The sequence below is a fragment of the Lathamus discolor genome, chromosome 10 (assembly GCF_037157495.1).
Source record: "Lathamus discolor isolate bLatDis1 chromosome 10, bLatDis1.hap1, whole genome shotgun sequence".
Lineage (NCBI taxonomy): Eukaryota > Metazoa > Chordata > Aves > Psittaciformes > Psittacidae > Lathamus > Lathamus discolor.
The window spans coordinates 7452940-7522255 of NC_088893.1; the positions used below are offsets into that span (position 1 = coordinate 7452940).

The window sequence follows — 69316 nt, forward strand, 5'->3', positions numbered from 1 at the left end:
TCAGTGTCTTGAAACCCTCCCCTGGCTCCAGGAGTGACAGGGATGCTGTGGCATAACCCCAGCTCTCTGAAGGCCACAGTCCCATCACCAGCCCTACAGCCCCAGCCTGGCTGGTGGTGCCTTTTCCCCTCCTTCCTGGAGCAGCCAAGCCCTGGGTGACCCCAGCTCCATCCCTTTCCCATATCATGGCATTTGCGTAAACCTTCAAGCAAGGAAACCTCAACCCGCAATCTTGATGGGGCAGGACTGTTCCTCAAGGGCTGACGGATTGCCCCACAACAGTGAGATGCTCCAAGGTTTTATTTCTGCAGCCAAGATGCTGCTGGTCCCCAAAATGAGGATAATGAGTGGGAAAACTAAAGGAATGGCCTCTCTGTTTAATAAAGGTGGGAAACGGAGGCACAGGATGGTTTAGGGGCTCAGTCAAGCCCTGTGTGCCATGGGTGGTAACTGCTGTCGAGTGCAGATGGCCCGAATCCCAGGCTCTTCACTGAATTGCTGCTGAATTTTCCCAGAGGCAAAAAATAGCGATTTCTGATTGCCTCTGAAGCACCCATTGAGGATGCTGAGCCCAAAGGAAGGAGGGAGCGACTGGGAAGTCTCCCAGGGCACCAACCCCAGCACAGGGAGATGGTCCAGCTGTGGGGGAGCAGGGGACAGAGATGATGTCCTCCTCAGGACCATGTTGCAGATGGGGATTTGTGATCAACTGTGAACTGGAGCGAGTGTCATCAGCCAGATCTCCATGAGCATCAGACCCAGTCGCTCTTGGACCCACAAATCTGACCCCACATCAGGGCATTGCTTGGAGGACCCCAGTTCATCCCTTCCTGAGGACTTCACTGGTGGGCTCGGGCTGGGCACTGCGGACCTGGTGTCCCTATTCCTGGTTGCCCATGGGACACGTGTGCGCTCAGCCTGGCTTTGCCCCTGCCCTGGCTCACGTGCCAGGTGCTGGAGGAGTTTGGCCTTTGCTGCGGGCAGAGCGGAGCTGTGGTTGGGAACTGCCCATGTGTGAAGATAAAACGGAGGGAATGTCACGTCCCAGCGCTGCTGTCTCCAGAAGCGGCCGAGGGGGCTGGGATGTGGTGGAGGTCAGAGCGGCTGGTGCCCGAGCAGCACGGGGAGCTGCAATGGGCCGGGCTGGCCAGCTTCACCCCTCAGACACAGGATCATGGAATGCCAGACCAGTTTGCGTTGGAAAGAGCTCATCTAGTTCCTAGTTGGTTAAAGCTCATCCAGTTCCAACCTCTGCCACGGGCAGGGACCCCTTCCACTGGAGCAGCTTGCTCCAAGCCCCTGTGTCCAATCTGGCCTTGAACACTGCCAGGGATGGGGCAGCCACAGCTTCTCTGGGCACCCTGTGCCAGCGCCTCAGCACCCTCACAGGGAAGAGCTTCTGCCTTATCTCCAACCTGAATCTGCCCTGTTTCGGTTTGAACCCATTCCCCCTTGTCCTATTGCTACAGTCCCTGATGAAGGTCCCTCTATATCACCCTTGTAGCCCCCTTCAGATACTTGGAAGCTGCTCTGAGTTCTCCTTGGAGCCTGCTGTTCTCCAGGCTGAACAGCTCCAGTTCATCACCTGTGTGGCTCCTGCAGAACCAAAGGACTTCCCCAGGGGTGTCTGAGCCCCAGACTCTCACATTTGCCCCACTGTGGAAAGTTGTGACCCCCGGTCCCTCTGTGCCTGGGCTCCATTGGAAGTCCCAGTTGGCTGTGGAGGGTCTCAGGTGCTGGACCAGTCTGAAGTGGGAAGAAGTGCCCTTGGAAGCGAAAGGTTCCATGAGCTGCTCCCAGCTGGGTGTGCCTGCTCTGGGCTGGGACAGAGCTGCTGCCCGGGAGGGTGCTGGGGACCTGTGCAGGGGCTGGACAACATGTGCTCATCACCCTCATTTGGACCGGAATCTGCTATTTTAGTCACTGTGACCTAATGCTCTGTTGGTGCCTTTGGGAACAGCCGGGCAGAGCGGGGATGGAGCAGCACCAGGGCCCAGCCAAACAGGGCAGCTGGATGGAGAAACCCCGAGGAACTGACATTGCTGAGTGTGGAGCAAGGGCAAATGCTGGATCTGGATCATGCCAGAGCACTGGGTCACTGCAGAATGTGAGAACAGGAAAAGATGGCAGAGTCCAAGGGGACGATGCTGAAGTCATCTGCATTAAAACCGGCACCAAAATCAGCCTTTTCCTGTGAAATAACGTGGCTGGAATGAAATTGTTTTTCCTGATGGCCGCCAGCTCCATCAGGGGTTAACTGCGCCCTGTGGAGGGAACTGGAAAAGGTGTTTCCGAAATATTTCCACTGCCCCGTTGTTTTTTTTACGGCCAGGAAAGGCAGGGCAGGAGGGTGCTGCCGCCCGAGCGGATGGAAACCAGGCTCCGGACAGCAAGTGGGAATTCCAGGCTGGGCACTGGGAATGTCACCCAGCACAGGGGGTGGATGTGGAAGGGGATGGCCCGTATTGATGCACCCCAGATGCCATGGGGGTGATGAATGGTCCTCGCTGGCTTGGGGGACAGAAGGAGGCTGCTCAGATGGAGGTGTTGGGTCAGCTCTGGCCAGTTGCTTTCAGGGTGGGTTATGGAGGTGAGAGCCTGTGGATGGGGTTGGTTTATAGGGGACTGTGGAGTCACATTCAGCCAGCCTAATTGTCCCTGGTGCTGATGGCTGACACCTTCGTGAGTCTCTTCCAGCTGAAAGGATGGAGAGGTACCACACACCGCGGATGGTGGAATTCAAAGTCAAAGCAGGCAAGGACACAGGTTCGTGGATCTGAAGGCCAGAGGAGATGCTGTGATGCTGCCCAGGTGCTCTCCTCCATGTGCCCTGGGCTGTTTGATTTCTTTGGTGTGCCCTTGGCTTGGGCTTGGACACATGCATGAAGCAAAACCCTGAGGGACACAGAGGGTGCTGGCCATTGGTGTGCTGGCCACCCCAAAGCTCACCCCAAAAAGCAAACAGCCAGCAGGCAAGCTCTGCTCTAACCCGTTGTGTGCATCCAGGAGGTTACCCGCCTCCTTTCAGCCACCTCCAGCACTGGTGCTTGCTCTCCTGTGCAAGCCTTGGCTGCTTCTCTCCCCGTGCTTTCAGTCCAGAGAGCTTTCCAAGTGCTTTACACTTCAGCTGAGGCTCAGAAATGTGTGTCCAGGCTGCGGCAAAAAAGCTGCAGCCAACTTTGATTTGGGCAAAAGAAGCGTATTGCATTCCCCAACCTCTGCAGCTCAGGAGGGGAAGGGGGCCAAGAAGCCTCCAAAGCATCCCTGTGTTTGCTGGGGGGTCCTGGGGGAGCCCCACAGGGGTGGTGGCTGCACTGGGCACCACTGGAGCTGGGGTTAAGGATCAGCGAAGGAAAGACGTGGGGCTTTCTGATGGGGCTCCTGCAGACCTGCAGCTGGTGGCCGGTGGCAGCAGGCACTTGGTGGCTGGTTGGGTTTTCGCTCTGTGCCTCCTCTTGCCCTCACAAGTAATGAAATGCAGGAGCCAGCTTTAATGCGCATTCAGACTGCAGATTTCAGCACGCAGCCATCAGGAAATGCAAATCCTGGGGTCTCTGTCAGCTCTACCTCTGCTGTGACAGCGGAGGAAGGGGCTGGCACAGGGCTGACCTTTGGTACCGTGATGGAATCCCTGGTGATGCTCCAGCTCTTGGCTCCCCCCTCCCTCACTGAACCTTTTGTCTTCCTTCACCTACATCTGATGTGCACCCCTGCCAGCACTGTGGGGCACAAGGGGTGTCACAAGGGGGTGCTTTGGCTCATCTGAGCCTGTCCATGCAGAGTCTCCCTTGCCTTGTGGCCCTGTTCTCTATCTGAGGGTTGAGGCGTTCCTGGGGGTCCTGGAGGAGTGGGATAGGGGGAGGTGAGCTGACAAGCTGTGTCATGGGTGCTTTGGCTGTGCAGGGATGTGTCCATGCCCAGGCCACCAAGGGTGACAGCCAGAGGAAGAGAGAGAAGGGCTGTGAGCAGAGGAGGCTGCAGGAACCCTCCTGCACCGCTTGTTCTACCTCACAACTGCACTGTGCTGCGCTGGCAGGGACCTGCTTTTCCATAAATTTGGGTGGAAGGGAGAGTTTGGCAGAGCCTGGGCTGCAGGGAAGGATTTACGGCTGCTCTGGCTGCTCTGTGCTCTCCCTGCAGGGCTGGGGCTCCTGCAGAAATGCCCTGCGGGAGGAGGAGGAGAAGGAAGAGATGGAGGAGGGAGCCCACACTGGCATTGATGCAGGGGATGGGGTCCCAGCCAGGCCAGGTCAGGGGAGAGGGGACTGGAGGAGGCAGGACGAGCAGGGACAGCCTTGGTCCACCCGTGGGTTGGCAGCCACCATGGGGCTGGGAGCACCAGGGCAGGGCCGGAGGTGGGTGATGCTGCCCAGCGTGGACATGGCCACACACCAAGTCTCCCAGGAGTGGGGAATTGGTGGGGAGACCCCTTGTCCACCTCTGGGAAGCCAGTGACATCTCCCAGCTCCAACCTGACCACTTGCTGTGGATCCCTGGGATACCTCAGGCCTCTTGGAACCCTCATCCCCGGAACACCTTGGGCAAGGCCACCCACTGCTGCAGGTCCGGGTGGCGAGCACCATCCTCCCGCAGCAGACTTTGAGGTGCACATTTGCTACCAAACGATGGGTTTGCACCACCAGCCCATGGCCCCCTGCCTGGGGGTGGTCCTGGGTGCTCCCGCCAGCACCAGAGATGCACCTCCTTGCATCCCTCCTGGAAGACACGGACACCAGAAAGCATCTGAAGCTGGGTCACAGGGATGGAAAGATGCTCTGATGGCTCCAGCTGTCTCTGGGCTGTCAGAGGTAACGACTTGTGCTGCCCCAGACTGCTGGGAAAGGACGTTTTCTCCTCTTTCCCCCCAGGTTTGAGTTTTCCAGGCAGTCTGAAGCAGTGCTGGAGCTTTCCCAGCAGAGCCTCGTAGCTCTTCATTCTTCCCATCTCTCCTGCTCACTGTCTTTAACTTAAAACACGAGTCGCCCGAGGAGGAAGATGCCTCTAAAATGTCCCTCCTCTCTCCTTCGTGGTGAGCACAAAATTGGCCACATTTCCAGATGGAAACGTGAGGCCTGAGGATGGATAAAGAGTTTTCCAAGGCTTTGGAGCAAGGTGTGGACAGCACTGAGAATAGCATCGCGAAATCTCAACTGCCAAGCCCTTAGCCTAACCAGAAGGTTATTCTTCTTCCCTTATGCTCATACATATCCATTAGGATGAGACCATATGTGTGAGATGTAGATGAATTTCTTTCCTCTTGACAAGTCCAGTTGGTCTTCCTAGGTAAGGAGATGGTGGTCTGTTCCCATCCAACTCTAGGCTGGCTCTTTGCCGTGATTTCTTGGGTTGTGTTTGCCCCGGAAGAAATGGAGCTACAAGTTGGAACTTCAGGCCTTGCTCTTCTGCAGCTTGTGATGCCAGACATCCCTGGGAGTTGCAGAGGTCTTTCCTGAGCATGGGGCCTGGGTGAGTGCAGGGGAGCCTTCAGCAGAGGAGAGCAGCAAGGGGCAATGGGGCAGTGTAAGGAGCTGCTGCCAGCCCACAGTGAGGACCCGTGCTCCCAGCCAGGTCACAGGGGGCTTCCCAGGGAAGAGGTGGCTTCGCCAACAGCAGGAGCAGTGGGTGAACGCACCCCAGTGTTCCTGCTGCTCAGCTGGCTCATGCTGTGCCTCCCAGTAGACCCTGAAGGGACCCTTGCACATAGAATCATAGAATCCCAGATTGCTTTGGCTTGGAAGGGACCTGAAAGCTCATCCGGCTCTAACCCCTGCCATGGGCAGGGACACCTTCCACTAGAGGAGGTTGCTCCAAGCCCCTGTGTCCAACCTGGCCTTGAGCACTGCCAGGGATGGGGCAGCCACAGCTTCTCTGGGCACCCTGTGCCAGCGCCTCAGCACCCTTTCATCTTGCCCAAGAATTTGGTGCTGCCCTTGTAGCTGAACTCTCATGGGTCCCTTGAAGATGAAGCGAGATTTGTCTTGGAGGTTTCTTAGGTGGTTAAGGTTGTGATGTGAGAGACATGCAGTTGTTCAGCCCCTGAGCTTCCTTCCCGAAGGAAGAGTCATCTGGAAGTAACGGGTCCATTTGACATCTTCCAATCCATTATAGGCTGCAGATCAGCACAGAGGTGGCATCAGCCTGCATGATGGATGGTGTTTAGGTGATCAAGGGGGGACAGCTTCCCATACCCATAGAGTCAGATCTGTCAGCTTCTTTCAATAGCATCGATCCCACGTTGCTGCTGACGTCTTTTACGGGCAGTAAATGGGAGCAGAGAGGAGTGTGGTGGGGTTGGGGCACTGCTTCAGCGTGTGACAGTCAGGGGTGATTGCTCCTCAGGTGAAGCTGGGCAAGGTGCTCAGCTCCCCCAGGCTGGGCCCTGCTGTGGAGCAAAGAGTGCACTGTGAAATCGGGATGGTTCCCTGCTTATGCAACCCAGAGATCATCTCCTTTTGCTGTGCCCATGTCGCTGCTGGTTACTGGCACATGTACACCAACGTGTCTGGAGGGATGCTGTGCTACCAGCTCCAGCTCTTTTCTTCTCTGTGGCCTTCAGTGAAACACAAATGTGCTCAGATGAAACTCATCATTGAATCACGGAATGGTTTGGGTTGAAGGGACCTTAAAGCTCATCCAGTCCCAACTCCTTGCCACGGGCAGGGACCCCTTCCACTGGAGCAGCTTGCTCCAAGCCCCTGTGTCCAACCTGGCCTTGAGCACTGCCAGGGATGGGGCAGCCACAGCTTCTCTGGGCACCCTGTGCCAGTGAAAGCACTGGGAGCTGTTCGAAGGTCTCCACTTAAGGAGCTTTCTCTTCTCCAGGCTGCCCAAGTACAGATCTCTCAGCCTGGCTCCAGAGCAGAGCTGTTCCAGCCTCTATTATATCATGTAATTTTATAGAATGGCCTCTATTCTATAAGCATATGATCATACGATTCCATGATTTTCTGGGGGAATCATTTAACTTTTATGCCTATTTTAAGATCATGGTTGCCCCGACCCTTCAGTGTGTACTTTCCCGGTTGGATGGCTGCTGCAGGCAGGAGCAGGTTGCAAAGCCCAGTCTGGTCCTGCAGATGTGGCAGTGGGGAGGGACCATGTTGAGCTGGTGTCTTCTCATCTCATGTGCTGGGGCTGGAGGAACCTGTCCCACCATGGGGATGATGCTGGATTCCAGGCGGCAATACAAGGCTGGCCAGGAGACGGGATGTGGAAGGGTGTGAGCAGAGCAGGACTAATCCCAGCCCAAGTCTGGCTCTGCGTGTCAGCTCCTCCTCGAAGGGCAACTGCCCTGCTCTGAGAATGGGTGTTTTCATGCCACAAGTGTCCTCCCAGACCTGGCTGCTGAACAGCAGCTTGGGGTGAGCCAAAACCCCGCAGGCAGCAGGCAAGCTCCTGTGTTAATGTGACCCAGGACCAGCGTCCCCATTGTGGCTCTTGCCTGTCCCTCTCCTGTTGGTCACGCTAGGGCACTGCTTCCATACAGCAGAGGTGGGCAGCAGGAGACCCCGGGAAGCGATGGGAGTGCAGTGATGCCTGCCCTGCCTGCGCAGGCAGATGGCTTTTGCAGGGCGCTCCGGATGTTGGAGCCGGGCTATTTTGGACCACGTGGGCGTCTGAATTCCAGGCGAATCCCTGGCTCCGAAGAGGAAAAAAAAGCAATAAAAAGAACCAACCCCGCGCCTGCCGGGGTCCCTGGAGGTGGAACCGCTGCAGCTCGAGTGCCCCCGCGGCTCTCACCCACCCACCCCACGCACGACCCACTGTGCTCACTTGCCCTTCTCCCACCAAGGGGAGAACACCACGTTGGATGCCCCTGGTGTCCCTTGGCACCATGTGAGCCGCTCCTCAGCCCCCAGACGGGGCTGGTTTGGGTGAGGGTCTCTCCTTGACATCGCTGCCCTGGCTCTCGCCACGCTGCGCTCCCCCTGCGCCGGGTGGGATGGGGCAGTGGGAACGCCGCTTCCTGCCCTTCTCCCAGCCGCCGCGCCGGCGTCTGTTTGCTTTGAGGCCCGGGTCCCTCCTGCCAGGACATTCCCGGGCAGCGGCTGCTGCTGTTTGTGGAAGAGCCGGGGGGACAGCTCGGACCATGGCCTCCCTCCCAGACACAGACACAACAGCCCTGTACCCACATCCCCCTGCCCGAGCCCCCCGGCTGGGCTCCCCTGAGGGGCATGAGCCATCAGGCAGTGACCCCATGGGCAGCGGGGGCTCATGTTCCCCCCCCAGCCCTTTCCAGGAAGGGGTGGCCGGTCCCTGCAGCTGTGGCCAGTGCCCGCCATGTGTGAGACAGCTGGGGTTAAAAATTAACACAGACGGGGCCTCCATTAGCGGGTGGCGGGGGCCCTGTCCCGGCATTCCCGGCTCATGCAGCAGGGAAGGTGCAAAGGGATCCCCATGGCCCCCATCAGACAGGGTGCGGTGACCTTGGGCTTGACTGGGTGCACCGGAGCCCCGCGCTGCCTATGGCAGCCAGCCCAGCGTGGTGGTGGTGGTGGTGGTGTTGGGTCACTGTGACCCCAGGCACGCTGCAGAGGTCGGCACCCACAAACACACTGGTTGCTCCAGATCCACTTCCCAGCACCACTGAGGGTGAGGGAACAAAGTGGTTTATAAGAAACACAAGGGGTTTGTGCCAGCCTGGCGCTGGGGCACAGCATCCCGAGGAACTCATCCAGCTTCCCACCGCTGGAACCATCAGGTTTCCCATCCTAGTGGCTGAAGAAATTCAGACCCCTCCCTGAAATCAGGGATCTCGCCGTGGTTTGGGGCTCCAGACGCGGTGTCTGGCCGGATTTGGGTCCCCTGTGCTGGAAGATGTCCCTACGCCTGGTGTGGAGGAGGTGCAAGTGAGTGCCAGCTCTGTAACCCACTTGGGTGGCAGCGGCTGGGCTGGAGGGGTCAGGCTGGGTACTTTGGGGTGTGTTTGTGCTCTGCATGCTGTTGGGATATGTCCCCATGTGTGATCCCTCTGCACCTCAACGCTGGGCTGCTCAACATCACTTCCACCTCCAGTGTCCCTGCTCCCAGTTCTTCCCAGCCTTGTGCCTCCTCACCCTGTCTCCTTGCCACCCTTCTCTGCCCCCTGTGCCTTCCATCCCTGTGCCCTACACCCTCCAACCCTGAATCTGTCATCCTCCATCCTTGCCCTCTCACCACCCTCCATCCCTATCACATTTGCCCTCCTACATGCTCATCCCCGTGATCCTCCATCCCCATCCCCTTGCCTTCCATCCTTTGTCCTGACATATTCCATTCTTTCCTCCTTGCCCTCCATCCCTGTCCCCTTTGCCCTTCATCCTCATCCCCTTCATCCTCCATCCCCATCCCGCTCTCTCTTCATCACTGTTCTGTGTCATCTTCCATCCCTGTCCCATTTGCCCTCCATCCCTATCCCCTTTGCCCTTCATCCTCATCCCCTTCATCCTCCATCCCCATCCCACTCACTCTTCATCACTGCTCTGTGTCGTCTTCATCCCTGTCTCATTTGCACTCCATCCCCATTCCTTTCGTCTTCCTATCCCATCCTCCTGCCCCCCATAACTCCCCCTGCATCACCGGAAAAGGGTCCAGCAGCAGGACAGAGGCTGATGGGCCACATCCCTTGTCCCAGTGCTGTGGGGATGTGCTGGTTTTGGGTGTTGAGGGATCCCATCCTCCCTGGGCATGGAGCATGGGGTGCTGGGAAGTGGGTACCAGATCGGGGATGCTGTGCTGGAGCCTCAGTCTTGCTGCTGCCACCATCACTGTACCTCAGTTTCCCCTCTCTTAGACTTCATTCTTCAATAAAGGTGATTTTATCCATTTGAGTGGGTCAGGGCCTTCACCCCCCCACCCCCAACCCCCCCCCAAGAACAAAGGAAGCATCACAGGAGGACGGGGCAGTGCCCTCATCGCTGCCCCTGGGGAATGGGGGGATTTCGGGGCGGGCTGAGCATCCTAAAGGCGCCCGCGGGTGCGAATTCCAGGCGCTCCATATGCAAGAGGCACGTCATTAAGGGAAACGTGGCTCAAATACAAACAGCGGCTCCCGGGGGGGGGTGCGTCCCCATCCCCATCCCCATCTGAGATTTTTTTGTTCCACCCGAGGCGGGAGCGGGGTGGGAAGAGATTTCGCATTCCTGTGAAAAAAAACCCTCTCCCAACGGCAGCACAAACCCAGTTTCAGTTTTGGGAGGTTTTGGGTATTTTGCTGGCAAGGGAAAAGGCTGCGGGAATTGGGGGTGGTTGGGGCTTTTTTGGGTTGTTTGTCCCTGGAAAGCTGCGCTCGGCTGCGGGGCGGGGACTGAAGGAGGATTTTAAACTTCCCACCCTCCAGTGCCCACCCCTCAAAGGGGAAATAAAAGGGAAAGGTTCCTTCAGCAGCGCCAGGTCCTGCCCCAAAGTTGGGATTGTCTCGAACTCGGGGCCCAGGGGTCCCTCTCCCGCCGGGCCCTAAGCTCGGGGGGGGGGGGGGTTGTGTGTCCCCCCCCGCGTGGTTTGATGGAGCCACCCGTTATTGGTTGCTTATTCAGGGTTCCGTTGGGATTCCGCATCCCAGGCGATGGTGATGCTCCCTGTGGAGCTAAGCGGGGTGGGGTGGGATGGGGGGGTCTGCTCTCTGTGCAGCCCCCTCTGCACCCAGGGGAGGACCCTTGGTCCTGTGCCCCATTGCTGGCTGCATCCCACGGAGGGGATGGAGGAAAGGGGACACGTGGGGGACACCCCACAGGGGAGGACAGAGGGATGGGGCAACCCAAAGGGGATGCAAATGGAGGGGGGACACCCCATGGGGGGTCAGAAAGATGGGGGACACTCTGGGAGACACCCTACAGGGGCCATGGATGGGTGGGAGATGTGGTGGGACACCCTAGAGGGGACAAAGAAGGATGTGGTACACCCGGGAGACACCCTATGGGGTGGGACATAGGGATGGAACACGCCAAAGGGGACACCCCATGGCTGGGACATGGGGGACACACAGCATGGTTATACCCATGGGTGCAGCTAGGACACAGGGGTTGAAACCTGTGTGGGACACGTGGGGCATGGGGTGTGCAACGGGGGGGGGACACTCGTGGGGTGAGACACGGAGATCTCGCCCCAGTGACACCCCAAGGGGTGGTGGGATATGGGGGGGGGGGGGGCACAGCGGGGCGAAGTCCTACAGGCGCTGATTGGACATGGAGGGGGGGCGACACAGTGGGGTGACACCAGTGGGGGGGGGGGGGGCTGGGACACGGGGTTGGGAGAGATGACACCACAGTGACCGGGGTGGGGGCAAGAAAGACATGGGCTGACAGCCGGGTGTGGGCTGGGGGGGACACGGGGGGAGAATCACACGGGGATAACACTCGTGGGTGGGGCTAGGGCACGGTGGGGGGGGCACACCCCCACCCCCGTGGGAGGTGGGAGTCCATAAGGGACACGGGGGGTCGCATCCGGGTGTGTAGAGCGGGCAGACGGGGGGCACAGACCGTGGTGACACCCGGGGGAACGGGCAGATGGGACATGGGGGGGTCACAGCCGGGTGGGGGGCAGGTGGGACACCGGGGGCGGGGCATAACGACGGGGTTACACCCGTGGGGGCGGCGGGGACACGGAAGGGGGGGATACGACACCAATATGGGGGGGGGTGGCAGGTGTGGCACGGACGCGGGGTGTATGTGTGGGTCACTCTCCGTTCCGCCCGTGGGTGCGTACGGCCCATGGCGGGGCGCAGCGGGGGACACGCGGTGTGGTGCGTTAGCGGGGCGCGCTCCCCCCGCGCTGGGGGATGTGTGTGTGTGTGCCTCTGACACGGGGGGGGGGTGGGGGGGGGGTGGGTTGCGCGGCGGGCGGCGGGGGGCGCGCGCGGCGCGGCGCGGCGCGGTGCGGTGCGGTGCGGTCCGGTCCGGGTTTTGCCGGCAGCCGCGGGCAGCAGCAGCAGCGGCAGCGGCGCGGTTCGGGGGCTGAGCGCTGCCAGAGCGAGCGGCGATGTGGAGGTGGGTGTGCGGCGGCGGCACCGAGCCCGGCCGAGACCCCCCGGGCCCCGCGTCCCCGGTGCCGGGCAGGTGCCGAATCTCCCCCCCCCCGCCCCGTCCCTTTCCCCTCTCCCGTTCCTCTTTCCCCCCTCCCCTCCGGGCACCCCCCGGCAGCGCTGCCCGCACCGGTAGGTGCCGACCCCCGGTGGAGTTGGGGTGCGGGGTGGCGGTGGGAAAAGAGGAGCAGGAGGAGACGGGGGAAGGTTGCTGGGGGGAAAGGGAGAAGAAAAAGTTTGGCGGGGGGCGGCTGCGTCTCGCCCCGCTCCGCCCGGCGCCGGTACCGGGCTGCCCGCGGCGGCGGCGGGGCGCGGAGCTGGCCGCCTGCCCGCCTGCCCGCGCCGGGGCCCGGCCGGTGCTGTCTGCGCGGCGCCCGAGCGGCCCCGCCGCTTCCCTTCCCGGGGTGTGTGAGGGGGGGGGGAAGAAACGAACGAGCAAAGTTTGTCTCGGTGCGGCTGAACCCCGCTCCCGGTACCCCGCGCCCCGGCGGGGATGCGCCAGGAGATGGGGTGGGGGGGGGAAGCGATGGGGGCGAGACCTTCCAACCCCCCACCGGCCGCGGCATCGCCCGGTGGTTTCCCCGGTGACAATGGTGGCGGCGGGGGGGCGCAGCGGGCAGCGGCCACCGGCAGCGGATCCCGGGGGGTGGGAAGGGGGGTTTTGGGAGGAGAGGTCGCTTGTACCGGCCCCCCCCCCCCCACCGCGCTCGGTGCTCGGTTCTCGGTGCTCTCGCCTCCCCCGGGGGCGCGTCCGCGGCAGTTTATGGCTCCTCCGCCGGTGACCGGCAGCGGAGTGGCCGTGGGAGCGGCGCCGCTCGCCATCGCCCAGCCATGTGCGACAACTAAACCAACTTTGTCACCCCCCCTCCTCACCACCGCCGCTTCCCCCTCGGGTGGGACTCCCAAACCGCCCGCACCCCGAGAGCCCAAATTCAGCCGGATCGCAGCGCGATATCCCCGCTGGTGCCGCCAGCCGCGGAGCCAGCGGGGGGGGGGGTTGTGATTTGTGCCCAAACCCTGGGATTTTGGCACCAAACTCCGCGGCGCAGCCCCTGGGTGCTGCACCCTCCCCCCCCGGTTTATTTTTATTATTGTTGTTTCGCCGCATCCCGCACCCGGCTGCGTCCTTCTGCTGGGCCCGTGTTTGCTTTGGGTCGGTTTATTCTTTGCTGGGATGATTGATCGGGGAGAGAAGGAGAAGGGAAGGGGGGTGATGGGATGGGGATGGGGGGGGGCAGCGCCGCCCGCCCCGCTCCGCGTCCCACGCACAAACAAAGCTGCGCACACATCCTGCGATAACGGATCCCATGTGTGACCCCGGCCGGGCAACCTTTGCCTCCCTGCAACCGACCCCATGGATAAGGGGGAAAACATAGGGGGGGTGGGGGGGGGCTGGCGTGCTGCAGGGATGGGGGGTTCAAGGCAGCGGGATTTAGCGCGGGGTGAGGGGGGGGGGGGTGCACAAACCCGGCTACCTGGGGCAGGCGGAAGTTTTGTTGCTCTGGGAACGGGCCCTTGCTGTGTCAGCGGCCCCTTTGTGCCGCTTTGTCCGTGTCCCCCCACCCCGCTGGGGCTGCGGAGGGTCGGACTCCCCTGTGCTTCCCCGTTCCCCCGACTCCACATCCCCTCGCTGTGCCCCGGGGAGCTGAGCTGCATCCCCCTCCACAGGGTTGAGGTGAGGAGGGGTCAGATGGGGAGAGGGGGGGTGAGGTGGTGACCCCCCCTCAGGGTACCGCTGGTAGGCATGGAAACCTCCATCCATCCGTCCGTGCATCCATCCGTGTGTCTCTCCTTAAAACCTCTATCCGGAGCCACCTCCTCCTGCAGCACCCCCGTTCCCAGCACCCGGGCGCCAGCTCTCGCCCCGCCGGCGGTGCTGTCGGCTCCTGCCACCGCAGCAGATTCAAACCGGTCGCGGCGTCACGTGGGGCTGAGCCTCGAACCCAAAAGTGTCACCGCTCATGGTGGCACCGGCTCCTGGCTCCCGGCGGACACCCGCTGCAGGCCCGGTAAACCCAGAGTGCCGGCATCGTGCCCGCGGTGGCACCTGGGCGCACTGGCACATGTCACATCGCTGACCTCGGGGGGTGCCATGGGGGGGACCACGGTGACGGGACGATGATGGGGACGATGGGGACGCGCCGGCTTGTGACAACAAAAGCAAAGTAACAAAGGACCCGCCGGTGGAGCTCAGAAGTTCGTTCCGGCCCCCAGCCGCGGCCGTCCAGCGCTGTCGGCAAGTCCATGGCCTCGTGGGCAGGGAGGGCTCTGCCTGTTGGCTGTGGGGTGCAGGCAGGGATGGGGGGGCTGTGATGGGCACTGTGCGTTCCCCTGCTCCCCGCCTCAGTGGGAAGAAGGCAGGAGGCAGCCGAGTTGTCCTTGACATGGATTCTGTGGCGGGGATGCGGCACCTCCTGCCTGTGGTGCGAGGTGAGCGAGTGGGGCAGAGGGGCTCAGGGTGCTGTGGCCCCAAATTCAGCCTGTCCCTCCTCTTTCTCCTCCTTGGCAAAGGCGGGGGAGATGCCATAATGGTGTGTGTGTGTTTTGGGGAGTCTCCACCCTGAGGGTCCCTTGCCCATCAGCATCCCCCAGTGTCACCATTTCCAGTGTCACACCAGTGATGTGGGTGCTGCTTGCCTGAGACCTGGGGATGCTGCAGGGCTTGGGGGGGTGTCCTCTCTCCAAAGTGTCCCCTCTGCCCAGTCTCCTTAGTGGGGGGCAAGAGGGGCTGGATCCTGGGTGCTTGGGCTTGCAGCCAGCGTTCCCCACAGCTCCTGCTGTGGCTGTTCAAGGCTCAGCCGAGGTTGGATCCAGCCCCAGCCAGTCCCACCCCCTCCATTGCCCCCCAGTGCCCCCAGCAGGGACATTCCCGGGGGTCCCCACCACTCCTTTGCCCCTCCTCGCCCTGCTGGAGAGTTTGTTTTCCCAAAGCCTGGCTGTAGGAACAGCCTCTTGATTAAGTGTATTAATAGTTAAACTTTCAGCTCATAGCTTAAACTCACCAGACCACAAAAAGCTCCCTCCTTTACTCATGCTCTGGTGCTCAACTAAAATATTGCACTCCAAAGGGCTGGGGTTCATTTTTTCCCCCCTCGCTTTTCCCCCTGCCTTGACTTTGACTCCTGGGAGCATGGGGGGTCCTGCAGGGACCCCCTGCCTAAGGGGACCCCCCGCTTGTCCCCACTGCTCCTCACAGCCCCCCTTCTTCAAAGAGCCTGGGCATGGAGGTTGGGGCGTTTCTCGCCTGGCTGGGTGTCCTCCCAATGAATGGAGCTGTGGAAGCTGGGGAGGAGGATGGGAACCACCATCCCAGGAAGAGGGTGGCCCCCACCCTGCTGGGGACACGGGAGGGTTGCGGTGGCTGGGGAGGCGATGGAGATGCTGCTGGTAGCCGGTTGGTGTGTGTTTCCCTGCCAGGCAGGCAGTGGGCAGGAGGGTCAGCCATGCCAAGTGCGAGGTCCTGCATCTGGGTGGGGGCAGCCCCCAGCCCCAGCACAGCCTGGGAGTAGATGGGTTGGGAGCAGCCCCGTGGAGGGCTGGGGGATGCTGGTGGGTGATGAGAAGCTCCTCATGATCTGGCTTCAGTGTGCGCTTGAGCCCCAGAACCCCCCTTGTGCTGGGCTGCACCCCAGAGCATGAGTAGCAGTTGAGGAGGGGATGTTCCCTTTCTGCTGTGCTTTGGGGAGACCCCCTATGGTGCTGGAGCCAGCTCTGAGGTGCCCAGTGCAAGACAGACATGGATTGTGAGAGCGGGGCTGGAGAAGGGCACCAAAATGGTCCCAGTGCTGGCACAGCTGGAGCTGCTCTGGAGACAGACTGAGAGAGGTGGGGGTGTTCAGTGCGAAAGAGAAGGCTTCAGGGAGACCATAGAGCAGCTCCAGCGCTTTCACTGGCACAGGGGGCCCAGAGAAGCTGTGGCTGCCCCATCCCTGGCAGTGTTCAAGGCCAGGTTGGACACAGGGGCTTGGAGCAACCTACTCTAGTGGCTCTGCCATGGGCAGCAGGGCAGGATCAGCAGACTTTGCCTTCATCATAGGGCCATGGTGGGGAGGCTGTGACTACCTGTCCTGAGGGACCTGCTGGGTGAGCATCAGGGTGTGAGGGTGAGGAGCAGCCTGTGTCTCCATCCATGCCTGTGTCCCTTGGGATGCCTGTGAGGCTGGAGCCCTTAGGAGAGCTCCAGGAAGAGCTAGGCAGCAGGACAGTGTGACCCCAGTGAGTGGCTGGGTACCATCACCTCTGGGACAGTCCAAAGGGCATGTTTTACAAGGATTGAAAGAAGCTTTCAAGTCCATCATCATCTCATCACTGATGGTATGAACATGCTGTAGAGCAGGTCCTCACCTGCTCAATAGTCTCTCCTTTTGGGGTGTTGTGGGGTGTATCAATGTCTTCAGGTTGGCTTCATCCTGTCTTGTCTTTTCTCATGGCTTGCAAGCATATGGAGATGACAGCCCTTGCCACCCATGGGTGGCAGCCTGTTATTATGTGAATAAAAGGATTGTTAAGGTCAGAAGGTTTTTGAGAGGCTGCCTTGGTGTCTCTGGTTTTCACCCATCCATCGCTATGGTATGGAAGAGGGACTTGAATCATGGCTATGATGTGTCCACCTTGTGATCTTGCTGTGGTCTTGCCTTGGGGTTTGTAGGTCTGGCTCTATGTCCTCATCCTCAAACGGTGTTATTTGTACCAAAGCATCTTCCATTGGATGAACTGGGGCATCCTCTGTGCTGGTAGGATGAGGACTCGTCGCTTCCATAGAGTGATGCTTATGGAGTGGTGGCTCGGACATGGGAAGGTGTGTGTTGGCCTTCACCCTGGAACTGGTGGCAAAGAAAGAAAATGCTGTTTTCTGTTTTTTCCATCCCCACTCTCCCAGCTCAGAGAGGTGGGAGCTGGGGAAGGGCTTGGGTCACTGGCTCTGCCTGTGTCACTGCTGTAATACACTTCTTCAGTGGGGGCATGGTGTGGGTTGGGGATGGGACCCGTGCCACGGTGTGAGATGCAGCCTGTCATTTCTGGGTCACTTCTGAGGTGGGCTTCATCCCAAAGGTCTGACTGTCACCTTTTGGCACCAGTGGTAGCAGGGCTGGGGAGTGGTGCTGTCTTGGCCCATGGGCTGTGAGGTGCTTCTGGGTGACTCCAGTGGGTTCTGGTGGCTGTTACCAGCCATGAGATCTGCAGCTGGCCCTGGCATCCGTCTGCTCAGCACTTGCTGAGCTTCCTGGGGATGGTCCAGCCTGCAGCAAGGGTTGAGTTTGTGCTCTGGTGTGATGAGATTGGGCATGTTCACCTCTGGTGTCCTCTGCTGCTGCCTTGAGTTCATGCCAGTGCTCTAGCTCTCCACAGTGGCATCTGGGCAGTATCTGTCTCCTGCAGTCTTCCTTATGAAAGTCTTTGGCCGTGTCCAAATGGGCAATGCAGATCCATCTGCTCAGACCTCTTGGTGTCCCCAAGGGCCCTGGGGTCATCGGTTCTCACTGCTTTTTGCTCGGATGTGCCCTTGGGGCTTTTGTGCCTCTTTCCGTCAGAGACTGGCTGAAAAACCACTTTGTGGGTCAGATCAGAGTCCTGGGTCTTTCAATTGAGCATTCCAAAGGCTGAGGGGTTCTCACTTGGACATCCTGATGCTGCAGGGTCCCAAGCATTTGCAGACCCGGTTGCTCTCAGTTCTTCTGCCTCCATATCCCATGGCTCTTCTGGAGGCTCTTCTCTGAGCCCCATTGCTGATCAGAGGCAGGTTCCTGCTCTCCTGAAGATGGAGCATGCTGGGACGACCATTTGTGACCAAGGAGTGTTGATGTCTTGGGGATGGCTTGAAACCCTTTGACACTGGTGCAGTGGGCGATGGAGGGACGTATACACCTATGGGAGGTGCAGACCAGTGCTCTGCCCTCTGCTTTGTCTTTAGGTTTGAGTCCAGGTCAAGGGAGAGTGAAGAAGCTGTGCCTGCAGATGTTACTTGGAGATTGTATAGTCTTTTACAGATTCATGGAATGGCTTGTGTTGGAAGGGACCTTAAAACTGATCCAGTTCCAACCCCCTGCCACGGGCAGGGACCCCTTCCACTGGAGCAGCTTGCTCCAAGCCCCTGTGTCCAGCCTGGCCTTGAGCACTGCCAGGGATGGGGCAGCCACAGCTTCCCTGGGCACCCTGTGCCAGCGCCTCAGCACCCTCATTGTGTAACATTTCCCTATGCTCTATGTAAACCCACCCTCCTGCAGTTTGAAACCATTGCTCCATGTCCTGTCACAGCAGCCCCTGGTGAAAAGTCTCCCTCTGAAAACCCACTGAAAGGTTTTTCAGCAGGTCCAAGTCCTGTTCGGCCCAGGGGGAGGTGAGGGGTGGCAGTGGCTGGTGGCTGGGACAGGACAGCAGGCTTGTAGACATGGGCTGGCTGCGAGGGCTGAGCTAGATTGTCCTTCCTCACCTTCTGTGCTGTGTCCAGCTGGGATCACAGCAGAGAGGTGGATCCCAGGCACCCATTGCTCTTAGGGTCCCTATGGCCACCCTCATCCCTGCTGAGGATGTTTTCTGCAGCTCCTGCTGCCCATGGGAGCGAGCGGCCGGGACTCCTCTTGCCCTCTGCTTTACCTTCTGCATCTCGCTAATCTGATGACCGGAGGTATGCGAAGCATTTCAAATATGGCCTTGTTGGCTGGCTCCGGACAGAGCACGCAAGAGCCGTTTCTTCACACTCCTATTCCAGCCGGCTGTTGCTGTTCCCTCCTCCCACGGGCATCTCGCTGCTGTTCACCCTGTGCCGTTGGGATCGGCACAGCCGATCGAGCTCATCCTGCCCGGCTGCGGGATGGATGTCCCTTTGCAGGTCACCCCTTGGCTGTGCTGGTGGCTGTGGGTGGGTGTTGGGTCCTGCACTGATTTGAGAGCATCGCTGGGTATGTGGGTGAGGATGAGTGTGTGCTGATGCTGCAGAGCGGGATGTCCCCTTGCCTGCAGCCTTGGCTGGTGCCCAAGCATCCCACAGCACACCCATCCCCTTGGAAGACCTGGAGGGGCAGCCCGGGGCATGGACAAGGGGTGGCTTTGAGAGGAGTCCCATGGAGTCCGTCAGAGCAGGGGGATCTCTGGATGCAGGATGGTGGGTGCTGGCCCCAGGGGGGAGCCCCCAGACCTGGGGGAGCACAGTGTGGCTCTGGGCACAGGGAGGGGGGACCCTGGGATCCCCTGCTCCCCAAGGGACTGCAGCCCATCTGTAGCTGTCTCCCTGTGGTGATCCTCACAGCGCTGTGCCCATGAGGGTGCTGTGAGCTGGCAGCATCTCCCTGCTCTGCTGAAAGAGCTTTTTAAAGCTGGGGCATGGGGAGAAAAACAAATGTGGAGGATGAAGATGATGAGGGTGGCTCTGGCCGCCCTTGGGGACAGCGATGGAGACCCTGTTGGGGGGATGCCATGGCCCAGCCCAGCTCGGCCCCAGCAGTGCTGGGAGCTGGACGCCAGGCGTTTGTGCCTTAATGCATCAGGACAGCTTGCAAATTCCAGGCTGGCGCGGCAAGGTGCCGGCCGCGGTGGAGCGTGCGCTGTCTGGCAGCCGGGAGGGCTGCGCTGCCATAACCGCTTAGCTTGCCTCTGCTCGCCGGCGGGGCTGGGGGTCAGGGCAGGCTATGGGCAGCCCCTGCCATGCTGGAGGGGCTCCTGGCAGCCCCCCCGCAGCTCCAGAGGTGGGGGCAGCTCTGGTATGGGGGTGGCGAAGCAGGAGGTTGGCCTGAGAAGGGCAGATGTGCAGGGACCCTCATGTCCGCTATCTGCAGGGACCCCTATGCCCCTTGTGCTCGCCTCGTCTGCAAAGCCCACTGTCCCCTTCTACAGAGCCCTCTGTTCCCTCATCTCTAGGGACTCCTTTATTCCCATTCTGCAGGGACCCTGTCCCCCAGCTACAGATCCCCCTGTCTGCAGAGCCTCCCATATACAAAGCCCTTGCTCCCCCCGTGCTCCCTTCTGCAGAGCCCTGTGACCCCCACATCTGCAGGGATCCCCCCCAGCCACATGAGCCCCATCTGCAGAGCTCCAGGGTGATCCCCAAGGCGCGTTTCTTGCCCAGCACCACTGATGCCCTGGAGGTGGTTCAAGGGCAGCCTGTGCTGCCTGAATCCCCAGTTAGAGGGGTGACCTGTGCTCCCTACACACAGGGAGACTGAGGCAGGGATCAGCACGGCCAGGGGTGGGAGATGCTCCAGGGTTGTCCCCATGCACCTTGGCCATGGCGGATGCAAACCGTATGGTTTTCCAGCAGATCCTTTTGAAGAGGCAGTTTCTCATGCTTACCCTGCATGCTCCCTAAAGCTTTGAGCCCATGAGTGGAGCTGAGACCTGCTGGGCTTTGCCTCCATCGCTTGGTGTGCCTGCATCTCCCTTCTCCCCAGGTTCCCATTCGGGTTCCTTAAATGAAAACATGTATTGGCCACCTTGCTGGGAAGAGCTGGAGTCAGCTTGAGTGCTAAACCCATGGTGCTTGGGCTCTGGGTGCTCCCTGGCCCAGATCCTGCTGGGAGCAGCCGAGTGTTGGCTGGTGGAGGATGGGGCTTTTTCCTTTGAGAAGGCATTGAGGGATTAGTGAGAGGACAGGTAAATACAACCCCAGGTAAAGATTAAGACCCAAAGAAAAGGAGAAAAGGTGTTTCCCTTCCCTCCCTGTGCTGATGCACTGTGGAGATAAAAGCAGGATGAATTCATGCTGTGGATGGTGGGTTGTTCAGGGTTGGGGATTCAGGGAGGGATGAGGGGACAGGGCAGTGATGGGGGTTGTGTCTGTGGGTCTGGAAATGCCAGTGGTCCCCAGGAGCCGGGATGCCTGTGGCTGGGATTTTGAGGGTCTGACTTTGATAACCACTGCTTGGGAGGGGAACACAAGGTGGCCCCCTCCAGGACACTGTGCTGGGATGTGTGGTGCAGCCAAGAGATGTGGCTGTGGGGGGACCGACATCCCTGCCATGGTGCTCCCATCCCTTTGGTGATGGAGAACATCCTGAGCCCAGGGGCAGAGGAGATCGGGGGAGACACCTGGGCTCTCCAGCCTTTCTGAAGAACCTCACGACCAGCGTTGTGCACTGGAGGAAACTGGAGCAGCTCTCCCCAGGGAGGATGGGCAGTGGTGACCCTGTGCCTCTCCCCATGGTCCATGGGTGCTCTGGGGTTGAACGGAACCAGCCCTGCTTTGGGCACCTCCTGGTGGGGTTGCCCCCTTCATTGCAGCTGAGCCTTTTTAGGGGTCAAACACTGTTCTGGGGAACTGAGCCCTGATCTGGGGGTCAAGCATCATTTTGAGAGGCTGAGCAAGGGGGGATGAGCACTGGTTTGGGGGTCAGCCGTTGTTTTGGGGTTCTAAGGAGCAGTTTTGGGGTTCAGCACTGTTTTAGGGTGCTGAACACTGGCTTAGTGGTCAGGCAGCATTTTGGGGTGTTGAATGCAGTGTTGAGGGGCTGAGCACTGTGTCGATGGGCTGAGCACCAGCTCGGGTCAGGCATCATTTTAGAGGGCTGAATACTAGTTTAGGCTCTGAGTGTGTTAGCTTGGGCATCAAGCAGCATTTTGGGGGTCTGAGCACCAGGTTGAGGGGTCAAGCACAGTTTGGAGAGGGTTGGATCCTTCCTGGGAGTGCCGGGGATGTGCTGCTGCCTCACACTGTCCTGGGGTTGAAGTGGTTCCTGCTCTCTCTTTGCTCCCTGTCCTCCTCCATGTGCACTCCTACTGGGATGGCCACGGGAAGAGGAGGAGCAGGAAAAGCTGGAAAAGCTGGCTCTGGGTCCCTTTGCTGACACCAGCTGTGTGTGGATACATCCCAGCCCTTCCCTGCCTCAGTTTCCTGCCTGCAGTGATCTGGCTGTTTTCCCCATGGGCTGCTGCGGCAGGGCAGGCAGGAATGGGAAGGAGTGCCTCATCCCTAGGCACTGCAGCGGCGTGGCTGGTACCCTGGGTGGTGCTGGGTACCAAGAGCATCCCTCTGAGTATTCCCCTGGGAAAACAGGGGCAGTGGGATGTGCTGGCAAGCCCTCACCCTGCCAGCTCCGTAGAGGAGCCTGAGCTTGTTTCCATCACTGGCTGGGAACTGAATCCACCAGGACCTTTCCCTGGAGCAGAGGTGGGCACTGAGATGGTACCCAAGCTGCTGTGCATGGGTGCAGGGAGCACCATCCCCTTCCAGCCTTGCTGCTGCCATCGGAGGGTCTGCAGGTCCAGGGCACCAGCAGGAGTTGAAGAGGAGCCCAAGGTGTCTCCCAGCTCCCAGACTGGGAGCATCTGCACCACCTCTGTGGTGCTGAGCAAGATGTGATGTGGTCACCCTGGGAGCTGGGTGGGATGTGATGGTGGTAGAAGGTCCCCTTGTAGGAGAGGGAGGAGTGATGCCATCCGGTCTCACTGGGTCCCATCTCGCATGACAAAATCCTTCGCTTCCCTATCTGGCTGGCTTTGCCCTGGGGTGCTGCTGCAGATCCCTGCCCTCATCCCAAACTTTCCCAGTGACCCCATCCCAGAGCTATGGGGTGGGGAGCAGCTCCTGGGTCCCTTGGGAGCATGTGCCTCTGAGTGCCTGGCATCATTTAGTGGGTGGAATGAAAAGCAAGCAAGGAGTAACTGGGAGGTACAGGGTTAGAGAAGGGCCCAGGGCTGCCCACAGAGCTTGAGGGTGGAGGTGGGTGCTGGCGGGCTGTTGCTGGAGCAGGGGTGGGCAGGCAGGGTGCAGTGTGGGTACAGCAGAACCTCTGCTCTTTCTGTGCCCCTCTCGGCTCATACTGGGGTCGCCATGGTATGGGGCATGGCATGGAAAGATGAATCTGTGTTCCTCAGTTTCCCTCCTCGTCCAGGGGTTTCCCTGCTGCCTCCTCTTGGTGGGGGCGTTTGGTTATCTGACTCCTTGTCCTAGCAGGCTGCCATGGGGCATCCCTAACCAGGAGGGAACATGGTGCCCTATGGCTTCGTGGCTGGTACCCTGGGTGATGCTGGATGCTGAGAGCATCCCTTTGAGTATTCTTCTGGGAGTCTGGCTGTAGGTAGTATTTGGTGCTCCAAAAGGCACAACCCCCCTGTGCCCTCAAGGCTGAGGCTGCCCCAAACTCATCTCATGGGTGAAAACAGCTGTGGGGTGGGCGAGGAGGATGCTTGGTCACATCCTGCCCATCTCTCCTTCAGCTGCATCCCAGCGGCTTCCTTGCTCTGGAGGGACCCCCCATGGGGGCAGGCTTTGTGCTGGGGGAGGGTGGGCTGCAGCCTGTGGGAAATCACGTGGGGATGTGGGGCTTTACGGGAAGCGAGGGTCGAGCCGAGGGCGGGGGGACCTGGTGGTAGCGCTCAGGATCGGGCCCCCGCCCCAACCAGCTGCCCCACGGTGGCTTCCCGGCAGGCGGGGGGCAGCGCGGGGGGGGGGACCCGGAGCCGCCATCCCTCTCCCGAGCAGATGGTCCCTTGGCAGCAAGCTGCCCCTTCCGCATCGATTCCCGCGCTGGCCGTTGAGCGATTGCTTTCCGGGGTTAATTAAACTCTCCTCGCCGAGGGCTGCTGTGCGGCAGGGCCCTACCTGCCTGCAGCCCTCATGGACACGCGCCCCCCTCTAAAACAAGGGGGGAATGAGCCTGTGGCTGAAGCTGGGGTTTGCTTCCGAGCCAAACCTTGCCCTTAATATCCATTGCGTGCTGGAGGATCGCTGCCGCCGGCTGCTCATCTCTCCAGGGCATCCAGAGCAAGGTCAGGCGCCGAGCCCGGCTGCATCCCGCTCCCCAGGCAGGCTGGGATGCTGCAGGAGAGGCTGCCCACTGTCCTTCCCGCTCTGAGCACTGGGGTGTTTGGAAGTGGTCCCTGCTCCTACCGGGTTTGGGCTGTGACTGCCTGCGTCTCTATTTGCAGCGATGGTGGAGAAAGGCACCGGTTTGTGGCAGGCGGGCGGCCGCTGTGGAGCAGCGTGGTTTGTGGAGCAGGTCGCCAGCCCTCTGATTGTTGGGAGTTGCTGCTTCTTGCATATCTAAATGTGCCCTTTCAGCGGGCGCTCTCGGTCGAAACTGCCATCTTCTCCCTCATTGTCAACCTCGAGGTTACGCATCGTTTGCTGACTCACAGCCTCCTGCTCTAATTACTCGGTTCCACTCCCTCCCTGGAGCTCCCAGCCAGTCCCAGCCCATTGCTTTCAGGGGGCTGGGGTAGCCGTGCAAACCCCATCCTTGCATCCGTGGGCATTGCTCTGCATCTCTGAGCCCAGCCATTGTCGTTGCTTGGGTTGCTTGGCCCAGCGCCCCCTCTTTGGGATGGTTTTGGGGTGCAGCTGGGGGATCTGGTGAGTGCAGTGCTGACCCATCATGATGCTGCGGGGGTTCAGGGCCTCACTGGGCATCCTCCCGGCATCACCCCACTGAGGGATGCGTGCTCACTGGGTGCAGAGCAAGTGGGGCCAGGTCTACTCCATTGACCGGGCAGAGCCACACTAAACCTGTTGGCTGAGCCCCTTTGATCCCGTCGGATATGGTGAGCTGGCCTAAGCTCTCACCAGACCCAGGCTGATTTCCAGCATCACAATTACTGATGGGCCTGAGCTGGTCTCTCTCCTGTTTCTGCTCCCAGAACCTGTCCATCCAGGGGCAAAGCTGAAGGGAAAGCACTGACTGCCCTTTATTACTCCTTAAACATCCCCACATCCTGGGCTCACTCACCGTCACCATGTTCAGTGGGAAGAGCCTGCTCTCTGTTCTGGCATCTTGCTTTTCGGAGGCTTGCACCTTCCAAAGAGAGGGGACCCAAACCCACCCATCCCAGCAAAGCAGATGGGAACAAGTTGGCTGTAATTAGCTTCATTTTCATCCCCCTCTCTGTGTTCAGGCTGCAATATTGGGGCAGAAACAACATCCCTGCAAATCCATCTTGCTAAAGGGAGGTGAAACCAAGCCGCGTAATCCAGTGGTAAGGACAGCGCTCCGAGCTGGGTAATGCTGTTGCGCTCGGCTTGGAAGAGGAGATATTTTATTTATTTATATACCAAGAGAGAAAAAAACCCATAATATGTGTTTGCACAGGCTTCTGTCTGTCACAACCACGCATCTTATCTCTTCAAGCCATATTTTGGCCTTTTTTTTCCCCCCAAGAAAGTGAATTTTAAGCACCGGGAGACAGTGATGGTTTCTTTGGAGCTGTTACGATCTGCCATGTACAATAAATCTGTCTTAGTTTGTGGATTATTGGCCCAATAGACCGTAACAGCTCTGTCAGCCCCTCCTGGCGTGCTGTGTCCAGCGAGCTGAGCCTCTGGTGGGTTTTCCCTTTTTTTTTTGTGGAATGATTATATTTTAGCAGAAATTTCCTCGGGATTTTTCCATGGCTGCCCAGCAGCAGATAGGGAAATCACAGGAGCTCAGTTGCATGCCCAAATTTTTTGTCTTTCTTGCTTTTTTTGGATATATATTCCCCCTCTGAAAACACCTGAAGGCACGAACCTGCATGGTGAAGTTCATGCTGGAGGCCAAGTCCCCCTCATGCAATGGACCAGGCAGAGCTGTCCTGGTTGGAGTGTGGCTGCCTTGGCACTGTGGTCACACTTGTTGAGGATGGGGTTTTGCTGCTTTCCAGCAGGATTTTCCCTTGATGGCCACACTCTTGATGGACATCATTTCCGGTCGCCTGTGCTTGATCCAAGCCTGGAAAAATGAGGTTTTTCCAGGGTGTGGTGGCCCCTGCGGAGATGGAGCAGGCTGGAGAAAGCAGCACATGGGGGAGGATGTCCATTGAGAGCAGGTGGTGCAGATATCAACCCTCTGGCTTGGTGCCCTGTGCTCTGGAGGTCCCATTTCCTACCATCTCTGGTGCTTCCCAATGCTGCAGCTGGAGGACCCACCTGGAGGTGGGGCTCATGAAACCTTTGGGTTTCCGGAGTGCCTGGGATCAAACCCTTTGGCATGGGTGAAGGAAGATGGTTCTCTTGCAGGGGGTCACCAAATGAGCAGGCAGGACCCTGGGTGGAAGCCGGGGTCTCTGAACCCACCCTGGGCTGGCTGGAGAAGGCGTGCACCACACTGTGGCAGGCACCACCTGTGAAAACCACATCCATCTTGTTCCTTGCCATCCCACCTTGTTCATCAGCTCATGTTGAAATGAGGAAAGGCAGAAGCATTGATGTCTAATGCTAGTTTCAGTTGTAGACCCTCAGAGCCTGGAGCCAAGAAGGTCCGGATGATGCTTACAGCCTGTAATCAAGGCCCCTCATCTGAGGGTCCCCCCATCCTGACTCACATTGTGGCTGCTGGTGGTGGTGGTGTTCCCTTCCTCTTTCTCAGGGCCCCAGCTCTGCTTTCCAACTGTCTTGTGGTTGATCCTCTGAGGTCTGCCAGTGCATCTCACTTGTGCTTTCTTGGTAAGGCACAGAGCTGGTAGTTAAATTCCTGTGGAATCAGAACGGTTTGGGTTAGAAGAGACCTTCAGAGATCATCCAGAACAACCCCACTGCCATAGGGGGCATGGCCCCATCCAAGCTGGCCTTGAGCACTGCCAGGGATGGGGCAGCCACAGCTTCTCTGGGCACCCTGCCTCAGCACCCTCATCGTAAAACAGTTCTTCCTGATATCCAGCCTAACCCTGCCTTCTGTCAGTTTGGAACCATCGCTCCTTGTCCTGTCACAACAGGCCTTGGTCTGTCTCCCTCCATCTTTCTTATTTGCCACCTTCATCTGTGGAAAAGCCACAGTGAGGTCTCCTGACTGTGTGCGAGACACCCAGTGAAAACCTACACATCCCTGGGGCAGGACTTCTTGTCCCAGCAGTTCTCTGGGAGCCATTTTCCTAACGACTCTTCTCATCAGGTTGCCCAGGACTGCTGTTCTTCCATGCTCTGCTGGCATGCTACAGGGAAAGAGGACACCTTTCCTCTTGGGCTGATTCTTGAAGAAGCACCAAGAACCGAGAGAGCTGCAATACATCTCCTCCAAAGGAGAACTTGGCTTGGGTAGGTGTATTGCCCGTGCTCCTGTGGTGTCAGGCAAGTTTGCCTATCTGGGAGCACAGTGTGCAGTCAGTGCAGATCCTGGTTGAAAGCAGAACTTCAACCTTATGATGTCAGTTGGTCTCCATTGAAGCTGACGTTGTGGCTGTCAGGATGGAGCACCCCTGGGATGCCCTAGCACTGGGGTCACTGATCCCCAAGACATGCAAACCCTCCCTATGGCTCAGCTCTTATGGAGCACAGGAGAAGAGGAGGAGCTGGTTGCTCCCCTGCCTTCAGGAGGAGGAGCATCATCTCCTTCCTCTTTACCCTGGGATGCTCCAGCTCACCCATCACATTGGGTGCTGCACCAACATGGTTTCCTTGACTACTGTTGCCCTTGACTATGTGGACAGCTCAGGAGATCTGGGTCTAGTGCTGTGATGTCACAGGAAAGCCGAATGGGAGGAGAAGGGTAGTGGTGGGGTTGCAGGAGACCCGAGGACTGGTGAAACCAGTGTCCGAGGTGTTCCCCAGGGTGACCTGAAATGATGGAGCATCTCTGGTCCTGGGGGAGGCTGTTGGCAGCAAGCGTTCCTATCCTTGGGTACCTTGATGCAGCCTTCCCTCCACCCAGCACCATCCTCTTGCTCAACATCTTTCAGCCTAGCGGGTCCTGCTCAGCTCCTCTGTGCTGCATTGAGTTATCCTGGGCTCTCCAGTTCCATCCCCACTGCCTCCGGTTGGATCCGGCTTGGTGATGGCGTCACCCATGAGCTCCCGGTCGCTCCGGAGAGCAGGAAGCTCCGGGGGTGCACAGCAGTGAGCTTAGGCAAGCACTTGTGTGTGAGCCAGAGCGCGCCGGGGTTTGCTCTGTGTTAGTCTGGATTTGCAAGGAAAAAAAAGCCATTGCTCTTTCCCAGTTCCTGCATTTCCTGCGAGCAGCCCAGCTCCTTGCTTATCTGCAGACAGCCTCAGGGGTATTCCCTGGGAGTTTGGGAGTTTAATCAGGCATTGCTGGGGCATGTGAACTCTGCATGGAGTCGCCGTTCCCATGGAGGGGAGCGCCTCTTGCAGATATTTGGCTTGGCGTGCCTGGGCTGGGGGCTGGGCTGGCTGGGAACACAGCTCCTTTTCCTGGGGATGCCACTGGGAATGGCCAGGGGCAGGATGCTGGCAGTGCCCGCGGGAAGGGTGGCTTCCCAGGGGCATCCCCGGCAGGGCTGGCTCTGCTTGGACACTTCCTTCCCTCCAGCCCTGCCTCCACCATCTCCCTCTTTTTGCTCCAAACCCAAGGGTTTTCCATGTAGCATCCTAGGTGGGATCTGCTGGTCCCCACCAGCCGTCCTGACCCGGCCCCAGGGTGGCTCCAGCCCTCTCCTGACTCTGCTGCTCACTGAATTTCGGGTGACTCTGAATGCAGCAGAGGAGCAGGCCCCGGGTGGCGATGCCCGATGCCAGGCTCCGCTTCGCCGGTGCGATCGAGGGCGTTTGTTGCTGGCTCTTTAGCAGGCAGCATTTCTTTTTTTGGGGGCTGGATATATTCCTGGCAAGTAAAATGACGGATGCTCTGTTTCGTTTCCAGTGGCAGCGTTTCAGATTCCTTGCTCCAGGGCAGGAGCCGAGCGAACTCCGATTCCGGAGCAGCTCTGGTACCTTGGCAGCTTAAAGGCCACGGGGTTTGCTTGAATGACAAGCCGTGGGGAAGGCTGGGGAGAGGTGGTTTTGTGTGCTGTGCCCTCCATCTCCTGCAGGAGCTGAAGCCTTGCTGAGTGGGGAGGCAGCTTCTTGTCTTGGTGCTTTGTAGGCAGACCAGGAAGGCAGCATGGAGAAGGATGGCAAGTCCTGGCTTGATGCTCCCCTGGTTCCACTGGGTACATGGGCAGAAGCACGAAGTCTTGGGGCATGGCTGTGTGTCTTCTCCTCAGGAGCTCTTGGGTGTCTCATTCCCTGGCTCTGCTGACACCTCCCATTGCACACAGCTTGGAGGGATGGGTCCCAGGAACTGCCTGAGTTGCATCCCGCAGTGCTGGCAAGCCCCAGCCATCAGGAAGGCTGCCTGGGATGCACAGTGCTGGGGGTGAAGTGTGAAGGATGGGGTCCACATCCCCGGAGGGTCAGGGCAGGTAGGAGACTGGCTTTCATGAGCTTCGACAATCTTTTCTGGCCCATAGTGGTGGACCTAAGGCACATGTGGTCCTCAGGCAGGGCTTGGGATGGTGCTGGCCATGGGCAGGATTTGCCCATCCCTGTTGGAGCTCCCCTTTTGCTGCTGGAGATGACCTCAGCTGCTGCCTGCACAGAAAGGTGCTGGCAGCTGGGCAGCAGGACCTGCCCCCCAAAACCTCTCAAGCTCCTCTGGTCCATTGGGCTTACTGGGAGCAACTCCCGCAGGCACCAGGGGAAGCTGTGCTTGCTGTGGTGAGTGTGGCTGTGCTCAGCAAGGCTGCGGAGCTGGGAGGAGACACTGAGATGCCCCAAGGGCTGTGGGGTGCCCCACTGCCCCTTCCCAAAACAGAGCTGGTCCTCCCCCTGCCAAGCAGCCTTCCTCCCCTTTCTCTTCTTCCTCCTTCCCTCCTGTTGGCAAGGCCAAACAAAACGTGGGGCTGACCAAAAATAACAACCGCCGGCGGATGCAGACAATGGATAAACCCCAGAGAGGGTGAGGGCGACCCGAATCCTCCCAGAGGAAGGCGGGATTATTCGCTGTCCTCTCGGACATCTGTCAGTTGCGGCCGTTCACGGGCCCTGGCGGCTTCCCAGTGTTTAAAGTGATTCCTTAAAGCAGTTGCCTTCAGGAATGGGTGTCTGTGAGGGGCTGTGGGGAGGGATTGCATCCCTCAGTCCGCCAGCACAGAAGCAGCAGGGACCCAGCCCTCTGGGGTGTTGCTGGTATGAGCAGCAGAGATGCCTCTTGCATGCCAATGTCTTCTTCAGCCCACAGAGTGACTGGGTGCTCACTGCACCCTTGCTTGCACAGCTCCTCCCTGATGTCCTGTGGTCCATCGGGTAGAGGCACTGAGGTGATAGCCACCTTTGAAGGAGGGGGTCTCATCACTAAGGACCAGGCGATCCCCACCACCCATTAATGACCAAACTGATGCACTGAGCTGGGCCCGGTGCCTGCTGCCAGCGCAGTTACTGCTCACTGCTGGTGACGGTGACCATGGTGTCCCAGCCCTTCCCACTGCTGGCTTTCCTGGGAGCAGCCCCTCAGTTTGTGCTCTGCCTGGTGGGATGTGGAGGGATGAGGACTGGAGTGGGCGGGGAACACAGCAGGACCTCTCCAGGCTGGGGTTGCTCTTGCATGTGGCACTGATGTATCTGAGCATCACTGGAAGTGGCACTAATGGATTTGGGCACCATTGGAGGTGGCACTAGTGGATCTAGGAAACACTGGAGGTGGCACTTGGAGGTGGCACTGATGGGTTTGGGGCTCTTCACCATCAAATACTCCCATGTGGCTGTGCCTACAACTTCTTTTCTTACTTGTAATGAACTTCCTGTAGCTCAGTGCCTGCTGATCGGTCTTTCCTTGCCCTTGTTATCAGTCAGACCCTGAGTAATTTACACTATAATCACCCCATCTGTTAACAGGAGTGATTCACACGTCTCAGCTTGGCCTCCATGGGCTCTGTGTGGGTCTCCTGGGGGTGAAGCATTGCCTGGGCACCCCACAGCCCCTCATGGTGGGTCCTGGAGCTCCTGCTGGGATACCCATTGTTGCTGTCATCCATTGCACATGCCCCTTGTCCACCAGGCCCCAACGGCCTTGGGTAGTTGAACTTGGTCTGCACATCACCACCTCGAAATCCCCTTGGGTACCTCTGTTGGTGGAGGGGACACTGGGCACTAACTGGACCAAAGAGCTGTGTCCCTGCAGGAGGGTCTGGGTGCCTTCTGCGGGGCTGGGAGTGATGCTGCATCTCCAAGGGGGTGGCGTTAGGTGAGGGGATGCCAAGCTGGGGGAGCGGGTGAGCGGCAGAGAGCCGTGCCACTGTGCGGGAGTGTCAGATGCTGCTTGGCTGCGAGCTGGGCTCGGGCGAGAGCAGATCTGTTCAATCCCATTTGGAATGGGGGGGGAGAAGCACGGCGGGGGGGGCCCTTCCCGAGGCTCAATCTGGTAGGTTTTAGTTACAGTCGTGTTAGGATTTGGGCAGCGAATTGGTGCAGCTCTGGCATGGGGGGGATGGTTGAGCGCTGCGGAGGTGATGCTGCCAAGCTTCCCTCATCCCACTGGATTGGGGAAGGGGATGCGGTGCAGGTGGGAGCAGCGCGGCCGTCACCTGGCTCTGGGCAGCAGCTGGGTGAGGGAGGAGGGGAGGAGGTGCTTGGTGTTGTCCGCAGGGCACCCGCAGCCCTGCAACGCTCGGGTGGACGCTTCAAATCGCGTTATCTCCATAACCGCCCGGCTCTGGCCGCTCCGAGTGGCAGCCGAGATAAGTGGATTTCCAGGGAGCGCCTGGTCGTCTGACATTTAAGACTCCTTAATCCATAACCACCACCCTGCGGAGGCAGGACACAGCCCACGTTTTCCAGCCGGGAAGCATGGGGTGGCCCCGGGCACAGTGGGGTGCATGCAGGATGCCGCAGAGTGAGTCCAAGGATGTTCCTGGAGGTGATGGTGTCCATGGGGATATCCTTGTCCTCTCTGCAGTGGAAGTCCAGGGCATGTTGGTGATAGGCTCTGCCTTGATGGGTGCATTTACCTGAGCTGGGTGTCCAGCGGTGGGCTGGGAAGCCTGCAGCAGCCATGGGGTTACATGGGGAAAGGCACAACTAACAGGATAAAACGCGCCTTTGCTGGAGCCCTGGTGTAGGGATCTGACCTGGGCATCTGCAGGACGGCATCATGGCCTCACCGCATCCCTGAGGATGTGCCTGGCAGGACACATCTCTGGCCCATGCTGGCCAGGCTGTGTGTACATCCAGAGCTGCCCTGGGGAGGCACCACCAGAGCAGAGTGGCTGCCTGCAAGGATGAGACGGGTGAAAGCCACTCTGTGCGCCATGATGAGCCGCCATCTGCTTCCAGGGCTAACTCCAGATGCTGGATTTAATCTTCCATAGCCTTTTTAATTCAGGAGTTGCCTTCTTAACGTCCCTCAGTGCCACCTCGGTAGCAGAGATGAGCGGAGCGGCTGCCACAACTGGCCCTTCCAAGGATGTTGGGAGCATGGGAGATGAACTATCTCCATGTGAGTTGCCCATCTGGTGACCCGTCACAGACCTGTCATAGCTCTGGCTCTTTAACTTGCAAACGCCCAGGGTGAGGCTTCAGCATTTACAACACTGCCCAAAGCTCCCCCAGGCCTGGGCGTCCTCTCTTGATGTCTGGAGAAGATGCTGTGGGTGATGGTAACTTCCATGGCCCACCCGCAGTCGACCTTCTGGCTGGACCAGTTCTGGGGAGGATGAATCTGAAGAGCAGAGCCTGGGGGCTTTCGGGGCTGACCGGTGTCATGGCTTGCAAACAATGTCCTTGTCTTTGCCTCAGGGTGCCCGTGCCTGGTTATCAAGCACCATGTTCTCCCAGAACGGGTGTCCTGAAAGGCCTTGGGAGATGGAAGCTTGATTTCGCTCTTCGTTCACCTTGTTTCCCCACACTGGGGGAAGCAGCAGCACAGAGGTGAGGGTGCCGTTGGTGTCTGCCCTGCCAGCAGTCGCCATGGCTGCCTCTCGCCTGGCTGAGTCCCTGGCAGCTCAAAGACTTCCTTGTGCTTCCTTGTGTGGTTGGAGAGAGCCCTTTGGGCTGGTGCCTGCTGCCTGGCTGGCGGAGGAGGCTATGGTGAAACATCTTCCATTTGACCTGTGTCACTGGTGGAGGGAGCAGCAGGTTTGTGATGTGGAAATCAGGTACCTGGGAGCTGAAGCGGGTGTTGTGGTGCTGCGGCTGGAGCTGCTTTGAACCTTGTTCTGGTGCTGCTTGTTCTCCCAAGCCTCTGAGCTGGGTTTCATCTGGACCTTCTGACCCATGACACTGCTGCAGGGTGGTGGTCCTGTTCTACCTGCTGGCTTTTCTCATCCCAAGGTGTGCTTCCCACACCAGGATGCTCAAAGGTGTCTTGGAACATCGCATGCATCTCTCCCACCACCCATGGCCCTGCAGTCCTGGCCATCCCAAGCTCCTGTCCACGGTGGTTGAGGTCCATGGTCATGAGGAGCATGGGGCCCACGCCTGGCCCCTCTCTTGTACCTCCATGCACAGCCTCGCTCACCCTACACCTCTCCTGGGTTGCCTTGGAGAGGGGCAAGTGCCGGTGGTGAGTGCCCTCCTTAGGGCTGCCTGCGTCTGTCCGTTGTGTCCGTGTGTCCATCAGCAGGGCTCTGCTGGGAGGGGGGGGCCGCGCCACGCGGGCGGCCGCGTGGCGAGGTGGAGGAAGTGGGGACAAAAACCCGGCAGAGGGGACAATGACCGCCTTTCTGGAGGCTGAAAAGACGCCGGGGTCCCTTCCGTCCTCGTCCTCTGTCTGCTCCGGGCGGACAAAGCCACGTCCCCCCGCGCCCACCCAGCGCCCAGGGATTAGGAGAAAGCCGAATTTGTGTGTTCTGCCTTTGTCTCCGGGGCCCGGGAGCAGCTCGGCGTCGGCTCTGCCGGTTCCTTCTCCACGGCTGACCGCCCGGCGGCTCTTCAGGAGGAGCCTGGTTTACTTGAAAGTAAAGGAAAGCAGAAGTTCTTTCTTGGAGGCGAGACTTTCTGCACCAGCGGGAGCCGGTGGCTTTCCAGCGATGCAGTGAAATAACACAGGGAAGAGGGCTGGGAACTGCAGCTTGGCCGCTTTTGTATGAGAAGCAAAGCTCCTGTCCCGCTCCCCTCTGACAGGGAATGGTGTCCGCAGTCAGCAGGCTCTCAGTCCATCACGCCGGGTGCTGGACCACCAGAGATCCTTTTGCAACCTATATTATTTTGTATTTTGGAGTTGTTAGGACTGTTCCAATGTGGTCCTATAGGATGTGTGTGGGATGCGGGCAGCCCTGGGGTGGATGGAGCAGGGATGTGGAGTGCTGCTGGGCTAAGCTCCAGAGGAAGGCTATGAGGGGAGGAAAACTCCCTTTGTCCACTCAGACCACGGGAAAGGGCTGCTGCCAAGCACCCCAGGGTGTCGGGGGGCAGCTTTTTGGGGTTTCCTATGGAAATTGGTCTTGGTCAGAGCAGGGAGCATGGATCAGGGACACCCAAGTGATGGTGTTGGCTGGGTGTTGTGGCTCACCAGTCAGTTGAGCCCCCTGGGGAACCTGTACCTGGCAGGGGGATTGCAGGAGGGGAGAGCAAGGTCCTGTGAGGGGTTGGAGAGCTGGGAACCCCTGGGTGTGCACTGGGGCCTCCCGACCTTGGCGGTGTCCCCTTGAACCCTGGCATCCCTCCAGGCTGCTTAAGCTGCCCGGTGCAAAGACCCGGGTGAGGGAGCCCATCACGTGCCCCTTAATGCTGCGGCCGGGACTAAGCACCTTCTGACAGGGACCCAGATGACGCTGCCCAGCGCCTTCCCCAGGGGATGGGGGCCGGAAAAGGGGTAGAAATGGGACAGGGCAGGGGGGGCCCTTGCAGTCTTTACTCGGGTCAATCATAAAGAAGGGATTAAGATCATTAATTCCTCCCCCCCGCTGCAATTAGCAACCTGGCTGGGCAGAGGCTGGCGAGGAGCTGCTGAGATGTCTGCAGGGCTGGGCTGGGGGCACAGCACCACCAGGCACCACACAGCAAGCAGGTCCTGGGGTCCTTGGAGGGGACATAGCATGGGACAGACCCATCCCACTTGGGCAGGATAATGGCCCCGTGGCCATGGAGGGCAGTGCTGAGCGGTTACTGATGGTGGGAGCAGCTGCTGATGGTGGGATTGTATGGCAGCACTGCTTGGTACCGCTCTTCGTCATCCCCCTGTCCCACTGGGGATGGGAGGGGACATGGCAGTCTCCCCCTTGTCCCTGTGGGTGCTGGGGAGCTGCATGGGGTAGGCAGCAGCAGGGGGTGCTCAGGGGGATCATGCTCCATGCTCTGTTGCCATCAGCCCTGGTTGGAGGAGGCTGTGAGTGGTGGGGCTCAGAGCTGAGGCACCAGTTGATGTGTCTGGGTGGGAGCAGCAGGGAAGGGCTGGCCAATATCCCAGAGCAGAGGAGGATGGGAACTGATGGAGATGGCCACCACAGTGTGCCTCCAGCCGTGTTCTCCCCGCTTCCCTCTCCGCTTTGGCACCCAGACCCCGCTGTCTTGTGGGCACCACCTGGGCTCGTTCCCAGAGCAATGTGAGCTCCTGGAGACCCCCAGTTAAGGCCACAGCAGCACCACGGCTTGGTGGTTACAACGGCCTGGTGAACCCCAGCCCGACCCGGCGCTGGGCCGCACCACGGGGCGGAAGAGGCACTGGGACACAGGAAAAGCAGGCACGAGATAACGGTGACGGGCGGCTTTATCTCACATCCTCTCATCCGGTGCTTTTCCTGCCGCGCTCCCCGCTCTGGCCCCAGCGCCCGTTGCTCTCAGTGTTAAGGTGTGACTCGACCAGGGACAGGTCCCCCACCTCCCTGGCAGCACCCACTGAAGATGTACCCTGGCCTCACTAGCACCCAGCATCCCCATGGGGTGTGATGCTCAGGGAAGGGCAGCCTGTCCCTTCTGCCATGTGGCCTGGCGAGCTCCAGGCTGGAACACAAGCCCTGCATCGATCCACGCTGCATCTTAAATCCTGCAGCAGCTGAAGCAAGCGGTTTTGAGCGTGAGGATGGGGGGGTTTCTCTGCAGACGAGCCAGCTCTGGCACTGGGCTGAGACGGGCTGTCTTCTGCCAGCACCGGGGCTGTTGATGTGCGGACCTTACCCCATCAGTGCTCTAACAGTGATGCTCCCAAGCCATGTCTGTGTGGAATTGTTAGGACTACTCTGCTGTAGTGGGGTTGCTGTGGATGTGGCTCAGCTGTGACTGAGGGGATATGAACTGAGGGGATATGAAGGGTGATGGATGAGCAGCATGCAGCGGGTGCAGGGATGCCCCTCGCTCTGCAGCATCACCCCTGGGGCAGGAGCAAGAGTGCTGGCCACACTTGGTCCCATCACCGGAGGGGAGGCTGCCGGGATAGCCTGGGTGAAGGGATGGGGTAGGCGAGGGGCCTCCTCCCGGAGCTGCCCTCCCCCAGCTGCTGCCGGGGTGGGGACGAGGGTTCCTGCTCCGCTAAGCCCTGCAGCTTTTCTCCTCTAAAGCCTGATTACTCCGGCGGTGCCTGTGCGTGCGTGCAGGCGTGCTCGGGAGGGGAGGAGGACGGGCAGGAATTTCACAACAACAAGTGTTTGCAGCCACACTGGGCCCAGCTGCCCTGGAGCCGCCCCAGGGACGGCACCAAGGTGGGGTCTCCCCATCACCACCGAGCCCCTGTGTCCACCAGAGCAGCCTGTGGTTGGGTGAGCAGGCAAAGGCACGCTGGGGTATGGCAGGAGGTCAGCACTGGGGTTTGGAGTTGGATGCTGTGGCTCCCTATGGGGTTTGGAGTTGGATGCTGTGGCTCCCTATGGGGTTTGGAGTTGGATGCTATGGCTGCCTATGGGGTTTGGAGGTGGACACCATGGCTGCCCATAGAGTTTGGAGGTGAGCACTACAGGGGCTTGGAGGTGGATGCTGCAGCTCCCCATGTCACTTGGAGGTGGACACTGCTGCTCTTGGTGGGGCTTGGAATTGGATGCTCTGGCTCCCTGTGGGGTTTGAAGGTGGATGCTGCAGCTCCTCGTTGGGCTTGGAAGTGGATGCTGCAGTTTCCTATGGAGTTTGGAGGGGGACACTGCAACTCCCCATGGCACTTGGAGCTGGGTGCTGCAGCTCCCCATGTGTGTTCCTTCCTCTGCCTGGTGCTGGTGTGCAGTGCTGGCCTGGGGACAAGTGTCCAGGAGAAGGAGGAGGCAGAGGAGGAGGGAGATGGGTGCAGCCTGGCCTGTGCTGGGTGATGTGGGAGCTGGGATGCAGCCCTGCAACCTGCTGCCTCCCTGGCGCCCGGCATGTGGGGACACTGGTGACTGCAGGCAGGGGACCAGTTGCCCCTTGCATGAGCTCTGGCTGGCGGCTCAGGGGCATCCCCCATCCGGTGTGGGGCCTGCTGGAGCAGAGCGGGAGACCAGCCCCGTGACTTCCCTGGGGCTGCGGTCCCTGCGGGAGGAAAGCCGGGGACAGAGAGCCTTTAAGCACAGCGTGCCATTGCTACCAGGCCGGGACTTCCCCTGTGACCCCCCACTTCTGTCTGCATGGCGCCCCTTTCACAGCGCAGCCCAACGGATCTCCACCGAGGTCCGTTCCCTGGAGTTCCTTTGTTCCCAGTGCTGAGACTTCCATGGCAGGGGGAGGAAGAGCTGCTTTGAAAAGCCTGTTGGCTCTCGCCAGCGCTAACTCTCTTTTCTTTTCTCCTTCCAGAGCCGTGTGTTGTGCTCCAGAGCTGCAGAGTATGTCTTTGCTCTGAGGTCAGACTGAAGCCCTCGGCAGCGGCGCCGGAGGAGACGCCCTGTTGATGAGCGTTCCCATCTGAGCTTTCCCTGGTGGCCGGCGGGCTGGTGCTACCACCAAGGCTTTGGGGATCTTTGGCTTTGGGGTGGGTTTTGGGGTTTGGTTTCATTTGGGGGTTGTTTTGTTTGGGGGGGGGTTGGTTTTGCTGTTGTGCTCCGGGCACCATGTCAAATTCGGGCTCCCATCAAGACACTGGGAACAAGGCAGAGACGGAAAAAAACACCCAAGATGACTCTCAACCCCCCGTCAGCTCCGAGAGGAGGAACAAAAGTGGCATAATAAGTGAACCTTTGAACAAAAGTCTTAAGAAGTCCCGTCCACTCTCCCACTATTCCACCTTTGGTAGCAGCAGCTCGATAAGTGAACATTCAGAGAAAGGCAACCCCTTAGCTAATGGCAACGAAGCGACTGTGGATAAAAGTCATTCTACCTCAAAGCACAAAACCATCTCTAGTATGCTGAGCAAACTCGACCGGGTGTCGGAGCTCTCCGCAGAAGGACAGACCGCCCTACAACAGTTTGCTCAGTCAACAGAAATGCTCAAAAGAGTGGTACAGGAGCATCTTCCTCTCGCAAGCGACCACGGGACTGGGATCTCTGACATGGAGGCAGTCTCAGCTGCAGAGACAATGAACGGCCCCTCCGATTTTCCTTACCTGGGGGCTTTTCCCATCAACCCAGGCCTTTTCATCATGACCCCTGCCGGCGTGTTTCTGGCAGAGAGCGCGCTCCATATGGCTGGCTTGGCAGAGTATCCCATGCAGAATGAGTTGGCATCTGCCATCAATTCGGGGAAAAAGAAACGGAAAAGATGCGGCATGTGCCCGCCCTGCCGAAGACGGATAAACTGCGAGCAGTGCAGCAGTTGTAGGAATCGCAAAACTGGCCACCAGATTTGCAAATTCCGAAAGTGTGAAGAACTCAAAAAGAAGCCTTCTGCAGCACTGGAGGTAACCGGCCCCTCTCAGGCACCCTAACCCCTCCTCGGGCTGCGCTCCTGGGTTCGGATCTGGCCCTAGATAATAAAGCGCCTGGTACTTCTTACTTTTTTATTTCCCCCCCCCCACCCCTTTTCCATACCAGTTCTCCCCCCACCGTGAGATGTGTGCTCTGCCCAGTGCCCCTGGCCCTGCCCTCTCTCATGTACTGGGGTTGGTTGGCTTGGGGAGGAGGGCTGGGGTTCTCTCTGGGGTGTGCTGGGTTGCACTCTCCCTGTTGCAGGCATGGGCAGGAGGTGGCTTCTTTTGGGTAATGGGTGATGGTGGAGCCCATGGCGGTGGGGCAGCCCTGAGCTCACTGTCAGCCCTGAGCAGCAGCATGGCAGTCCCTGGGTTTGGGTGGTAGAAGCTGGGCAGCATCTCCCGTGCTGTGGCCATGCCGAGTCTCCGGCATCCCTCGCTGAGGCAGTCAGGATGAGTCCGTAAGGCACCATATGGATTTCCCACTGATAGCTGAGCTGAAGTCTTGCTTCTGCATCTGACTGAGCTGGGAGCATCCATGCTAAGCACAGGGGTGCTGGGATCCCTGGTGTGAGGCTTTGGAACGGTACCTGGGCTATCACTGCCCACCATGGTCCACACATGGGTGCTGCTGTTGGTCTCAGAGGATAGCCATTGGGTTGGGATGCCAGCTGCTGTTGGGTTTGAGGTGCCACCTTCCCAAAGCTATCACAGAGGTGCCATATTCATGTGGGAGCGTAAGAAAAGTCCAGTGACTTGGGTTGAAGCTCAGCTGGGGCTGTAGCAGGGGTGATGGCTGGCATGTGGGTACGCTGCTGTAGCAAAGCCTGCCTCTTTCTGCGCTCTTATGGGTGCTCTGGACCAGCACTTGTCTGCCGGCTCCCCACATGTTGTGCTGAAGCTGGGTTTGGTTTTTCCGGGAGCTGATCCCACTGTGTCCTGTTGGCAAAAGCTAAGAAGTCACCCATACTGATTGCACACCGTGACACGAGGGCACTGCCCATCCTCTGCTTGTCCCAAAGAGACAGCCCACTGTTTGCTCAGCCAGGTTCTACGTTTTTCAATTAGCATGAGCTCTGAATGAATAGTGAAGGGGGAAAAATATCCTTGTCTGGGTGGGGATGGGGAGAGGGGGACTGTGTCTTTCAAAAACCGCTGTATTGCTAAATTATATTCTTGTTCTAATTTGCTGAGTCAGTGGTCTGGAAAAAGGGAGAAAGGCAAAAAAAAAAGAGTTCATCTCTTCCAAAGATCCCTAAAGCGGGTCAATAGACTCAGAGCTGCAGCAGCTGGAGGAGTTGCTCCCTGCTCCTGGTGCTGAGCCGGGTCTGGAGATGATAAATAGCACTGGGAGCCCTGGGAATGGTCACCCCCGTTATGGGTTTCCCCATCCCTCAGCCGGCTGAGCCACTGAAACAGAGCTCTTGGTGAGACAGAGTTGGGTGCCACCAAAGATGGGTCCTGGGCATGACCATGGGTGTGCTGAGGATGAAAAGAGGTGTTGTGCTGGTGGGGATGGACGCCTGGGCAGATGTGGGTTGCTCCAGAGCGTCACTATCCCCATTTCAGAGCATATCCTCCCTTCTCTTAGGATATCCACTTGTGCCATGTGTTGACCTCGGTGGTATTGAACAAGATAGATAGCGTGTGTATGTGGCTGGGACAGGGACACTTAGACCCCAGCTGATGTCCTAAGGTCACCTGGGTCAATGAGTGTGTTGTTAAACCCCTCCTTATGTCAGCCAGCCTTGGTAATGTGTTTTGTTGGGCCAACTGCTGGCACCTGCCTTGTGGTGGGGACCCATCTGGAGGTAGCAGTGGCCAGGACATTGTGCTGCTTCCAGCTCGGCAGCTCAAAGGTGCCATCACACCATAGTGCTTGATACTGGGACAGGAGGGGCCATTCAGTGGCTCTTTATGTGGGACTGAAAAATTCCCAGGGCTTTCGTAGGAATCCTGGGATTTCCTAGAAATTCCTAGGATGATGCTTTTCTAGCATCATCCATGTCTGGGGGAGCAGTGTCATTGCCAAGGAGAAGCCACCTCCTTCTTCTGAAGTGGTGGCTTCAGTCTGCCAGCCTGGTGTGTCCAGAGGAGCATCCTAGGGGAGCCCAGACAGGGGCCGAGCTGTGATTAAACATTGATCTAAGACCAAGCAGTAAAAACCACATAGAATTAAACCTTTATGGCAGTGTAAAAGAAATGGGCTAAATCCCTCTGCCACCATTAGGCTTTATCAGCACATCTACAGAGCCCGAATAACCGGTCTCTGCTGGTGCCCTGGTGTGGTGCGGGCCGCCCGAGGCTCTGAGACTAGTGAGGCAGGTTGGATGCTCGGAGCAGGCAGCAGCATGTCCCTGCACCAACCAGGCTCCTCCAGCCGTGGCCAGGTCACCCTGGGCTTGTGTTTAGAGCTGTAGGTCACACAAAGGCCATGAATAGTCAGGATTTGACTCAACAGAGCTGTCCTCCATCTGGAGAAGCCTTGGTAAAGTGCATTGGTGCCCCAGCTAGTGCTGGTGTGAGGATCACTGCCACCCTCACTTCAGTCTCGCAGAGACTTTTCACCAAGGCCTTGTGGCAGGACAAGGAGCAATGGTTTTAAACTGGAAGAGGGGAGGTTTAGGCTGGAGATAAGGGAGAAATGTACAATGAGGGTGGTGAGACACTGAATAGGTCATCTGGAGAAGCTGTGGCTGCCCCATCATTGGAAGGGTTCAAGGTCAGGTTGGATGGGGCTTGGAAGAACCTGTTCTAATGAAAGATGTCCTGCACATGTGAGCTGAATTGGACTGGATTGGCTGTGAAGGTCCCTTCCAACCTTCTGTGCTTCCCTCTTGGAAGTTCCAACTGATTCTGTGATTCTATGATCATGGGGACAAGGGGTGATCTATGCTGAGCGTCCACATTAGAGCTGGTTGTCCATCTTCCTTTATTAATGAATGGGCAGAGGTGTTCAAGATGACCAGTATCAGACATCTCCAGACCCTTGTTTCTCTCTCTTTGGATGATGTATCTGAGTAGGTCAGCCCTGCTGGCAAGTCCACCATGTTCTGCCCTGTTTCTGCACCCAGTGCCTTGGGTGAGATCCAGCATGGCTGGCTGTGTGCCCTGCCACAGCCTGTGCATCACTGGCCAGAGGCACTTGTGTCATCCCCAGGTGCCTGATTGCATATTGCAGAGGCTTTTGGGGAAACGGTGTTGCCCCCAGCTCAGTTTGCCCAGAGAACCAAGCATGGGCCAGAAGCAGGATCATGATCCATCCTACTGGGCACTACCAGCTCTTGCCCATTCTCACCTTTCGCCATCTTCCTCTTGCACAAACCCCATGCGTGGGTCATAATGCCCATGGAAGTGAGCACATTGGGGTCCCTTCTGCAGGGGTTGGGGGAGGCACTGCCCTGGTTCCTCGTTGAGACTTGGTGGGTTATCTTGACCCAAGAGAAGGACCTGACGGAAGCCAGCTGGTTTGTTTCCCATTGGCATCCATAGCTTGTCTGGCGATGCAGGAGCCGAAGGGCTCTCTGAGGCACATCCTCTTATGAGATAGTGTGGCCCTATCTGCTGGCTAGCATTGTGTGGTCTTGCCTGGGGGCTGTTGGCATTGAGAGACACTGTGGTCCTTGCATACTCCACCTGTGGTCTCATGAATGATGCACGGGTTTCCCACCCCATCCAGCTGGGAAACGTCCCACGTTCTCCTTCCAGAGGACTGCAGAGCCGTTGGGGCCGTTGCCCCACATGACCTTTCCTGGGGGGGTGTTCAAAGAGGTTCATCTGTTGTTGGTCACTTTGCTGTGTGTGGGATTGAGCCTGGTGGGACTCATCCCTCTTCCCCATGAGATGCTGAGGGGTCCTGTTGTTGGTCAGGGCTGCTCTGTTGGGGACGAGGTTGTTCACTGTGGCAGGGGAATGATGTCTGTTGTGTCCTTGCTCCTGGGTCTCGTGTCCATAAGCCCAACCAGCTCACCCCCTGCCTCAGTTTCCCCCCAGATGCCCTCCTATACTCATATATTGGCTGGGCTCCTGTCCCCTGGGTGTCCCTCCATCAATGGCAGGGAAGCTGGGGGCTGTGCCAGGCCGTGCCAGGTCATTGTGGCCTGGGAATGTTGGGATGTGTGGCCATATCTGTGGGACGCTGAGCCCAGGCTGATTCTATCTCGAAGCTGATGGCTGGGATGCTGGGATGGGGATGGAGGGGTGGAGGGAGGTGATGCCACACGGCTGTGCCGGACCCGACCTAACGCCTTGTCCCTTCTTCTTCTATACCCCCCTCCCTGTTTCTCTTCCTTTCCAGAAGGTGATGCTTCCTACAGGAGCCGCGTTCAGATGGTTCCAGTAGGAACGGGAATCCCAAAGCTCTGTCATCCAAGTGCAATGTCACTGCTTGCTTGTGTTGTCTCAGGCAAGGGATTTTTGGCTGAAATGAATGGATGCACCTGTGTCTCTTTAGAACCAAAAATATTTTCTCGCAAATCTCATTCCTGTTTTTATAATTTTATTTTCTTTTTTTTTCCTTTTTTCTCTTTTTTCTCTTTTTTTTTTTGGCGTTTGTTTTAACATCTCCGAGTCCGAGTCCGACATTTAACTGCTTTTCAAATAAAAAATAAAGAAAAGGAAAAAAAAATAATAATATACAACCACAATGGATCTGTAAAGTACCAAGACTTAATAGACAGAGTATGGACAATCAGTTTCTTTCTGTGTTTTTGGTGTTGATGTTGTTTATGTGTGAAAGATGCAGTACTTGTGTAGGGAATGTAAATTTACAGTAACCTTTGAAAACCTAGTTACTAATAAGCACTACTGTAATTTAGCACAGTTGTTTAATTGCACCCTCATTTATACTTTTTCTTTGATTCTTTCCCATCATACAATAGAGTGGGTAGTTTCTAGAATGCCTCAACTTCATGTTTATAAATGAGAATATGTTTAAAGCGATGTAGTATCCCCTTTCCCTAGCCATTCACCGATGGAAGTTTAACCCGGTATCAAAGGTGGAAGGAAACAATTGCTACACAACTGGGGGTGGTCGAGACAGGAAAAAACAAAATGGATTTAAAAAAAAAAGGCAAAAAGAAAGGCAAAAAAAAGGTCATTGTTAGTTTATTACTCTAGAGTGAGGAACACTGCAGCCAGAACCCTTCTAACGCAATGGTTTGCTCCTAGAAGTAATTTCTGTCAACTTACTGAAGTTCAAAATCAGACTCCAATCCCGATCGCAGGACCTGTGCTGAAGCAGTTACGACAAGTGACATTTCTCTTCTGTTCCCATCCCCGTCTCTCCAGCTCTCTCTCCATCATCCAATTGAAATGCTGTTTGTAATGTTTTAGCGATCCAGGCTGGTTTTGTGAATAAAATGAATGCATGTTTTGTGTCATGATTTCCAGCTCTGTTATTTCTCTCCCATCCCTCTCTCCAGCCATCCAGGTCTCTCCAACGGTGGTTGGCTCCCGCCTGGCTTTGCCTGCCCGTGTGCCCCATTGGGATGGTGATGGTCTGATGAGCCGAGCTGGAGTCACCCCACTGCTAAATCCACATGGTTAATCCCAGAAGTGGATGGGCTAAGCCAGCCCCAGCTCATCCCAGGGATATTTCCTGGTTTGACTTCCCTGGAGTTCTACAGGGTAGCGCAAGGCCATGGTTTTGGTAACACAATATCACTGATGTGCCATGGAGAGCCACGGTGAGGCTGCTTTGGTTGGGACAAGTCCAAATCGAGCTCCCAAAGGTGAGCAAGCTCAGGAAGCTGAGCTCTGGTGCTGCTCATGGATGGCTTTCCAGGCTGTGTCTGAGGGAGCCAGCTGGGATGGACAGGATGGAGCCAACCAGGGTGGAGAGGATGTTGTATGGCCTCAGTGAGGATACTGCTGGTGCTTGGGGTGTTGTGCTTGGCGTTGCTTGACTGCCTGCCTCCTTGCAGCCCTCAGGAGGGTCTCCTGTCCATGCAGGGAGGGACACCCCATGCTGGGGGAAGACGCAGACCTGCCTGGACCTGACGATGCCAGGAGGAGGTAGTGAGAGGCTTTGTCCGTGGCTCCAGCCAGCGTTCGGGCCAGCATCTGTTGACCAGATGTGGACCCGGAGGAGGGGGGTGATGGTGGTGCCCGTGCTCCATCCCACTGACCCGCCAGGACCGAGCAGAAAGTCCCTGGGGGAAAAACTGCCCCAAATGCCCTCTCCAGCAGTCTGACACCCCAGCAGCTCCCGGGGCTTTGGAGTCCAGTGCCAAGGTCACACTGTCAGCGTGCCTGCGGGGATGGCTGGAGCTCATGGTGATGGTGATGGAACTGGGCCAGCATGGCAGGGGACAGAGCTCAAGGCCTGCAGGGACAGAGGGACCCTGCTCATGCCCCAGCAATGTGCTGGTGCGTGGCATTGCCTGGCTCATGCGCCAACCAGGGTGGCACTGGCAAGTGGCTGCGGGGAGCTGGTTGCCAGTTGTGGCTGCTCGGGCAACAGCCGAAATCACTTAGCAGGAATGTGGTGGAGGGTGTTATGGGAAAAGGGAGTCTGGCTGGTGTTTTATGACTGTAGCTAATGCTGGGGCTGTGTGAACGCACAGTGCTGGCACCTGGGGGGGAGCCAGCCACTGCCCCATGCTGGGAGAGCGTCCTGGGTAGCGGCACGCAGAGCCACTCCAATGGGAATTCCAGCCCCAACACACTGTGGAGATGCAAGGGGGTATAAGGCTGCTTCACAGCCCCAGCAGAGCCAGGGCTGGGGACTCCTGGCGTTGTCTACAGGGGTGTTCCCCCCAGTCTGGCCACGTCACCCACAACAGGGCTGCATGGGTCTGCCACTGGCACAGACTGGTGCTTGGTGAAGGGCCAATGGGGCAGTTGCAGACATGGCAAACCCTGCTTTGCCATGCTGCTCCTCTGCCGCCTGCTGCCCACAGGGACAGCAGTGTCTGAGCTCTGCTTTCCCACTGGGAAGCCACAAGGCACAGGGAGTGTGTCCCACATCACCTGCATGGGCATCACAACAACATGGAAAGGCTTGCAGGGTGTGTGTGGGCATGTAGTGGGATCAGCAGGGGCTTTTCCAGAGGGGAAAACAGGTTTGGTAGAAAGGAAGGAGGCAGAGAAGGTGGCATCAAACCCTGCCTGTGAGGGTGCTGAGGCGCTAGCACAGGGTGCCCAGAGAAGCTGTGGCTGCCCCATCCCTGGCAGTGTTCAAGGCCAGGTTGGACACAGGGGCTTGGAGCAAGCTGCTCCAGTGGAAGGGGTCCTTGTCCATGGCAGGGGCTGGAGCTGGGTGAGCTTTAAGGTCCCTTCAACCCGAACCATTCTGGGATTGTGTGATAACGAGCTTAGTGTGGCACTGAGGGAGAACCTTGAGCGCTACCACAAGGGCTGGCCTGGGGTCACTCTTAATTAACATCCTCATTAAACAGAGTTAGCAGAAGGGCAACTAAACCTGCCTCTGGCCCAAGGGCACGTGGTGACAGAGGACACGGTGTGTTCGAATGGTGGGGTGGTGCCAGCAAAGCAGTGTCAGGAGAGGACAGCCCCTGGAGTGGGGCTGGTGCAGCGGTGATGCCAGCGGTGTTGTGCATGGTGGAGCTGGCCTGCTTGGTGAGGACGGTGTCCCAGGAGCTGGTGCTAGAGCAATGTCCCATCCTGCATCCCAAACTGGTGTGCGGGGCTGAGCTGTGGGTGTCCCCTCCCCTCTCCACAGTGGCACCACCGCTTCCCCTGCGCTGGGTCACAGGGATGTGATGGTGACTGCTGCATCCCTGTGTCCCCCAGGCTGCAATCCTCATCCTGACCCTGGTCTGACTCCCCCCGGAGCGGGGACGGGGCAGAATGCAGGAAGTGCCGAACAGAATGTGCTTGATCCAAGCTGGATACCAGGATAGAGCCACTGCTGCTGGCCAGGCCTGGCCTCCTGGGGGGGGGGCTGCTGTGACAGTGAGGGGTCAGGGTCCTGGTAAAGGGGCTGCGAGATTCGTTGTGGTGGGATAGAGCATCTGTGAGCATCGAGGCCTGGCGGCTGCTTGGTGACCCGATGGTTCAGCCCCATGATGAACCATGGCATGGGACAGTGCAGATGGGGCGAGACAATGCAGACCTTATGGAGTTCAACAAGGACAAGCGCAAGGTCCTGCACATGGGTAGGGGAAATCCCAGGCACAGCTACAGGTTGGGTGGAGAATGGGTTAGAGCAGCCCTGAGGAGAAGGACTTGGGTGTTGAGTGATGAGAAGCTCCCCGCAACCCAGCTTCAGTGTGCGCTTGAGCCCAGAACCCCCCATGTGCTGGGCTGCACCCCCAGAGCGTGAGCAGCAGCCGAGGAAGGGGATCCTGCCCCTCTGCTGGGCTCTGGGGAGACCCCCCCTGCAGTCCTGATCCAGCTCTGGGGCAGCAGCACAAGAGGGACGTGGAGCTGTTGGAGCGAGTCCAGAGGAGGCCATGGAGATGATGAGGGGGCTGGAGCTGGGACTTGCAGAACTCCTGACCTACCACCGTGCTCTGAGATCCCCCCATGCCTGAGCCATCACACGTGGCTTCTGTAGCACAGAAACTGCCTGAGGTCCTCCTGCTGTGGGGACCGCTGTGCCTCCAGACCTGGCACCCTGCCTGCAGCTCAGCAGTGCTGCCTCTGTGTAGGAAGCCCCATGTCTGGGATTTCAGGTCCCATCTCTGCACCCCACATAGTGAATGACTGCTTGGTGTGTGCTGGTTTTGCTTACATGAAGGGGGACACCTCTTGCACCCCCAGCTCCTTCAGCCCATCAGAGTACCCTGACCTCCAGCATCCACAGCTGTGGGCAGTAAGGACTGTCCAGCCTGACTGAGCCAGGTGTCCCTGATTATTCCCGATGAACGTGTAGGTGCTCCCACTGCTCTTCAGCCATGTCTGCTGTGCTAATCTGGTTTCGAGGCCAGAGCAGTCAGGACCTGTGAGAAATAGGTTGGTCAGTGACAGTAGAAGGAGGCTCCTCTGTGTAAGATGCTGTATTATGGGGTGGGGGAGCAGTGCTGATGGGGGAATGACAGGGGCTGGGCAGAGGTGACAGGAACCAGTCCAAGCTGGGGGTTTGGAGATTGCAACCTGTCTCCTCCTTGGCCAGACCTTGGCACCGGCAGCCCTAGGGAAGCATTGCGCTGAGGGGTTCTATGTCCTCCTCCACCAGAATGCTGCCCATGGACATAGCACTTGCGAAGGTGTTCAGATAGTACCATGTGTGGTGGGAACACCAGAGCAGGCTGCCCTGTCCTTGCCCCCCTTGGACCTCTGATCCAGGGATGAAGAATGCCCATGGGGCAGGAAGGATGCCCTGCCTGCCCCTGCCAGTGAGACTTGGGCTGGCTTTTCCTGGAGCTGGCCTGGCTGGATACCATCTCCCAAGCCTTTGAAACACTTGGGCTGGCTTCTCCTGCAGCAGGCCTGGATGGACCCTCTGCCCGAGCCTGTCCCATTGCACAGCCCCATCACCCCGAGCCCAGGCAACCCTGGGGGTGCCGCAGTGCAAGCCAGCCAAGCCCACCCCCAGGAGCTGAGGACCCAGGGATTGGTGAGTACATCCCCCCGGAACTTCACAGTCATTCATTTCTGCATTTCACCTCCTTTGCTGGCCCTGCTCTTTTCAAAGCTCCATCTGTTGTGGGCAATGATACCTCAGAGTGGCAGGGCCATAAACTGCCCCACCTCCAGCAGAGTTCATTTTCCAGCTTTGGGAGCAGAGCAGCCAGGAGATCAATGCCCACGAAGCACTCGCAGGTCCTGGATTGCGCTGAACCCCAGCAGAGAGCAGCAGTGCTTGGCACAACTCTGCACCCCTCCACTGTGCCCTGTGACCCTCCAGATGCTCCCACTCATCTGGAGCTGGCATCACCACCACTGACACCCTTTCACCTCATCACTGTGGTCACGGGTCTGCGCTGACCTGGGCATCATCCTGCTGGGAGCTGCTCCTGCAGCAATGCTCTGTGCCCTGCCTGCCTCAGCAAGACACACCAGGCTGTTCCTGGTGCTTTTAACCTGGAGCTGAGGGGTGAAAGCAGCCCAGGACAGAGCCTTCTTGTGCGTCCCTGCAGCAAGGTGTGGGGTGCCCCATCTCCTGCTGTTCTGCCTGGCCTGGGGGAGATAGAGCTGGAGAAAGGGGAGAGGGCAGGGCAAGCCATGAGAGGATGGGGACTGCACAAGGAAAGAAAACACTTGTCCTTTGGGCAGAGGGATGATAAAAGGGCAGGAGATGGGGGTGGGAAAGGGACATAGCAGGGATGGGAGTCCCTGGAGAAGACACAATCTGTTGGGTGCAGGGCTCGGTGGAGGTCTCTGTGTTCCCACATCTTACCTGGTCCCACCACAGCATGGGCCATTAGTTACCTAGGGTACCACAGCTAAGCCCCATCCTGCACCACAGACAGCAAGTGGGAGCTGGGCCCTCCATGGTGAGCAATGGGGTGTCTGCCCAGGGCTGAGGGGTGCCCATGGGCATCTCATCCGAGCTGCCTGCAGAGCAGGGAGGGTCTGCAACCCAAGTGAGCCCTCCATCACAGCAGAGCTGCCGGCTCTGTCCTCCCACCTCCATTTTCTGACGCTTCCAGACAAAGTGACCGTTTATCCGCTTGGATTTCAAGCTGTGTGCACAGCCCCGCACTCACCCCTTTGGCTGGACACGGGGAAGAGGAGGAATGCAACCAGGCAGGTTTGTGCAAACACAGGCTCTGCGTGGTCCCCCTTGGTCTTTAGTCTGGTAAGCAAAATCAGCATCTAATCCAGATCAAACAGGACTTTAGCTCCTGTCAAAGGACTGATCCCCTATTCTGCCCAGGCTGTGGTATTTAAAGGGACATGGGCAGGTTAAGTACAGCTGGAAACAAAGGGGTTGTGAAAATAATCATAATAAAAATAACAACAGCGAAAGCTGGGAAGGATTAGCGGGAAGAGAGACTGTAATGAAATATAACTGCCAAGGAAAACTGTGGTTAATGGAGACATCTCCCTGGAGCATATGAAACCTCAGGTAGTGGAGGAGGAAAGAGATATGTGAAACCACTCAGAAACCAGCAGAAAGGCAGAACAGGCTGCTCCTGGATCAGGGCACGATCCTCTCCTCTCCTCTCCTCTCCTCTCCTCTCCTCTCCTCTCCTCTCCTCTCCTCTCCTCTCCTCTCCTCTCCTCTCCTCTCCTCTCCTCTCCTCTCCTCTCCTCTCCTCTCCTCTCCTCTCCTCTCCTCTCCTCTCCTCTCCTCTCCTCTCCTCTCCTCTCCTCTCCTCTCCTCTCCTCTCCTCTCCTCTCCTCTCCTCTCCTCTCCTCTCCTCTCCTCTCCTCTCCTCTCCTCTCCTCTCCTCTCCTCTCCTCTCCTCTCCAATCCAGGTGCCGGGGGGGACCATGGGCTGGCCCAGCCCTGCCGTGCCGCAGCCCCCAGATAGGATTTAGCCACCCGACTTCTCCTGACCTTAATAACTGGCGCTGACTTAGCTGAGAGTCTGGTGCTAAATCCCGCGTGAGTCTGGAAGTGTAGGAGTCGGTGTCACAAGTAATTTATTCCACGCATCTCTCAGCCTCCTAAACTTGGGGAAGCCAGTTATTAACACGGATCCTGGTGCTGCCGCAGCCCTGGTTGAGCACATCGACAGCAGCCTCTCTTTATACTCAGTTTTCTCCTTTCCCTCCCCTTTAGCTCATAGCTGCTGGCTTTCCCAGGCTGGAGAGTGAAGCCCCATTCAGTCCTATCTCCCAGTTCCGGAACAGGCATCATCCAGACCCAGGCAAAGCCCCCATTGCCCACAGCACCATAGAGCATCCTTCTAGCCATGGACAAGTGCCAGGCCAGCCACCTTCAAAGAAGGGCAAGATGCCCCAAAATACGTGACTAGAATAGCCACAGCCCCTACAAGCAAGATCTAACTCATATGTGGGTGCTGCACATGGGTGCTGCATCCTGGGGACCTCAACCTTGTTCCATGGATGCCATGGAGCAGATATGGCTCTTCAGCCTCATCGCAAATGGCTGCTCTGGTGTGGTGTGCTTGGAAGACCAGAGGAAACTCTTCAATTGGGATCTGAGAGCCTGGGCTGGGGAAGTGAAGGGTTCTAATGCCCATGCAAAGGGAGCCAAGGCTGAGAAGGGAAAGGGGATCCCTCTCCATTGGACATGGTGTGCGGCAGCCTTTCCTGGGGCTTCTGGCCCTGTTCAGGCCCAAAGGGTTGGAGCAGGTGGGGACCCCACAGGCACAGCCCCTGGGAAGGGGTGCCCAGCTCTGGTACACCTGTACTGCCTGTCTGAGGATGAGGCACCTGGGGCTGCAGCCCCTGTCCTTGGAGCTGATGGATCCCTCACATCCACATGCCTGGCTCCGCTCTCCATTGTTACATGTGGCTGCTACATGGCTCATTACAGATGTGAGACCAAATCAAATCCAACACCCTGGATAACTCCCGGGTGTGACCACACACAGGTTACTCCCTGTCCATTGGCATCTGCTTGAATGAACTCTGCCAGCAACCTCTGCTGTGCCACGGGGATGTCAGAATAGTCTGTGTTGGAAGGGACATTAAAGCTCATCCGGTTCCAATCCCCTGCTATGGGCAGGGACACCTTCCACTAGAGCAGCTTGCTCCAAACCCCTGTGTCCAGCCTGGCCTTGAGCACTGCCAGGGATGGGGCAGCCACAGCTTCTCTGGGCATCCTGTGCCAGCGCCTTGGTGCTGTCATGGGGTGCTTGTCCAGCTCATGACTTGCTTGTCCAGCTCATGACCTGCATGTCCAGCTTTTGTACTTGGCCAGATTAGGGAAATTAAAAACAAGCAAGAAAAGAATACACAAACATCCCAACTTCTACCTTGCATGGTCCTAGAGTCACACATCGCCAGGGCTGGAATCATCTCAGACCTCCTGCCCTGCCTGTGCGCCTTCCCTTTGCAGCCTTCTGCTCCCAGCACCCTGTTTCATCAGAGGAACCCACTTTTCCAGAGGTTGAGCGTATTCTGTGGCATTGGCAGTCTGGAAACTAATCAGCAAACAGCAGTTTCCAGAGGCTGATAATTCACCCAAAATTGTGTGCAGATCTTTGGGAAATGGAGCAGCCCCATCCAGGCCCCGCACAGCCATCTCATTCCTGACTCCTGGCAAAACTCCATGGTCCTACTTGATGGGCAAACTGTATCCTCAGAAATGAGGTTTGCTTAAATTTTGGAGAGACAAATGTAGTCTGACTCAGCCACAAAGCATGGCAAATCTCAAGCAGGCAGTTGGTATATGGCTAAGAGTCTACTTGGGCTGTGAGAGTACGTGGTGTTGCATTGTTTTGGCTGTTAAATCAAAAACCCAGGGGGAAGAAATCTCTTTGGGACAACCCAAAATGAGCTGTTCTGGATATTCTTTCTGACACACAAAAAAGTGCTGCTTGGACAGGGGAGGCGCTTGGTTTTACCCACTACTGATATTAACTAGATTTCTAGATGAAGCACTTTGCTTATTCCAAGGTAACAGATGCTTCTTGTCCTTTAAAATGGAGCCCAAATTCATCGTTAATTATATCAAACGCTAGAGATTTGTCCTGGGTTCAGCGGTAGCAGTCATTTTTCTCCTTCTTGGTAGCTGGCGCAGTGCTGTGTTTTGACTTTTGGCCTGGGAACAGCACTGATAACACCGATGTTTTTAGTTACTGCTCAAATGTTTTAGTCTGAGCAAGGACTTTCTGAGCCTCATGCTCTGCCAGGGAGGAGGGAAAGCTGGGAGGAAGCAGAGACAGGACACCTGACCCAACCTAGCCAAAGAGGTATTCCATACCACAGCACGTCATGCCCAGGATGTAACTGAGAGTTACCCGGAAGGGCTAGGGCACGGCGGGGTTGGATGAGGTATAAGTCGGTGCTCGGTCGGGTGGGGTTGGACGAGTTATTGGTCGGCTGGTGCTGAGGTGTTGTATTCTTTCATCTTGTTATTTCCTTTATCATTACTGTTACTGGTGGTAGCAGCAGTGATTTGTGTTATACCTTAGTTACTAAAGTGTTCTTATCTCAGCCCGTGGGAGTTGCATTCTTTCCGATTCTCCTCTCCGTCCCTCCGGGTGTAGGGGGAGGGCAAGAAGGGGGGGAGTGAGAGAGTGACTGCGTGATTTATGGCTGACTTTGTTTAAACCACGACAAGATTTCAGTGGATAAACTCTTAGAGTGAACAATTCCAGTCTGGCTGCCTAGTTTGGAAGCTGTGGACACATCTATGACAGGATCAGCTCTTCCTACATCATTACCCAGAGAATGCGGATCACTGAGTAGCCTTTATTTTGTGTGCTGCCTTACTGGGTGATGCTTGGTGGGGTGCTGGCAGTGAAGCCATGGTCCTCTGGCCAGGATGGGGGCCCAACTTGCTTGTGTCCATGCTGCTGGCTTTGGCCATGGAGCCAGTTCTGGAGCTGAGAAGCAGAGGCAGGGTTGGCTGTAGATGTGCAGCACTGGCTGTGAATCTGGCTGAGGGAGTAAAGGCTTAGGACCCTGACTGGGAACATGTTAAGGCAGGCAGCTCATGATCCCCCTGCTTGTCCCACATGGAATGTGCATCTCCAGCATGGCAGAGGTCCCAGCAGAGACACCCTTTGCCTTTGCATGCCCACTTCTCCCTGCTGATGCAGCCTGTGAGCAGGCAGGAGAAAGCCACAGTCACAAACACCCTCTGTCCTTCTGGAGCAGGCTTTTCAGCCTAATTTCTGTCCTCATTTTGGGATCTGGCCCATCGGAGCGAAGCTCCTGCCCTCCCTCTCTGCATCCACCCTCCTGGCTCAGCTTTGCAGGCTGCAGGACTGCCTCCCCTCCCCAAGGTCAGCTTTGCCAGGGAGACTCATTATCCTTTTGGATGGCCGCTCTCACCCTTCCTTAGGCAGAACCAGAGCACTGGGGTGTCCTCCAGGTTGGAACAACCTTTTGCCCTACCCTTTGCACTGGGGATCTCTCACAGCCTCTCTGCCTGGTGCTCTGCTTCTTCGGCTCCGGTTATGCAAGTGGCTTTGGAAGCAAGACAATTACAGCAGGAAGAAATCATTGCACGGCTCTGGTGGGAAAAGATATTATCCTGTGTTGCCAGCGAGACCGGCCGTCAGCAGGTAGGGCCCGGAGGAGAGCTGCGTTGCAGGATGATGGCTGATAAGATGCCGGGTCCTGCTCCGATGGCCTCGGGAGAGGGAAGCTCAGCGCTGTGAAGCTATGGAAACGGCCAGGCTGGGTGGGAGCTGTAACTGGGCCACTCTCCCAGGCAGGTACGCCTGGCTCTGCTGTGTGCAGCAATGCCAAAGGTGCTCCACCGGACGTGGCAGCTGCCTCCTGGCTGTGTCCCCCATTGTGCCTGTCCCCCTGCTCTGCCTTTGAGTCACCTCGGCAGCGTGACGGCTGCATCCGCCCCGCGCGAAGGTCACGCTTAAAAGCATTGGACATGCTTTGGAGGTGGGAGCCGCAGCGCGCTGGGAGGAGTTGGGTGAACCTCCCCGAGGTGGCAGGGGGCTCCTCAGCCCTTCCATTATTTGCCAAGGAACATAAGCCCAGAGGTCCGTGAAATCGTGGGGATGTGTGAAATCAGGCACCGCCGGGCAGCTCTCCTGCACGGCCGGCTTAAATATTTAACACGTTGATTATACAACGTCAGGATTGAAATGCTGGTGTGGGCCCAGGCCTGGGGGTTGGAGTGTGTGTGTGCGGGGGGTGGATTTGGGATCTGGCCACCCTGCCCTGGGCTCCTGGCAGCAGCCGCAGTGCCGGCGGGAGGGGAAGCGGCAAAGGGGATGTGGGGGAGGCAGCGAGAGGCTCCTGCTCCGCAGCCTCCGAGTGACAAACGCTCTCAGGAGCAGGAATTCATTCCTGTAAATATGTTTGCATTATTTATTTTAAGCATTTTTATAAATCATAATAGGAGAGACATCTGCTGTTAAAACTGCAAACTGCATTCATGCCTAGGGCAAGGCAGGAAGAGGCTGCTCCCTGGGAAAGCTTTGGCAAACTTTGGGGAGCACCGCAGTTTTGCGGTGGAGGGAGTGCACAGGGGCGTTCTCCTGGTGTGACTTAAACCCCCAGCCTGCCCGTTCCTTCCCTGGGTCTTTATTTAAATGCCTTCAGTCCTCCAGCCCTCTCCCTTTTGACACCTCTTTATATGAAGCTTTATCATGAGGATGGCATCCCGGCGGCCAAAGAAGCTGGAACTAAACCACCCTGCTCCTCTGCTGAGATACGCTGGTGCATGTGGCTATTGGTGGGTCTCCCTTCCTTTTGGGGCAGCAGATGGATCTGGAGGGGGAACCGGCACCTCCTCGCAGGCAGGGCTCTCAGCTGATGGCACAGCACAGAAAAACCCCTTTCCCGGAGCCTGGTGGCATTTGCACGTCCCTGGAGCCGAGAGCTGCTGGAGACGGCGGCGGCTGGTTCTGGGTGAGGGGAGGACGCTCCGGGTGACTCTGACTCACTGCTTCACAAGATTAATTGCCGGGCGTTGCAGGAGGTTTGTCACTGCCACCGCGGCTCCCTGCAGCTCACCTCTCATCCTGCCTGCCGGCTCCTCTGCCTGCGGAGCCAGGGCGAGGAGGAGCCTGCCGGCACCCGCTGCACCCGGTGCGCGTGGAGCCAGCGTGTTGCTGCAGGAAGGGGGTGAAGAGGAATTATCTCCCATGGAGGCATCTCCTTCCGGCCGCTCTGGAGCCCCAGGGTGCAGCCGGTTCTGAGCCCCAGGGTGCAGGCGGTTCTGGATCTGTTGCTTGGATGGGTCACTTTGTCCTCTGCCTCAGTTCCCTGTCACCTCACAAGGCAAGGGTTGTTTGAGTTGGGCTCTCGCTGCCATGCTTGGGCCCTTATAGAATCACAGAATCCCAGACTGGTTTGGGTTGAAGGGACCTTAAAGCTCATCCAGTTCCAACCCCTGCCATGGGCAGGGACACCTTCCACTAGAGCAGCTTGCTCCAAGCCCCTGTGTCCAACCTGGCCTTGAGCACTGCCAGGGATGGGGCAGCCACAGCTTCTCTGGGCACCCTGTGCCAGGGCCTCAGCACCCTCACAGGGAAGAGCTTCTGCCTAAGAGCTCATCTCAGTCTCCCCTCTGGCAGGTTAAAGCCATTCCCCTTGGCCTGTCCCTACAGGCCCTTGTCCCAAGCCCCTCTCCAGGTTTCCTGCAGCCCCTTTAGGCACTGGAGCTGCTCTAAGGTCTCCCCTTCAGGAGCCTTCTCTTCTCCAGGCTGCCCCAGCCCAGCTCTCTCAGCCTGGCTCCAGAGCAGAGCTGCTCCAGCCCTCGCAGCATCTCCATGGCCTCCTCTGGACTCGCTCCAGCAGCTCCTTCCCTCTTGTGCTGCTGCCCCAGAGCTGGATCAGGACTGCAGGGGGGGTTCTCCCCAGAGCCCAGCAGAGGGGCAGGATCCCCTCCCTTGACTGCTGCTCACGCTCTGGGGGTGCAGCCCAGCACATGGTGGTGGGGGGTTCTGGGCTCAAGTGCACACTGAAGCTGGGTCGTGGGGAGCTTCTCATAGAGCAATTTTGAGCCGTGCTGAGTCCCACCGTGGGAAGCAGGTGGCAAATCCACTCTCCATGGCTCATGCAGACTTCTCCTCCATCCTGATGTCCTCAGCGATCTGGTCCCCCAGCACTGGCAAGCTCAGCAACTGTGATGAACAAAATCTTTTGCATAATCAATAATTAATGGCTGGGGTTTCCAAGCAGTTAATTAATCTCCTGGTGAATGGTGAAAAAGATATTCTGAATAAATGTAGGTGTTTTCAAGCCAGGTGAGCAGAGGTTTACTCTCAACCCAGGCTCTCCTGTCAACCCGCATCCTTTCTAACCATCCCTGGAGAGCTTCTTGCTCCGAGTGATGCTAGTCATTGCCAGTGAGTGGACAATATTGATCATAAATATTTGCCTAATGAGATCATATCTGCTTTCCAGCATATGCAATGGGTGACCTCAAAAGGCTTTGGGTGAGCTTGCAAAGAGCTTAATTTTCTAGCTGAGTCTTGCAGCTCTGGAGGGGAGCTGCAATGGGCTTGTGTGGTGGGGTCAGGTCAGGCCCAGCCATTGCTGTTCCAGGTCAGAATGGGAATACTGGAGGCAGGGAACAGACCTTCACTGAGGCATATCTGCGCATCCAGTCTTTGTGCTCCTATCCAAAAGCTGGAAAACGCAGCACGTAGACCATTCAGTCTTCAGCTTTAGGGAGAGATCAGAGAAGATTTCTCTTGTCACTGGTTTCACATTCAGGGACTATCAAAGGGAATTTCATCCAGTGGAACATCCCATCCCCAATAAACTCCTACTTGGGAAACCACCAGGTTCACTGCAAGCATCAGCAGCAGTTGAGCTCAGGCACACCAGCCCTAGGCTAAGGCTTTGCTCCAATTTGAGGTAAGTTGTGGGGCTTTGGAAAGTCCTTGAAGCACTTATTTCTCTCTGTGGCTTTTGGGGTCCACACATGGCTCTCCTTGTTGCAGACCAGTGAGGTCTGGTGGGTAAATCCCATGTCAGATACGCAGCCATGGCTCCTCACTGATGACCAGGGCTGTGTAAATCTCCCCCAAACACATGTCAGCTCTGCCTCTGTGCAGGGTGTTGCTCAGATTCCGGCTCGCTGCAGTCCATGTATGTGCTAGCAGGGATGTGCTCTCCCCAGCACTGGCTCCTCAGCTCGTCCCAGAATAGCCAAGTCACTGACTCGTGGCTCATCCTGAATGATTGCCAAGCAGCTGCAGCTGTCCTTGACTTTATCCCTGCTCCAGTGTGGCTTTGCCCAGCTCCACAAGTTCACACTAGGAGACTCCACTCCCCCTTCCCAGAATAGAAGATATCCAGGGCCCAGCGTCAGCAAGTTTAGCAGCTGTGGGAAGTGTTCTCCTTTGAGCAATCAGTAATTAGTCTGGCTGAAAGGCCAGAGTCCTTGTGGCTAATGAATAGCTCAAGATGAGACCTATGGTCTCCTGACCCTCTTTAAGTCTTGCTGGTGACTTCCAAAGACTTCCCGGCTTGTTCTCACCTTTGGCCTTTTGTCATGGAAGTTGGTCCTCTCCAGCAGATCCAAAGCTCATGGTCACCTCTTGCCCTGTCTGGCTCTGGGTATCTCCTGTTCCTCCTCATGATGCCTGTTCTCTGCGCTGCTTTCAACTGCCTGTTTCCATCCATAGAAAGGACACCTATGTCCCTGCTCACTTATAGCGTCCTACCTACCTGTCTATAGCTGTCATGTCTAGTAATGCCATCTCTGTGAACCAGGGAACCTCAGCCAATGTTTGTTGAAGAGACATTGTAGGGACACTGTTGTAGGCAGAGGGGCTCGTGGTTGATGGTGGTGATCCATGGAACTGCTTCTGATGGATGTAGCCAACTTCTATGTCTGCAACTCCTCTTAAACCTGTCTTCAACCTGGGAAAAAATGTATTCCTCCTTCTGAAAAGCCTTAACTGTGTGAGGACTGACTTTGGGTTTGACTTATGCTGTGGGACTATGAAATCAGAGCATGGGACAGGCAGTTCAGCCAGGGGAAGAAGGTGACTGGGTAGCATTGCTTTTCTGTGCAGATGCTTAGTACATCAGCCACTGGTTTCTGCAGGAGCAGCATGGAAAATGAAGGCACAGTGTGATTAAGGGATTTACCTGAGACCTATCAGGCTCCTTTTCCGTTGTTTCGCTTACTAAACATCTCTGCTTCCCTAGAGACAGTTGACCTCTTTCAGAAAGCGCCTTTTTTACCTTCAGAGGTGTTCCAGGGTAGGTGTATTCATAGCCCTGTGTTATCATGTGTCAGCAAAGGAACAGGAACATCAGGGACCGAGCTAATTCGGTTGATTTATTGTTCCCAGTTCTTAGGGCAGCCCAGATTTTGCTGGGATGTGGTCTGCTCATCTGCCACCACGGTTAGTGGGGTTGGGGTGAAGAGCCTCACAAGAGCTCAGGGCAGCTGGGGAGGACTGCTGCCTCCTCTCAGCTGGAGAGGATGGCAAGGACCAAAACAGTCAGTGGGAGATTTATCCTGGAGAAGGGAAGGACTCGAGAGGGCCCAATAGCAACCTTCCAGTGCCATGAGGAGGTTATCAAGAAGACAGAGCCAGACTCTTCAGAGTGAGAGGAGGAGAGATGGTGGGTATAAGCTGAATTAAGAGAAGCTCAGACTGGCTATAAAGACACATTTTGTCCCCTGTGAAGGCAGTCAAGCATCAGCAGGGTGCCTGGGGAAGCTGTAGTCTCCATCCTCTGAGGTTGCTAAGCCCCCACTGGACAATGAGATCTTACTGTTGACCTTGCTTTGAGCAGAAGGTTGGACTAGAGACCTCCTGAGGTCCTCTCCAACCTGAACTCTTCTGTGACACTATGATGAGGTCAACACGGATGAGCTCATAGAAGGGCAACACTCCAGGACTACTCCACCTCCTCACATGATTAACTCCAACAAGCAGCTATTTGAGTTCTTGAAGGCTGGAAGTAAGTGGCTGAGCCATGTCTATGGCCATGGATCACCATGCACTGGCTTCTTCAGTTCTGGTGCTTTTTAGTGTTGCTTTTTAGTCTCAATCATCTCACTGCGCTGTTCACAGCATGGCTGCATGAAGCAGTTGGCACGATGATGGGCGCAGCAAACACGAAGCAGCACGAAGGTCAGGTAGAGGGTAGACTTGACCAACAACTACTGCAGAAGCTGGTGCATCAGGACACAGTGGCCTGAACAGCAATGGGTCGTACAATGACTGTGCGCTGCTTTGGGAAGCCTTGCTGGAGCTGGGTCACTGGATTCTGGTCTGGGGTAGCCAGGGTTAAAATAATTCACAGTGCATAGGGATAGAGCAGTGCCTGGAAAGTGCCAAAAAAAAGTGGGAAAGTGGAAATTCATAGGGTCTCTTCCACCCTACTATAAATGCCTGAAGGCAGCCCTTTTCTGAGCTAGGACATTGGATTTGATAGAGCCCATCCCCACCCATGGCATCTCCTGGGCATGTTTCCCATCCCAACATCTTCCCAGGTATCAGAGTGAAGCAGAAGTAGACTCACAAGGTCTGGCAGCCGCCTGGGCTGTGCCTAAGCCAAAGGGACCCAGTGGAATGCAGAGAGATGCAATCATGCCATCCCCTGCTGTGCTGCAGGCCAGCCCTGAACCCTCGGGGCCTCCAGGGGAAGAGGGGGATGTTGGAGTGGTTGAGTCAGTGCCAATGGACTCAGGCTCATAAACAACCTGCACGCCACAGAGGCTGGGGATGCGATGCACAGTACAGCAGTGGTTTCTCTCTCTGCTTCTGTGACCTCTTTGCGAGGCAGCTTTTGGCACTGAGGTTCACATCCTCTCCAGATCTGCTGGCGACATCAAAATGCAATTGGCTCTACATAAACTCCCCAGCACTGCACTGCTGAGGAGACAGAGAGGTCTAAACTCCCCATGCGCTGGTTGTTTGAAGGCCAGATACCTGTCAGTGAGGCAAACCTCATCTTGGGGTTGCTCAGGACTGCTCCCCTCTTCCAGCTCAGCATCCCTGTGGGACCTGCATTGCTTTGGCTGGGGAATGCTAGTTCTTTAGCAAGGCGACGTCCAGAAAAACCTGCAGTCACACAACTATATATAGCCCGAGAGAGGCCGTGCATACGGTGACGCAGTCTGGAAGTGGTTCCTGGCTGTTCTCCAGAGGCTGGGAGCTCAGCATGTGGCTTTGGCTTTTTAGGGGCAGCGGTGTGCAGGGGAGGTGGGGGCCAGGGGCTTGGGGACTTCATCCCCATGGGGCTCTGAGTGTAGGGTGAGCCAGCAGATGTGCTGCCACTCATGGTGTCTGGGGCTTGGAAGGGGTTTCAGTGATGCATGGAGCTGGTTTGGGACCTGGAGCAGCTGAAGCTTCCTGGTAGATGGGGCATGGAAAACTCCTGATATGGAGGCTTGAGACATTTCATAGTGTATGGTTGGGGGTCCCATTAGCCCCAAAACAGGGGTGAAGGCTCCTAGCACTGGGTCTTTTGGGATGATCACAGAAATGGCTCTGATCTCACCCCTGCCTGGCCTGAGGACCACAGGGTCTCCTGGGCTGCGAGGCCTCATCAGGAGGGATGCGCGAGCCATCACTACCAGTCATGGTTCCAGCAGGGCCAGAGCACAGCAATGAGCCAGATAACCCCAGCCTCCCCATCCTACACAGTGCTCTGAGGCAACTGACAAGGTGGTGGAGACCTTGTGCTGGACACCATGCTCAACGTGTGTCTCCCTCCTGCAAAGAGGGGCAAACCTGGCTGTGACTTGGTGGTGGGATGGACTCACTGGGGACTGACACCATGTTGGGTACCGAAATGCTGGGGTGTTCAGGCTCTGCCACTCTGCAGAGGTGGCAGCTGCTTGGAGCATCGCCAAGGCAGGAACCATGGCACTGTACACCCTTCCTCTTATCCCTGCTGTGATAAGAGCTCTCCAGATACAAGACGGCATAGGAAGGGACATCTCCAAACTGGCTCCCAAGCTGTCCCTCACCACCTCTCTGATCCAGGGACTGGACCCCATGCTCTGTGCTGGCAACTGCAGCATCACCCTCCTTCCTCACCCAGCCATGCCACTGCCACCAGAGAGGTCCTCTCTGCCATCAAATGCAGGGGATGAACACCCCAGATGCATCCTAAAAGCCTTTAAGCATGAGACAGAGATTTGTCAAGCTGAATTTTAGAATCATAGACTCAGAGTAGTTTGGATTGAAGGCACCTTAAAGTTCATCCAGTTCCAACCCCTGCCACGGGCAGCGACACCTTCCACTGGAGCAGCTTGCTCCAAGCCCCTGTGTCCAACCTGGCCTTGAACACTGCCAGGGATGGGGCAGCCACAGCTTCTCTGGGCACCCTGTGCCAGCGCCTCAGCATCCTCACAGGGAAGAAAATGTGTTGTGTTTGGACATCTACAGTCAATGTTATGGGGGAAATCATGGGAGAGGTGAGTGAGTAGCACTTGGCTTGAGCAATCAGATTAAGAACCATGTCGTACACTCTGTCCCCATGCATCCTTTCCTCTCTGCTCCAGCAGTGGTAACTCTGGATTCAGGCACCCATCATGAGGTGCAGAGCAATCTCCTGTACATGGAAATATTAATCTGTAGGTTTTGCAGTGCTGAAGGAGCAGGGAGTGCCACAGCATGAGCACTCGGAAGCAGACGGCGCTGCTGCATGGAAATCTATGCCCAAATGCTCCATATTATATAGTACAGCATATGTCTAGAGACAGGCCAACAAATTTAGACCTGAAAACGTGTATAATTGCCAGGCAGGACTTTGGAGCTGGAAAAGCTTCAGAGAAAACAGAACTCATATGCCTGGACACAGTGTGGTGGTACCCTGTGTGTCAAGTTTGGTGGGACAAACCCTATCCTTGCACATCACTTAGTTCTACCAGTGCCTGAAGGTCAAATCTGGCTCACTCAAGAGGCTCTTAAGCTGAGAAACTTGCACCACTGAAGTATTTGTTGGTTTGTCTCAAAAATAGAGCTTGCTGGGTTTAGCACGATACACAGTATTCCCATATAGCTCTTTTTCTCTCTTCCTACTATCTCTGCAGCTTTGTTTTTTTCAGTGCATTGCCTAGAAACTGCCCTGCAAAAGTGGAAAACGCTGTCACTGGCAGAGGATCTTTCTTTGGTCAATGACAGCAGCTAGGAGCAGCATGCAGGACTGGGTGTGGAGATGGTTCCCTTGGCCATTTTGCCTCTCCTGGTCCTCAGGCAGCAGTGCCGCCATCCTCTGCTTCAACATTCCCTTCTCCCCATGGTGTTGACCACCTCAAGGGTAACCAAACCTGCAGGAGAGGCAGGGCAGAGCTGCCCTTCTGGGGAAAGCAGCTTGGGGTGGTTGTAGGTGGCCTGAGTGGCTTGTACTGGCTGCAGGGTGGCTTCAGAAGTGTCACCAACCCCGGGGTATCCACCTGGCTCTGTGCTGTCCCTCCCAGCAACACAGATGCTCTCAGAGGGCTCTACCAGCTCCTGGGGCTGCACCAGCAGCAGTGCAGAACCTGGGCATGCCCGTGTCTGCAGGAAGGTCGGTGTTGTCAGCCGCACAGTGCGAGCAGGGACCTCATCCCAGCTTCCCTCCACACCTCCCACCACCTCTGCTCTGCAGCATCTCCTCCTGTGTCCTCTGCACACCCTGAGCACTCCCTGGCAGTATCAGCCTGAAGCCCCCTCCCTGCAGCATCACCTCTGCAGCCTCCTGGCTCTCACTGCAGGGCAGTGGGGAGCGTTTGGGTTCCCCCCCCTTATCTTCCTTCCAAAGCCAGGTGAAACCCAGTAGTTTTCAGGATCTGTGCTGGCAGAGAGGAGCGAGCAGATGGTGCCCTAAAATCCCCGCGCCCCGAGGAGTGAGCTAGCGATCCGTTTTGAAGCTCTTGAGATATTTTTTCCCCCAGATCCTGCTGAGCCTGGCGAGAACTATAATTGCAGCTTGGACTGGCTGGAGAGGGCAATACCCGGATGGGCTCCCTGCCTTGCAGGCTGTAATTGGGCCCTGGCGATACAAAGCACAAAGCTCTTTCCTTCCTGTTTGCTGTGCTCCCTCTGTGAAACCTTCCCCTGCCTGTGCTGTGCATGCTGGAAAATATGTAAATACCAGGGCACAGGAGAATTCCTCCCTCGTGCCTGCGCCACGTCTGAAATACCCATTAAAAATATATGTTCCAAAAAGAGCACCTCTGCACTGAAGCACAAACTCTCCTGGCAATGGGGGGCTGTTTGAAGGGAGTGGGAGGGAGCGGATCAAAGGGTTGTCATCAGGAGAAGGGACAACGCAGGCATCCCAGCTAAATCAGCAGCAGGAGCAGGGGTTTGGGAGGCTACATGCAATCAATAGGACTATCTGGAAATGCCTGCCACTCACGCAGGAGGCTGTAATTCATTGGGGCTTGCAGTGCTGTGCTGCCAAGCCTGGGGAGGGATGGAGCCTCTGGGGCTGCATTGATCTGGGGAAGGGGGACGAGAGGATGGAGCAGCCAAGGGAAATGGGCTGGTCCACCAAAGAGCCTTGTGGACCTTCATCTCCCCCAGTCTGGCTGCGCCAGCCCAGCACCGGTGGGGTGGAGTTACCATCACCTTCCTGGCCCCCATCCATGAGGTTCCAGCTTGGGATGTGGTGTGATGGGTTGGTGGGGAGAGTGGGGAGCACAGTGCCACATGTGTCCCCCTGGCCCCTTCTCTTGGGTGCCTGGCTAGCGAGTTACACCTGAATTCACTGCAAAGTCTCCCATTCGGCTTGGCAGGTGACATGGGATTGTCCCCAAGACCCCCAAGTGATGTAGGATCACAACCTGGGTGTCCTGATGGGGGCTCGAGGGGTCTGCAAGGTGAGGGCTCGTGATGCCTCAAGTCCTGGATCTCCTCCAGATGCACCCTTTGGGATGTGCCTGGGCAGCTTCTCCCCTCTCCAGGATGGGCACTGGGATCTCTTGCAGCTCCAGCCGGTGAGAAAGGGCAACCCACAGAGACGTTTTCTTCTTCTTCAAAGGAGCTCAGTGTTTGGCTGGAGCTTTCAAAGGAGAGTTAAAAAGAGAAGATAAAAAAGAAAGTTAAAAGCTGCCCAGTGAGGGGTGGAAACGGGAATGTGGGGAGAGATCAGGGGCAGTGCCAGCAGCAAAGCAATGGCAGGACATGGGCCAGCACCAGCGAGCAGTGGGGAGAAGATGAGGAGAGCCTTCATTGTGCAGCTGTGCAGCCAGGGTATCTATTCCCATCCTCCAGCATCTGCTGTGGCCATTTGCAAGCTTGATCTCTGCATTTCCAGAGCCCTGCAGAGCCCTGACCTGGTGAGAGGAATGGGGCTGAAGGCCAGATTTGGTGGGTGCTGAGGAGCCATGCTGGGGGGAGCAGGACCAGTGGTGTGGGGATGCAGTGGGGACGCGGAGCGAGACACCGGGAGGGAAGATGTTAAACAACTGCAGTGCCTCCCTGAAAGGAGCCAAATGTAAATGAGATAATTAAGCTATTATTTAAAGCCGGGAGACGGTGGGGACAGGCCTGGGGTGGCCGGACTGCATTTTAATCAGCTGCCTGGCTGGGGAGCCCATGCTCATGCCCCTGCCTCAGCATCCTGCCTCTGCTGCCTGGGTACCGTGCAGCCCCTCGGAGAGCTGCCACCCCACTTCCCTTCGTATTTGGCCAGGCCTTGGAGTGAAGGATCCGGGAATGGGTGTACCTAAACCTATGCTACCACCTTCCTGTGGGAGTTTGTAGCTCCTCTTGTGCCTCAGCTTACCTGCTCTCAGGTGCTAAAATGTGGTAATGAGAATAAGCAGCAGAACGAGGATAAATCCGCCCATGGAAAAGTAGAACCATATAGACTATATGAATAGGATAAATGCTCCAGCGATGTTGGCTGGACTGACCTCCAAAGGCAATGACAGGACTTGGGGAGCCTTTTTCTACCACCTCAGGCGGCATTACAAGGTGACCAGAAGAAATCCAAGTAGTCGCCTTGTGGGTCAGCTTCCTCACCTCTGGAAGCAGCGCTGAGCTTCCGAGAAGCTCTTATCACAGTGGGGAGCTCCAAGGTCACTTGTGAGCCTTGGTGAGCCAGCAAATGTGGCACGACAGGAGTTTCTTCCTGCATTTCTTTGTTTTGGTTAGGAATGGAAAAGAAAACCACATCCAAAGCCATCCACAATAAGCTTCATTCCGTCATTGGGACCATCCTTTCATGTGGTAGAAGATCTGGTTCACGCAGGCAGAGGACTGAACAGCAGGGAGAAAATGGATGTTGTTTGCTGCTTCTTCTCATATACCAACTAGGATATAGGTGAAATGAAGTGAGTAGGGTCCAGGTTCAAAGGAAACCCAAGGAGATGGCTGTTCTGTGGAGCATCCTTAAGGGGTGCTCCTTGGTGCAGTGGCAGAGGGTGCTCCCACTTCACACGAGAGGTGTGAGATTGGAAAGGCAGAAGGAAAAAGCCCATGGAGAGCTCTTCTGCAGGAAGGCAGCACCTCTCCAGCCCAGGAAATCCCTCTCCATGCATGTCTGGAGATCAGGAGCGCAAGAACACATTACGCACTGCAGCCACGTTTGTAATCTCTTCCCCAGGCACCTGGCATTGGCCCCAATAGAAACAGTGGACCAGCTGAGAGGAACATCTACTATGAGCCTGTAATGCAGCCCTTATCTTTCGAGAGCCTTTCTTACTGTATAGTTAAAGAGTAAATTAAAAGCCTGATCCTGAGGGGCTTTCAAGTGCTTTACTCTTATTTAGGTACCTAGTCCCTGCAATTTCCATTCCTTTGCAGAGCTGGGCCCTTAAATCCTGAAGGCATTTCAGAAGATGTTACCCAGCATCCCCTCTTAGCAGAAGACTCTCCCAGCCAGCCCACGGACCCCTGAGCATCCCTGGTCCTGCTCCATGTCCCTCCCAGGGCTGCCAGCACCGGCGGGGTGGCTGAGGAAGGGGTTGGTAATTCCAAAGCACGCTGCTGGGAAGCACCACGCTGAGCATGAATCCAGCCTCCTCCCACTTTATTTGCCCAAAGCAGCAGGTTTTTGCCCTCCACTCAGCCACCTAGGTCTGGGCAGGGACTTCAGGTACAACCAAGCTATCAGTTTCTGGCACCAGCAGCACCGCAGTTTTGCTGCATTTTTATCCATACACAGCGTGAGCAGGGACAGGTATTGCCTTTACACCTCCCAGATTAGGAAATAGGTTTGCATTGAGTTCCTCTCCCTTTCCCTTCCTCAGCTCCCAGGGTGAGGCGAGTGCCATCAGCCACACTAGTGGGGTATGTAGTGGGGTATGGTCATGGGCTGTATGCAGGGCTCAGATCTCAGTGGCCCGGGGCAAGATCACACAGGTTTAACTTGGCAGCTATGCTGGAAGTGCTTTATAGCTTGGAAACCATTCGAGGAATGAAGCAAGCAAATCCCATGTGATTTACACAGCCAATCCCATAACGATGAGGAGGTGATGCTAAGTCTGGAGTTGCACATGGCGCAGGGGTTACAATGCCTCTGTCCAAACTGGCTATTAGATGACATGAAACAGGGAATACAGGAGGTAAAATGGGTTGGTCTTGGTTTATTTGCCATGGGAAACTACTTGTATTTCTTTTTTCCCTGCCTGACATGCACAGGCAGGACAGAATTATCCTAACAGCCTTTTCTGAGCTTTCTGAGCCTCTTGGAGCACTGAGATTTTCCGCTGTGTGACTCTATTTCCCTTACAGTGATCTGGGATAACAACCCTCTCTCCCCAGCCAGCAGCATGGGAAGGTTTGTGCACTTCCTCCTTGAGGCAAAGCTTTGTCCAGAGCATCCAGATGGGAAGAAACTCTGCACCTGCATGTATTTAATCCCAATTCCAGCACCAAGTGTTTTGCAGACTACTGGTGAGCATGTTATATGACCTTACAGCTGCAAGTGATGGAGACATGAGGAGATGCTGGCTGTGGAGAGCACAGACACAGCCTGGTGCCTTCATCCTTGGGGCCAGCAAAGGGCCCAAGCAGTGGACCCCAGGGTACAATCCATTTTGTACTGAAGGAGATGCTGCAAGAGCTCAGAGGAAGCCTTGCAGCACCTTGGTCTCTCTGCCTGTGAAGGATTCACCCAGGGTGGGTGACCTCCATTTGTAGAGGTCCCCTTGCAGGTATCTGCAGGTGGCACAGGTGACTCCTAGCCTGTATTGAGCAGAGGAGGGTGGTTACCTGCCCTGAAGCTTCACATCCATCATCCTGCAGAGCTCTTTCACACCATCCCCTTCATGGTGGAAGTGTGGTTGTGAGGTGGCCAGGGCCAGGGCAGGGCTGTGGACCCCACTGAGCTGGACCCGGTGACGTGGCAAGGCTGGAGCTGCGCCTGGAGGGGGAAAGCTTGGTGCCAATGCTTACCAGGCTCCCAGCAATGCTATGGGCACAAGCTGTTCCTGCTCTGTGACAGTGGGTGGTGGGCTGGGGGGGGTTCACAGCCTGCACAGTGATTCCAGGCAAATCTGCCTCGGGATCAGACGACACAGAATGAAAGCCCTGACTCAGTGCCCCAAGCACGTGTGAAGCTGCTTTCTCCAGCGTTTGTCCCAACGCTGACGTTCCCATTCTCCCAGCAGGAAGAGAAGAGAAAAATCTCCCTGCACAAAAGCCTCAGGAGCTGGCGCTGGCTGGCGAGGGTGGGAAGGGGGCCAGGGCCGGGCGCCGGGCGGTGGCAGTAATTTTCCACACGCACTGGATTAGGTGAAGCTCTCGGTCAGGAGGATTCTGGATGTTTTTTCCCCTTCTTCCCCACCTCCAGAGATCGGTGTTGGATGGGAGCCCGGGAGAGGCGAGATAAAGGTCTTCTCTATCAGACAGCTGTTGAAAGATCTCAAATAAAGAGGCAGGCATCGCTCAGAAACTGTTAGAGGCAGCAAACGTGAAGGGTAAGCTGCAGAACAGGTACTATGTGTCGCCTTGAGAGGCCTTTGAAGATATACCTCCTCTCCTGGCAGCAGGGCTCACCTCACCTCCAGATACATGGGGCTCTCTGGGGCTCCGTGAGCTGCTGGCCTGGTAGGATGCAGAGCATCTGCCTTGGCAGCCAGAGGTGGGAGTGCATCATTTCACATCCAGTGGGAAGCAGGGATGGGAAAAGCTCAGACCCACACCCCACACCGTGCACGGTGCCCAGAGCCGGTGGCTGCCCTGGGTTAGGGGCTGGCACACAGCATGCATCACCCAGCCAGCCCTGACCTTGTCCTTTCATCCCATCTCCCGCTGGACACATCCTGGAGTGCCCCGTGCCCAAGCTTGCTCCCACCCCTCCTGCTGCGCACCAGCCCCGGGGCAGCGGGGGGCGCGGGTCGGGCGCGGGGCAGGCTCGGTGCGCCCAGCATCACGCCGCGGTGTCACCAACATAATCGGATCTCACGCTCCAGGGAGCAATTCGCTTCCCCATGGGAAAGTGTCAGACGCTGGTGCTGGGCCTCGCACGTGGTCCCACCCGCAGCGCAGTGACCCGGCTGGGGGACAGGGGGTGGCTGGGGCTGCTTGGTGAGCTCGTGGCTCTGGGACACACCAGTGTGGCCACAGGGAGCTGGATCCCAGCAGGGCTTCTTGTCCCCTTCATCTCATCCATCCATCCATCACTATGAGGGTGCTGAGGCGCTGGCACAGGGTGCCCAGAGAAGCTGTGGCTGCCCCATCCCTGGCAGTGTTCAAGGCCAGGTTGGACACAGGGGCTTGGAGCAAGCTGCTCCAGTGGAAGGGGTCCCTGCCCGTGGCAGGGGTTGGAGCTGGATGAGCTTTAAAATCCCTTCCAACACAAACCGGTCTGGAATTCTATGATCTAGCCACTGCTCCATCCTTTCCTGTCCATCCCATCCCCTGTTTTAAAATGGTTTATCCCATTTCATCCCAATAGTCCTCTCCCATGCCATCCCATTCCATCACCTCCTGTCTGTTTCATCCCGTTCTGCCCTACCCTCTCCCATCTTATACTTCCCCAGCAACAGCTGTGTCACTGTCTGCACCTCCTGGTGACCCACCTCATCCAAGTCACTGATTGCCACCAGTTCTCCTGTTTCTTGTCCATCCCAGCCCTGTTGCTGCTGGGTGCACGTCCTTCTTCCCTGGGTGATTTTGCACATATCCAGCACTGAGTCATGGACAAATCACAGAATCCCAGACTGGTTTGTGCTGAAGGGACCATAAAACTCATCCAGTTCCAACCGCTGCAATGGGCAGGTTGCTCCAAGCCCCTGTGTCCAACCTGGCCCTGAACACTGCCAGGGATGGGGCAGCCACAGCTTCTCTGGATGCCCCATCCCTGGAAGTGATGAGCAGAGGCTGATTTACCCCACATGAGGTGGGTAGGGGCCCTATTAAGTGGCAAGTAGAAAGGACTGGTTGGGGTGGGGTCCTAGCCCTGGGATAGGCAAGGACCAGGCTCCCACCAGGTGCTTTTGTGATTGCTGCAGTTACTGAGGGAAATGATATAGACCTGCCCTTGACTCAGCCATTTTATAGCATCTCTTGAGCTCAGTGAAGCTGGCGCTAAACCTCGGTTGCTTTGATCATGACAAATAGGAGCTGGGAAGCCAAATTCAGGGCA

The 69316-nt window shown here is 57.2% G+C and overlaps 1 protein-coding gene across 4 annotated transcripts; it reads left to right on the forward strand.

The window, feature by feature from the left end:
• The first annotated feature begins 11700 nt into the window (after positions 1–11700).
• CXXC5 (CXXC finger protein 5) lies at positions 11701–43731 on the forward strand. Of its 4 annotated transcripts, none has more exons than XM_065690700.1 (3): positions 11701–11719; positions 37299–38338; positions 42645–43731. In XM_065690700.1, the coding sequence occupies exons 2-3, from the start codon at positions 37553–37555 to the stop codon at positions 42687–42689; spliced, it is 831 nt and encodes a 276-aa protein (XP_065546772.1). In that variant the 5' UTR covers positions 11701–11719; positions 37299–37552; the 3' UTR covers positions 42690–43731. The 4 variants fall into 4 exon arrangements, with proteins under 4 accessions (XP_065546772.1, XP_065546771.1, XP_065546774.1 ...); XM_065690699.1 differs by lacking the exon at positions 11701–11719 and adding an exon at positions 11886–11963; XM_065690702.1 differs by lacking the exon at positions 11701–11719 and adding an exon at positions 11886–11963 and having other exon boundaries at positions 42648–43731.
• Positions 43732–69316: the final 25585 nt, after the last annotated feature.

Excerpts from the sequence above, each read along its gene's own strand:
- CXXC5 (XM_065690700.1), top strand. The coding sequence starts at position 37,553 with ATGTCAAATTCGGGCTCCCATCAAGACACTGGGAACAAGGCAGAGACG. Across the intron at positions 38,339-42,644 it reads AGCCTTCTGCAGCACTGGAG|AAGGTGATGCTTCCTACAGG; the intron begins GTAACCGGCCCC and ends CTTCCTTTCCAG.